Here is a 72,089-nt window from a genome sequence, read left to right on the forward strand (position 1 = left end):
CCGTCTGTCCATTGGTCTGAGGGTGAAACGCAGAGGAGAAGGACAACTGAATTCCCAGCTTGGAACAAGAGGCTTTCCAGAATCTGGAAACAAACTGAACTCCTCTGTCCGATACAATGTTCTCAGGAATCCCATGCAACCGAACCACCTGTTGTAAAAACAAGGGTACCAACTCTGAGGAAGATGGCAACTTTGGGAGTGGTACAAGATGGACCATCTTAGAGAATCTATCACAAATCACCCAGATAAGTCATTCCCTGAGAGACAGGAAGATCAGAAATAAAATCCATTGCAATATGGGTCCATGGCCTCTTGGGCACCGGCAAGGGCATCAACAACCCACTAGAGCGAGAACAGGGTTTAGACCGGGAACAAGTCCCACAGGACTGCACAAAATTCCTGACATCACGAGATAAGGCAGGCCACCAAAAAGACCGACTCACCAAATCTCTGGTACCAAAAATACCTGGATGACCAGCCAATGCGGAGCAATGAACTTCAGACATCACTCTCTTCCTCCACTGGTCAGGAACATACAATTTTCCCATAGGACAACGCTCAGGTTTGTCCTCCTGGAATTCTTCCAGAGCACGTCTCAAATCGGGCGAGATGGCAGAAAGAACTACCCCCTCACCTAGGATGGTAGTAGGCTTGGTCACAATAGGAGAATCAGCAAAGAAACTCCTAGAAAGGGCGTCTGCCTTAACATTCTTAGTGCCTGGAAGAAAGGAGACCACAAAATCAAAACGTGTAAAAAACAAGGCCCACCTAGCCTGTCTAGGATTCAAGCGTCTGGCCGACTCAAGGTAAATCAAATTCTTGTGGTCAGTGAGGACCACAACTTGATGTCTAGCTCCCTCCAACCAATGTCTCCACTCCTCAAATGCCCATTTCATGGCTAACAATTCCTGATTCCCCACATCATAGTTGCGTTCAGATGGGGAGAACTTTTGGGAAAAGAAGGCACGGGGATTCATTTTAGACATCACCGGATCTTTTTGGGACAAAACGGCTCCTGCACCAATCTCTGAAGCGTCTACCTCCACCTGAAAAGGAAGTGAGAAATCAGGTTGCCGCAAAACTGGAGAAGTGAACTTCCGCTTCAGCTCCTGAAAGACCGAAACAGCCTCTGAAGACCAATTCAGCACATCAGCACCCTTCTTAGTTAAATCAGTCAGTGGTTTAGCAATACCAGAAAAATTAGCTATAAATTTACAATAAAAATTAGCAAAACCCAAAAACTTCAGGAGGGCCTTCAAAGAAGTGGATTGAACCCAATCTTAAATGGCCTGTACCTTGGCCGGGTCCATTTCAATAGTTGACGGAGACAAAATAAATCCCAAAAATGAAATCCTCTGTACACCAAAAAGGCACTTCGATGCCTTAACATACAAGGAATTCTCCCTCAAAATCCGGAACACAGCCCGAACATGTTCCACATGAGAATCCCTGGAAAAGATCAAAATACCATCCAGATAGATGATCAAAAACTTATCCACAAAGTCCCGGAAAATATCATTCATGAAGGATTGGAAGACAGAAGGGACATTAGTGAGCCCAAAAGGCATCACCAGGTACTCAAAATGTCCCTCCGGAGTATTAAACGCCGTCTTCCATTCATCCCCATGCTTGATGCGAATAAGATTATATGCCCCCCTGAGGTCAAACTTAGTAAACCAGCAAGCACCTTTAACTCTGGAGAATAAATCAGAAGTCAGGGGTAACGGATACTGATATTTAACCGTAATTTTGTTGAGGGAACGATAGTCAATACAAGGCCTTAATGAACCATCTTTCTTGGCCACGAAAAAAACCCCAGCACCTAAGGGCGAAGAGGATGGTCTAATATGACCCTTCTCCAACGACTCCTTAATATAAGATTGCATAGCCTCGTGTTTAGGTACAGATAAATTGAAAAGTCGACCCTTGGGAAATTTACACCCAGGTCTCAACTCAATTGCACAGTCATATCTCCTATGAGGAGGCAAAGACGCAGACGCAGGAGAGGTGGAAAAAACCGGAGCCTCACTAAGAGCACACCGACAACCCCAACTCACCACAGACACAGATTTCCAATCCAAAACCAGATTATGGATTTGCAACCAGGGAAAACCCAGAACAATGGTATCATGTAAATTATGCAACACAAAAAATCTGCAATTTTCTTGGTGGTCTGGGGCATTATCACCTGGGTCCAAAACTGAGGTTTATTCTTCGCCAAAGGAGTAGCATCAATACCCCTCAAAGGAATAGGCGTCCGCAGAGGTGTCATAGGAAAACCACAATGTTTAGCAAAATCCAAGTCCATCAGATTCAAGGCCGCTCCTGAATCCACAAAAGCCTTCGCGGAAAATGTAGATAAGGAGCAGATCAGAGTAATTGCCAAAAGAAACTTAGGTTGTACACCACCCACAGCAAATGTGTGTGCAAAACGTTTCTCTCGTTTAGGGCAGACAGAAATAACATGAGGCATCTCCACAGAAAAAACACAGCTTATTACGCCTTCTAAACTCCTGACGTTGCGCCCTAGACAAAACTCTCACATTGCATAGGTTCAGACATTTGTTCAAAAGGTGGCAGCGCCTCCCGTGTAGTCTTGCGTTCACGTAAACGCCGATCAACTTGAATGGCTAATGACATAGAATCGTCAAGACCAGAGGGAACAGGAAATCCCACAATAGTATCTTTTAAAGTTTCAGACAAACCCTTCCGAAAGAGAGCTGCCAATGCACTATCATTCCATGTAGTAAGGACCGCCCACTTTCTGAATTTCTGACAGTATAACTCTGCAGGATCCTGACCCTGGTTCAATGCCAATAGGGCTCTCTCAGCTTGATCAATAGCATTAGGTTCATCATATAACAACCCCAAGGCTTGAAAAAAATGCATCTACATTAGTCAAAACAGGATCTTCAGGTGGCAAAGAAAACGCCCAATCCTGGGGATCGCCGCGCAGCAAGGAGATGACAATTTTAACCTGCTGCGCAGAGCTCCCCGATGAGTTAGGCTTCAAGGCAAGAAATAATTTACAATTATTCTTAAAATTCAAAAATTTAGACCGATCCCCAAAAAAACACAACAGGAGTAGGGATCTTTGGTTCAAGAGCATGTGAATGAGTGAGATAGGCGGAAATTTCCTGCACTTCAGCAGCAAGCTGCTCCACACGATCAGACAATTGCTTAAATCTCCATCAAGGAGAAAAAAAAAAAAAAGAATCCTACGGCCCCAGAGAAAAAGAGGAGAAAATATACATAAAAAGAAAAAAAAATTCCGAGATTTTTTTTTTTTTTTTTTAACAATTCTCTCCTGCTTTTGAGTACCCTAGAATCTGCGGTATGGCTGGTGATTCTGTTATGAATGAGTCACCGAGGAGGAAAAAAGCAAGCTAAGCCCAGAAAACCGAAGAGGTTGGTAACTAGCAGATTGCAGACCCCTGATCCTATACACACACAACTAGCAGTAGCCGTGGAGCGTGCCTATGGTGGTCCTAGACGCTTCGTCACGGCCGGAGAACTAAATAAGCCTAAAGAAAGAAAGGGAAAATCTAAACTGCCCCAGAGCAGACCCCAAAGCAATAGACAGCCCCCAACATGTATTGTCGGTGAAACAAGATGAAAACACAAACATAGATAGAAAGATAGGCTGAGCAAACGATGGGGCCCTCACTAACTAGAAAGGACAGGAAAGAAAAGCTGCTGTCTGCAATCACGCAAAAAACCTGCCTAAAAATGTCCAACACGTCTGATAGAAAAAGGCCCTGAAGTCGCTAGACTTCAATTCCCTATATCAGCACTCAGGTATATTCTGAAGACAGAGCAAAAGAGATCAACTGATCAGAGACAAAATGAGGATTCAGCCCAGTCCCAGCCAGGGCTGGCTGAACACAAAAACTAAGTAAACCAGACTAAAACTCATATGAACAATAGCAGAGAAACTTAGCTTTAAGAAGGCAGGAACCAAACTGGAAAACAGAAGTCACAGTCAGGAGAAATCACCAGCAAGAAACTAGGGAGTCAGCTGCCTTAAATCCAATCAGAAATTCCTGATGTCCAATCACAGTCCTCTTCCTCGGGTGGCCGGTCTCTGCCATTTAGATCAGCTTCATTACCTCCCTTCAACAGAGGGAGTCCAGATAGAGAACTCACTACTCCTCTGTCAGCACAGCCAGCTCCATAACCCTCACCAGAAGCAAACCCAAAAATGAGCTCACAACAGTCCTGTTTTTCAGCTGATGTTATTTGTAGGTTTTTCTTTGCATCCCGAACAATTTTCCTGGCAGTTGTTGATGACAGTTTTGTTGGTCCACTTGACGGTGGTTTTGTTTTTACAGTGCCTCTAGATTTTCAATTTGTTAATTACAGTTTGAATGCTGCTGACTGGCATTATCAATTCCTTGGATATATTTTTGTATCCATTTCCTGTTTTATACAGTTTAACTACCTTTTCCTGTAGATCTGTTGACAATTCTTATGCTTTCCCCATGACTCACAATCCAGAAACGTCAGTGGCTGGATGAAAGATGCAAGAGTCTGTCTAGATCCCAGAAACTCACTCTGCTTGTAATCATTGTGTGTGCATAAAAGCTAACAGGTCACAGGTGATGATGCTACCTATAGTAGCCATTCAAACCGATTTGTCTCAACTTCTGTGCATGTTATCAGGCCAAAATCACCAGGGTATGTAAACTTTTGATCAGGGTCATTTGGATGTTTTGGGTTGTCATTATGATTTAAAATAGTGTTCCCCGACTTTAGTCCTCAAGAGCCACCAACGGTTCATGTTTTCAGGATTTCTTTAGTATGGTCCAGGTGATAATTGCAGTACCTGGGCAATACTAATGAAATCCTGAAAACATGAACCGTTGGTGGCTCTTCAGGACTGGAGTTGGGGAACGCTGATTTAAAAAGAGAAAACACAGTAGTTTGATAATAAATTGCTTCACCCAACCACTAACCAAGGCCATGAAAGCAAAAATTCTGATGGGGTATGTAAACATTTGAGCACAACTGTAGATACCTAACCAACTATATCATCAAGGGTCTGCCATACTACAGGTCCCGTGGTGCTCGGCCCACTCCTCTGGCAACATGCCCAATCACATGCTGTACGTACATTATGCATGCATCTCAGATTATAAGCTTGCAAGCAGGGCCCTTACCATTATTGGTATCTGTTGAGTTATGTATTATTCTGTTATGTCTTTGTAGAAGCACCCTCTGAAATGGAAACTGCTGCAGAATATTCTGGCACCATAGGAATAAAAACTATGATTGGGCATGATGAAGAGGGGGCTGAGGAGCATGTGACCTATACTGATAGTGGTGGTTTTGTGAAAAAATTATTTTACTAAATATTTAGGATATAAAAAGGGATGTAATAAATTCAAGTCCCGAATCACCAAAGTTTTCACACCATAATTCTTCCGTATAAGCTTTGAAAAGTCATACAAATCTAGGCCTCCAGCGGGTCCTGGTTTTGATTAGCCGGTCTGGCATGAAGCTATCATTGTGGCATAATGCACATGTGATGTTGTACTAGGCCATCTAATGATAATATGGAGTCTACAGATCTCCACATATTACTTACGTGGCCGATGAACTGATGGTTGATTTTCACAATCTTAGGAGAATGCTATTTCTGTTTATTTTCAAATGGCGTACAAAAATTAAAGACGCGGGATACAATTTCCACATTTCATATCCTGTATTTACATTATTTTCAAAAGTGTTTTCACATCTAACTGCTTTAATAAAAAAAAACAAAAAAAAAAAAACACTGAAAGAAAAAAAAAAAAAAAAAGCAAAAAGCCACATTCACAAAAATGTATACATAGGAAGAGACAGCACTGTACAGAGACATTACACTGCCCCAACTGCACCGCTTCTTCTCACTAGAAACAGTTCTTACTGCTAATGACTCAATTTGGCTTTTCAATACATGGTGGATGGCAATGAATGGAGACACCACAAGATCTAAAATACCAAGACACCTGAATATCTCAAGTTATATTAATATTGCGTTACAAGGTCATGGGCGTCATGGAGTTGACAACCTCAGGGTTAACAGCAGAGTTTAGAAAATTCACAGGGTTTTATTTTTCTGCAGCCAAAATGTTGACGTCTAACACTAAAGCAGGAAAATGAGGCCTGGATCAGTCGTTCCGATAGCACGGTAATATGGGCAATGACAGCATTCTGTAAAACTCCCATGTCTATGGACATTAATTTATAGGGCAGCCTGGTGCTGGAACATGATTGATATCCTCCAGCCCATAGACACAGTGTAATAGGTCATGGGCTACAAGAAGTAACATTCTCAGGAGCCATTCCGTTATGCTTGTGAGCAGCATTGGCCAATCCAAAAGCAGGTTGGTGGGTCTCTGATTACTCCAGCACACTGGGCATATGGTGGACTGGGGAACATTGTTGCCACTCTATAACACAAAACTGACCCTGGTTTGAGAGCACAAAAAGAAGCCTCAAATATAAAATTTACCCCTGGGCCATAGGATTGCTATAATATTGCCTTTCTGTAATCACAGATTTGCTTTTCAGTTCTACAGAAAGCCAATGCATCAATCTCTAGCTGATCATTTCATGTGCTACCATTGCGGCCAGAAACCCATTAGATCTCAGTGGTCAGTGATAGATTTAGGACCGATCGCTTTTACTTTATCCAGCCATATTTGACATGACTCACTTAATTGTTGTTGGAGAAGAAGCAAACTATGGCAGAACCATTTAGAAAGATATTAAACAATTCATTACAGATTGCTGCCTAAGAATGGATGCTCCTTTTCAGTAATCGCTTAGCTGAAATTGTCTAACACTTTAGAAGTGCTGTAAAGTAAGAGGTTAAAAGAGGAAAAATTATATGATTATGGAAGACATTACATATGTGACTAATTGGTCAGGGGGTCTTCAAAAAAAAAAAAAAAAAAAAAGCTATCCATCTATGGGCCTCCCCACTCTGAGGCATCTAAGCTACCAACAAAGCTAAGAGGCCATATGAATCACTTTTCATTAGTGAACTGTCTTTTGGGAAGTAGAGCATGGCTTATTTCATTTGGTGCCATGATTGAGGCTGTAAGTATTCAGTAGAGGGTGCAGCACACATTTGAGATGACATTTGATGGGGCATTGTGCAAACACTCTAAAGCGGAGGTCTCCAAACTTGTAACCCCATGGTCTCTACTTACAGCTCCCTTCCTGCTGAGCAGAAACAGATTATCACACAGGTAGACTAGGCTTTGTGATAATACATCCAGAATGGATGCTGGTCCATTAATTACAACTATTCTCCAGGTAACTTCAGTAGACTGTACCCAACTGTACCCACAGGAGGTGGCCCTGTCACTCTTGTTATTTGTTGAACATGAGAAAACCAGTTTCTACTCTCTGGTTCTAATGCAAAGGAGCCAAAAAGTCATCATCAAGAGCCTCTGCTGGCTCTTCCTGCAAACGTTATAGGGACGATAAATGGAAAATAGTAATTTAGGGAAAATCCCTAGGGAAGATGGATGATATCTGGATGGAAAAATAAAAAAGGTAGATGGTCTCTGGCGGGGAAAAAAAAATGCCTGGAGGAAAGGAATAACAACTGAAGAGAGAAGACATCTGGAGGCAGAGTCAACGATTAATGATTGAGGGGATACTGGAAGGAGAATACAGGGCAATAAGACACCTGAAGTGGGAAATGATACATGATAGGAAGAAGAGAGATAAAACCATGAGGAGGGACAGGGAGATAATACTTGGAGAAGTGAGAATTGAAACCCATATAGGGAAGAAAATGACACCAGAAGAAGGAGAGTACTTAAGAGTAATGGAGAGCATTTTTGCCCTCTATGGTTGTGTTCATACCTAAAACGCAAAAAGGGTACTACTTGGAGAACTCCTCTAGGCGAGTAAGGGCAGGATATTGTGGTGGGAAGGTCAGGAGCATTTTCTGGCCATCACAAGGAATGCAACAAGATCACCTACGGAAAGAGCACCCTGGCAATGACTCTTCTTCACCCAGTACATGTAGTAGGGTGGGAATGGTTGATACCCGATTTGACTGTGAATGTGGAGTTCTCCCAGGCAAGGAAAATATTACTGTACCACACACACTGTAAAAAGTACATTGTGAAAAGCCCCTGACTTCTTGTGGCACAAGGCAGTCCTGTCATCTCCCAACAACTGGACAAGACTTCACTTTCATTGTAAACTGGGGAAGAAAAGATCATAATCACTTGGCTCCCATCGTGATATAGTACATACAATAATGCAATAAGCCCACAGTGATAAAGCCAACCCCAAATAAGAAAGTCATAAAATTGATGTTTTGTGCTGAAACCACCCCCAAGGTTTCACATTTTAAGCAAATGTTTTATTGTGGCCCCTTGAAGGAGCAGAAATGATAAAAGACCAACAAAAAAGTTGTGCAACCCTGCTATAAAGAAGCTGACCTGGTGACAGGTTCTCAAACACAAAAGGGGCCAGATAATGAAGATAACAGAGAGAAATGGTAGAGAAAGAATGAACCATGGAAATGACAAGGAACATACAGCATTTTCAATAAAGCATTTCACCAGCAAGCAGATATTGAAGAAAAACAGAAGGTAAAAATCTACAGCAATACAATATGGGTAGAAACATTTTACCACATATGCTAAACATTGCATTGTATTTTATCCAAAATACTCTAAAAGCGTACAACAACTGACCACCAAAGCAGGCTGTGATCTACCAGGCAGGAATTGATGACTGAAATGTATACAGGTTATGAGGATCAGAATATTAAAAAAGGAAATATTATTGGTAAAAAAAGGGAAAATAATGATTATATGAAGAATAGTTTTATAGAAAGAGAATTTGAAAGAATTAGACAATTGGAAACAATGGATCAAATTAAGCTATGGATTAATTAATGGTGTTGTTTCAAACTAGACATTGATGGCCAATACCTCATGAATCTGCCATTAATGCCCAATCACTGGGGAACTGATCGCTCATGATCAACAGAACCAAATAATAGTAGTGATAGTAAAGCAGCATGCAGCTCATTCCACCTTTTCCGAAACTGCATGGAGGCCAGTGACTAATGGGATAATAGGAGAGGATGCGGCACTGAGAAATAGCCAAGCACATTCATTAGGAGATAAGACTGGCACATCGCCTTCCTAGCCCCACTGGTACTTTGTACTAGCAAGCAGTGGCAAAGCAGTCAACCACCACCAACTCCACACCGATGACATATTTAAGTGATGCGCTACCAATAACTGCTCTGAGATGACCATGAAGTATAGCACTATCGAAAAAGCCAACAATTCACACAGCCTTATTACAGAAAAATGTTTTTGTGCTCGCTCATCTTTTGAAAAATGGTGAATTGTACAAGTAACAGTCCCCACAGTTCTGCTTTCAAAAAGGACAAAATATCTTAACCTGCTAGACTTTTCCGGAAAAAATGCTGGTATATACCAAAGCCAAATTGAGCTATGATTAAGAAGGATCTCCTCTTTCAAAAGGGATTGCTTGGAAAATACACGAGTCCTTCTTCAATCATAACATATACTGCAGCTCAGGACACACATCAAAACTTGACAACCTCTAACATTTTCTTTGCTTTATAATTTCTGACACAGAAATGTGATTTTTATCCAAGGAAGCCATTATAAACTGTTTAGCCGCGAAAGCCATCTTTAAATGGAATCATGGAAGGAAGAACTAGGTTGGTGCTAGTGAGTTTCTGACACTAGAATGGTAAGTGACTTTGTCCTGGGATGTATGTATCCAAGGATATACTACGCTGTCTCATTTGGTGTCCAACCATCATGCTTTGCTGTCCATGCAAATGCCCACCAAGAGCACCCTGTGGTGACAACATACTGGAACTTTGGGTGTACATCTCTCCGGACACACTCCGCTGCTTCATTAACATGAAATTCTGTTGCGCTGTCTGAGATGGAGGCGCCATTCCTGTCCTACCCATAGGGCACAAATGTGGCATTCCCAGGGCTCTCTGTGGGCCTGGAAGACTTGGGCCTGAACGACCTGAATGTTGCTCAACCATCATATTCTGCAGGCCAAGGAGATGCATATTAGCAGGGTGTGGTTTTGAAGGTTGGGTACTCCCCTTGGGAAAGTACTGAAGAGTGCTACTTGGCTTTTCCGATGGCATGATACGGGACAAGTCAAATTCAGGAATGCCACTGGGTGATGGCCGAATTACTTCTCCTAACTCTGGGTCGGTAAGCACGGCAGAAAGACCAGGGCCATACGATTCTGATATCCTGTGTGGCAGGCGAGGTTGATTTGGCGTTTCATCTGGATAGTTGTGATGCATGATGTTATTTCCACCTCCTTGTTGTAAAGGTGGATTATGTGGTGGCCCAGGCTGGAGTCGTGGTGGGAAGACCAGTGGGTTGGAGGACATCATTTGTGGACCAGGACAGCAAGAGTCCTGTGTCACAGCAGGAATCATCAAAGGTGTCTGAATAGGGTTAATTGATGGGTGCATGGGTGGACCAGGTGAACTGAGCATTGAATTGGGGGGTTCATGGGAGAGTGGCGCCTGTCCTTGGAGACCAATGTTTCCTATTGGACTTTGTGCAGAACTTAGATTTAAATGCAGGGAGATCGGAGGATTCATCCCAGGGCCTGAAAAAAATAAGATATCATCAGTAAATATAGGTTTAGAAATCACACTTAACTTCCTCACATCCACACACTGCCAGCAATAGACATAGGACAAACCAATGTATATCCTCATCCAGATCCCAAGGAAAGAGTAAAGAAGGGGCACCTGGTTTTTCTCCTAACATTTGTGCAAGATTAATTTTTATCCTTCCCACATCCCTTTAATATAAGGGGTTGTACACTACTTAGGATAGGTCATCAACATCAGATCAGTGGGGGTCTAACACCTTGGCTGCTTGTTCCACGTGATTTTTTTTTTTTAAAGATTCCTCCAGAAGAAGGGTTGGTGGAGGAAACACCAAAAGAACAATGGCAGCCTGTTACCGCCATCTGTCCCTCTGCATAGCCTTCCAGTGGGCTGACGAGTTAAGGCAGGAACTTTTCTTCATGTTATCACCCATCTTACAAATCAAAAAGAATATTGGCACATTTAAAAGGGGGAATTCTACCAAAAGGGTGAGAAGATGGATGGTACATCAAATACACCAGAAAGGTTTTTTTTTTATTTTTTAGTTCTGGCGATTTTAGGATGACATTGTTCATGTAGTTTTTTTATTTTTTAGTTCTGGCGATTTTAGGATGACATTGTTCATGTAGACATAGGCATGAGTGGCACTGGCATGTAATAACCCTGCATATCTTTTATGGCATCTTGAAGGTCTCAGACTCTTAATGGACTCAGTTTAAACATATCGGCTTTATGTGAATTTACTTTTAGCCAAGAACACTGACAAAAGTGGCATGAAAGCGCCAGAAGTAACAATGCCAGGATAATACATGGGCATGTAGGTAGGCTTAGGGTATAGTTTCCATGCAAAATTGCTGTTTCAGGCAAAACTGCATGAAGGCGGTCTTGAGTGTCAACTGCTGGGTGGGATTTTACAATATTTGGGAGTTTAGTATATTAATATTTCAAAATTCAGCTTTCATTAGCATAGGTTAAAAGTGGGAAAATTGGCTCTGTTTTCAGAGAAACAAAATTTTCAAGTAGCGCTGGCAGTGAAAATTCTCACCTTGCTGGCTACCAGGTGGAAGGAGGACTCGATCTGGCAGTAGATCATCATCAGATGTAGCAATAGTTTTAATAGCATTGTGATACAATGGAGTGGTGCTGGGCATGGCATACTTAGACATCTGAGACATCATCAAGGATAAAGGATTCGGGGTCGGTGTACCATCTAAAAAAAATAATTAGATTATGGACTGTACAATGTACTATGAAGTCCTAAAGACAAAAGTATACGACTCTGTAGGTGTGCACTGACATCAGCACTGATACAGCTTAAAGGGCTTGTCTAGGACTGTGATAATGATGACCTTTCCTTAGGATAAGTCATCAATTTCATATCAATGGGGTCCAACACCTGGCACCCCTACTAATCAGCTGCTACTGGGTTCTGCGACCATCAGAAATACATAGCATACAAAGCCAGAACCAGCGGGCGCAGTTGATATTCTCCAGCAGTGTAAAAGAAAGCCTCAGTATTTTTAAAGTGTATTTTTAGCTAGACAAGAGTACATCATTTTCAGAAACTTTAAATTTGTAATAAATAGAAGTACTCCACTGCACCACTAGTACCCTGTAGCGCCACTAATGACACCGCAACGTCCAAGAGAAGCAGTTACTACAACGGACTATGCCTTTGTGTCTGCTTAAAAAGATGAGCACTGCGAGAATGGAAACCAGGCAGACTCAAAAGTGTCTCCACCAATGGCCCTTTGGATTCTGTTTTGCATCCATTTTTGGTTCATTTGTAGTGGATCAACTATATTTAATGCTGATCTGTTACAAACAGATGAAACCTGGATGCGTGAGCAGATTATGTTGATGTCCATTTTAGAGTACCATTATATAGACAGGAGAACACATTAGCGAATTATTTGTCAGGGTCTAAAACCGTCCAGTTGTCTTGCCGTGCAGACACCTTGTGACCTTCCTCCTGACCTCTCTGCCATAAGTGCAGTTTTCACCATTTGTTTATTGACCTAAAACCAAAATACAGTGTTTACGGAAAGTATTCAGACCACTTTACATTTTTCACTCTGTTTCATTGCCGCATTGCATAGTTGTGCAATTAGCTCAGTGCTGCCCTCTAGTTTGCACCTGTAGGATGACAGATTCAGCCATTGTTGCTGAGGTCATTACTTACTTATCAGAGTTTGTGCTGAAGTGGGGAAACGGTTACAGGAGGCGGTTTGAGGCCTCCTGGGGGTTTTCTGGGAACCTCAACTGTAAATGGGAATTCACAAACCACATCTATGTTCTTTGAAGTGAACAGATCATGACTGATGCCTGCACTGACAAGACGGCCCCCAAAGCCCCTGGATCGTAAAATATACTGCAATATACTATGTACATGGAGAGATTCGATGTGGCGTTCTGATATGCCACTCATTAGAAATCGGATGTAGAAGCCATAAGCAAATCTTTGTTTCATTGCAGCCATTTGGTAAAAAACAAAAAAGTTATTTTTTCTCATTAATGTACACTCTGCACCTCATCTTGACTGTAAATAAAACTGAAATGTAGAATTTTTTTTAAATATATTAAAAAAGAAAAATTGAAATATCACATGGTCATAAGTATTCAGACCCTTTGCTTAATATAGAGTAGAAGCACCCTTTTGAGCTAGTACAGCCATGAGTCTTCTTGGGAATGATGCAACAAGTTTTTCACACCTGGATTTGGGGATCCTCTGCCATTCTTCCTTGCAGATCCCCCTCCAGTTCCATCAGGTTGGATGGTGAACGTTGGTGGACAGCCATTTTCAGGTCTCTCCAGAGATGCTCAATTGGGTTTGGATCAGGGCTCTGGCTGGGCCAGTCAAGAATGGTCACAGAGTTGTTCTGAAGCCACTCCTTTGTTATTTTAGCTGTGTGCTTAGGGTCATTGTCTTGTTGCAAGGTGAACCTTTGGCCAAGTCTGAGGTCCAAAGCACTCTGGAAGAGGTTTTCATCCAGGATATCTCTGTACTTGGCCACATTCATGTTTCCTTCAATTGCAACCAGTCGTCCTGTCCCTGCAGCTGAAAAACACCCTCACAGCATGATGCTGCCACTGTTGGGATTGTATTGGGCAGGTGATGAGCAGTGCCTGGTTTTCGCTACACATATCGCTTAGAATTGTCACCATAAAGGTCTATCTTCATCTCATCAGACCAGAGATTCTTAGTTCTCACAGTCTGGGAGTCCTTCATGTGTTTTTTTTTTTTTTTAGCAAACTCTATGCGGGCTTTCATATGTCTTGCACTGAGGAAAGGCTTCTGTTGGGCCACTCTGCCATAAAGGCCCTATTGCTGGAGGGCTGCAGTGATAGTTGACTTTGTGGAACTTTCTCCCATCTCCCTACTGCATCTGTGGAGCTCAGCCACAGTGATCTTGGGGTTCTTCTTTAGCTCTCTCACCAAGGCTCTTTTCCCACAATTGCTCAGTTTGGCTGGACGGCCAGGTCAAGGAAGACTTCTGGTGGTCCCAAACTTCTTCCATTTAAGGATTATGGCGGCCACTGTGCTCTTAGGAACCTTGAGTACTGCAGAAATTCTCTTGTAACCTTGGCCAGATCTGTGCTTTGCCACAATTCTGTCTCTGAGCTCCTTGGACAGTTCCTTTGACCTCATGATTCTCATTTGGTCTGACATGCACTGTGAGCTGTGAGGTCTTATATAGACAGGTGTGTGCCTTTACAAATCAAGTCCTATCAGTGAAGGAGTAGAACCATCTCAAGGAGGATCACAAGGAAATACACAGCATGTGACTTAAATAGGAGTGTCTGCGCAAAAGGTCTGAATACATATGACCATGTGATATTTCTGGTTTTCTATTTTTTAATAAATTTGCAAACATTTCTACATTTCCGTTTTTCTGAGAAAAAAAAAAAACTTTTTTGAACTTACCAAATGGCTGCAATGAAACAAAGAGTGAAAAATTTAAAGGGGTCTGAATACTTTCTGTACCCACTGTAAGTAAATTGAATACGCTGTGGAAGAGGGCGCTGAAAGGGTTTGCCAGCAGAGAGAAAGGAGGTGGAGCACTGCTCCACACAGATGGACACTTAATCAAGGCAGGTCTGATGCATAAAAAAACACAAGAAAAATAAAAACCCTGCACAGGTGTCAATGATGCTCACTTAAGTGTTACGGTGACCTTTGGCCAGGACACAACAGATCCTTACACCATTTAGTGGTAATTCTTGGGTACGGCAATCTAGCTCCCTTAAAGTGGAAAGGAGCTGAGGTCTAGTATGCAAAAATGGCCATTATAAAGTGCTTGGAGCTGTGGCGTTATGGCTTCGTACTGTGTACTGCCTGGTAGCAGCTGATCAGTCTGGGATACCGAGTGTCAGACCCCCACCAAGCCGATACTGATGACCTACCCTTTTGATAGATCATCGATATCTTATTCCTTGACAATGCCTTTAAAATAAAAAAGGAAATGGGAAAAGTCATCTACACCCTAAATATAGGATTTTTTTTTTTTTTTGGAGAACGATAAAGTGATCATCATTCAACATAGTTTGACAACCACTGATAATTTCCATGTGTAACATAAAAATAGAATATTTAAAAATGTCTCCATGTCACAAAATCCTACATGAAATGGTATTCTGTGCAAAAAAGCATGTAAACATCCAAAGCACACAAGCATAATCATCAAAAACGTACAGAATGTGTAACATCCCCTCTGCAGCAGATTGCATGCCTATTCCGTGCTTTCCTGGTTGAATACTTGGAATAGGAATAACAGTGCCGACCCTGGAGAGGATAAATTAATAGGAGAACTTAGTTTGTTAGGGAAGCAGCTGGGTGAGCACCCACTAAGGGAAGAGCCCAATAACTGAGATTTAACAGAAATGAGGGGGGGATTGATGGGAAAGCGCCCAGCCACCTGCCCTCCTGAAAATTGGAGAGCTTTTAGATGGGCTGCAGGAGAGGAGATAAGTGGTGAACTGATTTGTCCAAGTTTAGGAGACATAAGATGGTCAATCATAGGCGATTCCATCTGATTTGATAATTGTAGGTTCTGATGGTCTGTGGATTTCGATTGTTTCAGTAAACATGATGACAAAGCCGGATGGATTGGAACTAGTGATGTGTCAACGCAGCTGCATGATTTGCGGCTGCTGGACAGCCTGAATACATGTGAGGATTGCCTGTTTGTTAGGGAATCCCCACATGTATTCAGACTGTCTAGCAGCCACAAATCATGCAGCTGCGTCGACAAACTAAATCTCCGAGCAAGCCAAAATACTTGGAGGACACCCGAGCAACGAGTATATTCGTTCATCACTAATTGGATCCAGTTGTTGAGGACATTGGAAAGTGACTGAGTCGTGATGTGCCCCCACGAGTATGTGATCTACTCCACACATTTTGTGCAGCATTCTGTTATATGTGCCCTGCCCATAGGGAAATACTGACCTTGAACTACTATCTTCTGGCCACCGCCTGTCATTCCGCCGCCATTTTGTACTCGTGTTGTCCGAACCAGCTCTTCTGATCCTACTCCTGCTTGGGAACTTATTAGCTCATTCCTCATTTTCTGGGACAATAACATCTGTTGATGGGGTGTCATCTGAAGGTTAAGGTTCATATTCATATTGACACTCATGTTCATATTCAGGTTTCCACCTCCTCCTGCTTCAAGCTCACGGCCTGGCCCTGGACGTCCCATGGTTGGGCTAACCATGTTGCGAGACCCTCCAAAATCCATGCCAATGGCAGACCCACCACCCAATCCATCTCCTTGAAACATAGAAGGGTCACCTGGACGCTGTTGAATTATGACTCGTTCCATATCTATGCCTTGTCCACTGGGTACTGACAACTGTCTCTGAATAACAGGTGAACGTTTCTCTATGATCTGTTGTCTCAAAAACTCATCACGGGAAGAATTGTTTAAAAATCTCTCCACTTCTCCTTGCCCGCCCCCAGGGTATGCCATTCCACTCTGTGGAAAACTACCTTGTCCTCCACCCATTGGTGTCATATCTTCAGGCCATCTACCTGTTCTTTGCATGACTCCCATGCTGTCCATTGGTATATTTTGAACAAGTCCATATCTTCCTGGAAATCTTGGACCCTGGAATGGCATCCCCGCACCTCTCAGTTGAATGGCTTCCTGGCCCTCAAGTGATCCAGGCAACCGATTACCAACCCACTGTTCACCAGGCTTATTGTGGTAAGGTGGAGGAGGTCCCCTGAGCATCAAATCAGGTGCTGACCTCCCATGTATAGTCATGTGCTCTTCCTTCCTCCTCTTTTCTGCATAATATTCCTCCTGAAGTTTTCTCCATGCGGCCTGCTCTGGTGTAAGACTATCTTGTCCCAACCTCTGCATCATCAGACTCATTTGATGACCCATGTCTGGTCCTGATGGAGGACCTCCCATTTCTTGGTCCATCACTGGACCTCCCAAATTTTGAGTTTGTGCGATCATAGATTGCAAGGGTTCTTCATATTTTTTTACTGGAGTTGGTGGGTTTGAAGGGACATGAGGCTGAGGATGAGAAGGTACAGAACCTTCTACTGGACTTGTGTTCTGTCTTAATAATGACTCACTATCGGCACCACTTCGAAGTAACAGCCTTTCTATATCTCGCAAAGTTTGAAGCGATCGTTCCCGATGCTCAAGTTGCTCTCTGGAAAGAATCTCTGTGTTCAGAGTCCCAGTGGTTTCTTGCGTACTTTCCAAAAGATCAGGGTCATCTACAGGTAATGGGACAGAAGCCACAGGAGGCGGATTGGAGTGGCTACTGGCGGGACGGCTATTTCCCGTTGTGTTTGGGGTCAATTCTTGTTTTGTTTCTTCCACTGCTGCTTCAGTTTGAAGCACATTAGGGGGAGCCTGGATAGGCATGTTTGTTGGATGGCTGGCTGGTGCTGGTGAAGTAGAAGGTGGTAGTGTGGGCACAGAATCCTCTACTGCAGTTTCTGGAGTGATTGACTGTTTCTGAAGAGTTTCCTGAATGAATGGAGACATGTGTGAAAACAGTTAATTGATTTACCTTCACATATCACATCAATTCTGTAGGCAGCTGTCAAAACTTAAAATGAAGGACTTGTTTTTGCTTAAAAGACAGACTACAGGATCACAATATAGCATTGACATCTCACATTATGCCTGATTCCTAAAATCTGTTTGCATACTCTTCTAGTAAATGGAGGCAGAGGTTTTGGGGACCTTTCATTAACAAATTAGTATATTTGTATTAATTGAGCAAAAAAAAAAACAAAAAAAAACACCACCCAAACCAGACAATTCCCCCACACTGAGTATAGAGCAGCATTCGACACTGTGGATCATCAGCTCCTCCTCACTATGCTCCATTCCATTGGCCTCAAGGACACCCTTCTCTCCTGGTTCTCCTCCTATCTCTCTGACCGCTCCTTTAATGTATCTTTTGCCAGTTCCTCCTCCTCTCACCTTCCCCTTACTGTTGGGGTTCCTCAAGGATCGGTTCTAGGCCCCCTCTTCTCCTTGTACACTGCCCCTATTGGTCAAACAATCAGTAGATTTGGTTTCCAGTACCATTTCTATGCTGACGACACCCAATTATACGCTTCCTCTCCTGACATAACGCCATCCTTTCTAGAAAACACCGGCGATTGTCTAAACGCTGGGTCTAACATCATGTCCTCACTATATCTGAAACTGGACCTGTCAAAGACTGAACTCCTTGAGTTTCCTCCCTCTACTAATGTACCTATACCAGACATTGCCATTTCTGTGTGTGGTTCCACTATTACTCCCCAGCAACATGCCCGCTGTCTTGGGGTCATACTTGACTCCGAGCTTTCCTTTGCCCCCCAAATTTGATCACTGGCTCGCTCTTGTCATCTGCACCTCAAAAACATTTCTAGAATTCGACCTTTTCTTACTTTTGACTCTGCAAAAACTCTTACTGTTTCTCTTATTCATTCTCGTCTCGACTATTGTAACTCTCTTCTAATCGGTCTCCCTCTTACCAAACTTTCCCCTCTCCAATCTGTCTTGAATGCTGCAGCCAGGATCATATTCCTCACCAATCGTTACACCGATGCCTCTACCTTGTGCCAGTCATTACACTGGTTACCCATCCACTCCAGAATCCAGTACAAACTTATTACCCTCACTCACAATGCCCTCCATGGCTCAGCACCACCCTACATCTCCTCCCTTGTTTCAGTATACCACCCTACCCGCGCCCTCCGTTCTGCTGATGACCTGAGGTTAGCATCATCAATAATCAGAACCTCCCACTCCCGTCTCCAAGACTTTACACGTGATGCGCCAATTCTTTGGAATGCACTTCCCAGGTCAATACGATTAGTCCCCAATCCCCAAAATTTTAAGCGTGCCCTGAGAACGCATTTATTCAGGTTGGCCTATCGCCTCAACACATTAACCTAATCTATCCCTGTGTGGCACAGCCAGAAGTTTTACCATAACCAGGTTCCCCGCATCATGTTCCCACATGCTTTATGCATCCATTAGCCCTCTGTGTCTGTACTGTTACACACTTAACATTATGGCTGGTCCATACAATCAGGGCAACTGTTACCACCCACCTTTCGTGTCTACCTCTTTCCTCATAGACTGTAAGCTTGCGAGCAGGGCCCTCATTCCTCTTGGTATTTGTTATAATCTATGTGATTATTGTTATGCTGTAATGTCTATCGTATGTACAAGTCCCCTCTGAAATGTAAAGTGCTGCGGAATATGTCGGCGCTATAGAAATAAAATGTATTATTATTATAGTGTTTAATATAGAATGCATAGAAGCATAAAAAAGTCATAATAATAATGATATCTGGCTATTTGTATTGTGTTCCCTATGCAGGGTGGCACTGCAAACTTTTCAGCTTTAATACAGTATTAAAAAAGAACACGTAATCCCTCAGACATAATCAGAATGTACAGATTTATTCTCCCTAGTCACCCAGGATGCTCAGCGAACACTATTCATTATATAATGTGAACAATGTTAAAATGTAATACACCGTTAATGTAATAATGGTTGCACCATTATTTTCAGCAAGAAATGCAATTTAATGACCTGTTAGTGATGTATGATTAACATCCTCTATAATCTGGACCTCCAACTCCCATGTCCAAGACTTCTTTCCTGCTGTGCCAGTTCTCTGGAATGCACTACCCTAGACAATCTGGTTAATTCCCACTGTCCACAGTTTGATGGGTTCCCTAGCACCACATCTTCTAAGACAGGCCTCTCTTATTTCACTAATCAACTATTCTCTGTTCTCCCTTCCTATTCAGAATCTGGTCCCTTCCATCATCTAGTCTCACACCCTCCACTTTCCATTTAAACATATATAGACATTGCAAAAAGAAAAAAAAGCCAACATATAGCAATGCCAATAGAAAAATTAAGTTAAGGCTTTTGGAAGAAAAAAAAAAAAAAAAAAAATTAGCAAAAACAAAATTGCCCAGTTCGAAATGGTTAAAACACTTATCGTTCACTGCCTTCCCCAGTTCCCAGCGCTGCTCTGGTCTCCTTCTGTCCCAAGTTTCTGCTCTTTGGCTTTTCTGGCACACACAGATAATATAGTGTCGTGGTGCTGCTTTCCCAGTGTAGATCTTTACGATTCAGTGCCAACCTCCATAGACATACACTGTGAAAGCGACTTCAGGGCCACACAAACCCCAGTGTGAGCCAGTGAGTAAGAGTTCAGGTCATATTGGCCAGAGAAAGGCTGGAGCAGCGCAATAAACCAGGGTTATGACTTAGGAGGGATCGGGCAGGGAATACAACTTTTGCTGAGACTTCTTAATTAATCTCTTACTATATATGATACAGCCAATAAGAGTAGAGTCCTGTATAGAAGAACGTTTACATAATCAAGGGGGAAGGAATAGCCCTTAGGTAAGAAAAATACATATCTTTGTGTTTTATGGCCTTCATAACATACTCCTAATACGTTACCTCTCATTTCTAATCTGGCATGATGTGGGGGGCTCTCAGGTGGGCTTATTCTGAAGGCCCAACAGGTACCATCCTCATTTGTTATATTTTATCATCTTCAATATTTTTAGGCATTTTCCACCTCTTCTCTTCTCCCAGTGATATAAATAAAATATGTGTAAGCCAATAACCATGGCACGTGACATAACCACAGTACCTCATCCAGCTTGGCTCGAGGAACATTCTGCTGGTGGTAGAGCAGAATGGTATCTGCCTGGCCTTGTAAAACAGCTTCGGCCGCCCTGTGGAGAAGGACGAGGGAATGAATCATTGCATTAAAAACTAATACCCTCTGTTTCTTCCAATTATCCGACAGTTCGCATGTGAATAGATTTTATTTTTATTTTACTTGTTAAATTAATGTTGAAATATTTCAGAAGAATTAGGTCTTTTGGAGAGCAGCAAACAAGCATTTATAAAAATGGTTATGGCCAAAGTTGGTCCTATATAGCTGATGTCATAAGTTTACATACACCTGAGCCACGGTCATTAACACTCCTGTTTCCCAATTCCTGACTTTTCACCCTAGTACACATCTCCTCTGAGATCAAGGATTCAGATTTTATTTCTTTCCTCATTCCTGGCAGCTCACAAGTTTACATACGTGTGGTTAGGATTTGGTAGCATTGTCTAACCTGGGTGAAAGTTTTGGGGTTGCCTTCCACAAGCTTGCACAACAAGTCGATGGAACTTCGGCCTATTCATCTAGACAGAACTGGCCAAGGTAATAGACTCCTTGCTTGAACACACTTTGTTCTGTACATACATTCTCTATGAGAGTGAGGTCAGGGCTTTGTGATGGACACAATACCTTCATTTTCTTGCCCTTAAGACATTTTGACACACTTTGGACATATATATTTTGGAAGACCCAGTCGTGTTCATACTTTAACCTCTTATCTGATGACTTGAGAAGTTGCATCAATGGTTACACAATCCTCACCTCCTTAACTCCTTCTACATTAAGTGACTCAGTAGTTGCTGAAGCCAAACCCAAGCAATGGCCTGATTCCCTGGGTGGGCTGAGCAAGCGGTGGGTCCACTGCAGTGGGGTGCCCCTGTCAGTCGGGTGTATGGATTGATGATTTAGCAAATCCTGCTTTGAGCAGGGGGTTGGACCAGATGGCCCAGGAGGTCCCTTCCAACTCTACGATTCTATGATTCTATGATCTCATTTTGTCAAGTGCACCTGATCCTCCTGCAGCAAAGCCCCTCTTGATGCTGCCACCTCCCATGCTTCACAGTTGGGACAGAAGTCTTTTGCTTGCAAGTCTCCCACTTATTCCTCCCTACATAACATTTTGGAAGAACAGTTCCATCTTTGCTTCATAAATCGCCCCAAAGAACATTTCTCCAAAAGCTAAACAGCTTTGTCCCCAAGTGCAGTTGGAAACTGCAATTTTTTTTTTTTTTTTTTTTTTTGGGGGGGGGGTTTTGAAGCAGTGGCTTCTTCCCTGCTGCGCACTTTTGACGGTGCGCAGCGCAGGTCAAAGCGCAACTAGCGCACGGCCTGCGCACGATCTGCACACCCTATGCTAAAGATAGGGTGCGCCGATCGCAGGCGCCGCTGTGCGCTAGGAGGCGGCGCTAAAAGCAAGGGGCGGGCACGCCGGGCAGAGAGCCGGCTCGGGGGCGGAGCTACCCCCGGCCGTGCGTGCGCTTAAAAAGCGCTAATGTGAAACCAGCCTTACCTCCCTAGATGTGGACGGAAAAGAAAATTTGACAAGAGATATCAACGCAAGATTGTGCGGATGTTGGATAAAGAACCTCGACTAACATCCAAACAAGTTCAAGCTGCCCTGTAGTCCGAGGGTACAACAGTGTCAACCCGTACTATCCGTCGGCATCTGAATGAAAAGGGACTGTATGGTAGGAGACCCAGGAAGACCCCACTTCTTACCCAGAGACATAAAAAAGCCAGGTTGGAGTTTGCCAAAACTTACCTGAAAAAGCCTAAAACGTTTTGGAAGAAGGTTCTCTGGTCAAATGAGACAAAAGTAGAGCTTTTTGGGCAAAGGCATCAACATGGAGTTTACAGGAGAAAAAAGAGGCATTCAAAGAAAAGAACACGATCCCTACAGTCAAACATGGCGGAGGTTCCCTGATGTTTTGGGGTTGTTTTGCTGCCTCTGGCACTGGACTGCTTGGCTGTGTGCATGGCATTATGAAGTCTGAAGACTACCAACTAATTTTGCAGCATAATGTAGGGCCCAGTGTGAGAAAGCTGGGTCTCCCTCACAGGTCATGGGTCTTCCAGCAGGACAATGACCCAAAACACACTTCAGAAAGCACTAGAAAATCGTTTGAGAGAAAGCACTGGAGACTTCTAAGGTGGCCAGCAATGAGTCCAGACCTGAATCCCATAGAACACCTGTGGAGAGATCTAAAAATGGCTGTTTGGAGAAGGCACCCTTCAAATATCAGGGACCTGGAGCAGTTTGCCAAAGAAGAATGGTCTAAAATTCCAGCAGAGCATTGCAAGAAACTCATTGATGGTTACCGGAAGCGGTTGGTCGCAGTTATTTTGGCTAAAGATTGTACAACCAAGTATTAGGCTGAGGGTGCCAATACTTTTGTCAGGCCCATTTGTGGAGTTTTGTGTGAAATGATCAATGTTTTGCTTTTAGCTACATTCTTTTTTGTGTTTTTTTCATTTAAGACAAATTAAATGAAGATAATAATACCAAAGAATTTGTGTTTGCAATCATTTTCTGGAAGAAACTGAGTATTATCTGACAGAATTGCAGGGGTGTCAATACTTTTGGCCACAACTGTAATAAATATATATATATATATATATATATATATATATATATATATATATATATATATATATATATATATATATATATATATATAAAAAATAATTAACCTGATCGGTAAATGCCATAAAGATAAAAAAAAAAAAAAAAAAAAAAAAAAAAAGTCAATGCCAGAATTATGTTTTTTTGGTCATCACAACGGCACAAAAAATGCAATAAGCGATCAAAACATATCTTCCCCAAAATGGCGACACAGGCAAAAAGTTTTTTTTTTTTCAATTACACATGAAATGATGACTTGTAAACATTTGTTCGTGTTATATGCAAAGCCAACTTCATAAACTTGAGTTTGCAGCCCCAGAATCCAAGCAGCTGATATGTAAGAGTTTTAATGACTTCAACCTGAGTGTATGTAAACTTATCATTTCAGATGTATAAACCACCAGTTTCCAGGTTATAATACTGTATTCCTTGTAGAGCATTTATGCCATTCACCACACTGACTAGTAATGACATGACCACTCACGCGTTTGCCAAATACGTTGTGAAGACATAAACGTATTGTGAGGGAGCCTTGGACGGAGCTCCTGGCCCTCCGCTCTCTCCATGCAAGTTTTGGTTAGCCCCATGGGGTGTGCTGGAAGAACTGGAGTCATTGAGTCCTGGAAGGGAAGTGGATCCTGATCCTGTAGGAGCGGATATCGCAGAATCACTGACACTACAGTCTGACAAGGTGGAGAGAGAAATGACATTTAGTACATGGCATCATATACTTCCTATATCCAAAACTAAAAATATTTCTAAACTATGCAAAAGTTTAAGCAGGTATAGAAAAAAAATGTTGCAAAGTAAAAATACTTTCAAAAAACGTTTATATTTGTCAATTAACAAAAGACAAATCTGAATCGTTAATCCCTGAATGATTTACATGTCTTTTGTTCACTCATAAAAATACTCTAACACTTCTATTTTGTAAGCATTATTACTTTGCAAAAGTTTAAAGGCAAAGTGCATGATTTTCTATGCCATGGATCAACTTTACCTTAGAAAACCACACAAATAAGATGTATAGATTACATTGTGTAAGGGCGAGTAGAACACCTACAGCAAATTGTAGGCTGTCGCCAAATATTAAGGTTAGCTGGCCAAAACTCAGGCTTTAGTTTATGGTGCATTAATTATATCTCCAGATAAATTAATCATCAAACCAGGATTTTATTAAAAGAATTTATCCACGGAATCAGAACTGGCTTACTGTGAACGATCAATAAATTCTTCTCATCCTCTTCGCTGTCTGGCCCTGAACACCACTCATCTCCACTGTACGGTTGTTTACGCTCCAGAACACAACGTCTTTTGCTGCGAGGGGGTAACTCTCCTAAAAAAAACAAACAAAAAACAAAGACAAAACATAGCAGGTAAGAAGCTAAAACTACAACGCAAATATTACTAGATTTATAGCTCACAAGATCACAAAACAAAAAGGTACACATGTATCCAATAGGGAATGACAGAAAAGACCATCCTATCCAATATTTGGCCTTTTTTTCCCCCTTTATATAATACTAGCTGAATAGCCTGGCATTGCCTGGGCATAGTAACTAACTGTGGTTAGTTATAACAAATTATAATGATTATATTGCACATAAAAACATTTCCCATCATATGTTCAACACTACAGATTTGCAACACAAATTAACTAAATGATTACCGAAGTATTGATACGCCTCATGCTCCTCCTTTTTACACAGCCTCCTCCTGCACCTCACGCTCCTCCTTTTAGTATAAGCCACAGGGGATATATACTGTCCCACTCTCTCCCTCCGCAGCCATGCTCTCCACTTACTGTCCTGCTCTCTACCTCTGAAGCCCAGCTCTCTAAATCCGCAGCCCCTGTCTCCACTGGCCCTCCCGCTCTCTCCCTCAGCAGCACTGCTGTCTCCCTCCGCAGGCCAGCTCTCCATCCAACATCACGCCCCACTCTCCAGTCACCGTCAATCATTCTCCCTCCACAGCCCTGCTCTCTCCCTCAGCAGCCCGTCTCCACTGGCCGTCCCACTCTCTGCCTCCGCAGCCCCGCTCTCCACTGGCCGTCCCACTCTCTCCCTCTGCAGCTCCGTTCTCCACTGGCCGTCCCACTCTCCCTTCGCAACCCCGCTCTCCACTGGCCGTCCCACTCTCTTCCTCCGCAGCCCCGCTCTCCACTCGCCGTCCCACTCTCTCCCTCCACAGCCCCGCTCTCCACTCACCGTCCCGCTCTCTCCCTCCGCAGCCCCGCTCTCCACTCACCGTCCCGCTCTCTCCCTCCACAGCCCATCTCCACTGGCCGTCCCGCTCTCCACCCACCATCATGCTTTCTCGTTCCGCAGCCCCGCTCTCCACCCACTGTCCTGTTCTATCCCTCAGCAGCACAGATCTCCATCCGTGTCCCGCTCTCCCTCCGCAGCCCCGCTCTCCATACGTGTCCCGCTCTCTCCCTCGCATCTCCACTCTCGACCTGCATCCCGCACTCCCTCTGCAACCCTGCTCTCCACAGGCCAGTGGGCTATGCTATGTGGAGTGGGCGAGGCTTGATACACACACACAGCATTGTATATATAGATTTGCTTCTCTTTCATAGACTTTTTATATGTTTTTTGTCTTGAAAGAAAATTTGTTTCTTCTAGGATGGATGGTTTTGTCTGAAAAATGGGGAGGACTAATGGATGCTTTAGTGATTTTTTTTCCAGGCGCTGGGATAGGACAGAGAGGCCCAGCACCTGCGCGCTGCAGTACTTTGCTTTGCCCTCAGCAAGGTAGATTAGTACACCTGCGCAGGAGCGCGACGCCGGGAAGCGATGAAGCGAGTAGGAGGGCTGCATCGCAAGAAGATGGGAGGCGCCGGACCCAGGCCTGTGACACGCATTGGACCGGCCGGCACCCCGGGTGAGTATAATAAAAGTTATTTTTATTATCTTGCAGGTCAAACTGGGGGCTTATCTACAGCATTATAGAATGCTGTAGATAAGCCCTGAAAGGCAGTTGCCGTATCTTATAGCGGCCAAAACAGGACACAGGTTTCCTTTAAATCTTAATTACAGTAAGAACATGTGATTTTTTGGTACCTTTTGGTTCTGGGTCCAAAGAGGGGGTGCCTGGATCTTTTTGCTCTACTACCTCTCCAGATGGTTCTCTTTGCCCGTTCCCATGGTTCAGACCCTGGTTCTGGGGGGCTTTGAGACCCACACCGCTTGGTGACATGTGACTGGGTTTGGGCCCAAGCAGCCCTGTCTCTTTGGATCCTTGGCTCACATTTGCAGGCTGTGATTGTCCACCATTGCTAGATGCCTTCCCATGATTGCTCAGTTTGCTTTCAGAGTGCATTGGATTGGCAGAGAATAACACTGATGATAAGAGGGATGTCAAGAACCTGGGGGAAAAATATAAATCAGAAATCAATAATTGTATTCAATTCTAGAGCAAGAAGCGTATGCAAGAAAGAAAAGCTAATTTCCACAAGCAAATTCCGGTCTAAAAATTGTTTCACAGCTAACCCAGAATGACAAATCACCACCATTTTACATTAATGTTCATTTTTTTAAACATTATACAATTTTGAATCTAAAATTCTTCAAAACTCCCTGCTTCCATCAGTCATCAATTAAGGTATACGGTAACATTTCAGCTTTCTTCCACCACTTATGGTAAACAGGGTTGTAGTGCAGTGGCTCCCCCTAAAGGTGGCTCAGGAGGACAGAATAGAAGAAAAACAAAACCACCAGTAAATATCCAAACAACTTATTGGCGAGATCATCATCAACTCCAGTGTCCGTCCCTGGACTATTATACTACACCAAAAGTCAATCTGGACAACTGGAATATATGCAAATGGATCTGATCTTTATTAATGAATGATGATAAAAAATCCATTAAATAAAATTGGGAGAATTACAAAAACAAAGCCACAAAGGCTTCTATAGGATAAATAATGCAGGAGACTAAATTACAGTGCAAGTTACTCCGAGGTTAAGTATGATGTGCAAGCCTCAGCTCTAGAGTGGGCAATTATGGAAACCAGTGGGGTAAAGCTTACAGATAACCAGCCTAATGCTCTATACGTTGTGGTGTAGTGACCATTATGTCCGCTAGGGGGCGCTGTATTGGTGTCCCAGGACGGGTGTACAGGCACATTCAGTGTGGTAACAGGAGCAGGGTCCTAAATGACCATTATGTGCCTCAAGGTGGGTGGCCTTGGGATGCAGGCTCCAGGGTGTATTGATCAGCAGAGGTACTGCTGATATTTCTGTTACAGTGTGTCAGGGAAGCCTGTATGTGTCTGTGTGCAATAGAACCTTTAGTGAGGTCATAGCCAGGTGATCACCTGTGGGTGTGGTTACAGGGCTATGTAATTGAGGTGTCTAGCACATGTGAGAGAGTGTGAGGGAGTCTGTCAGAGTGTGGACAGACTTCCCTGTGTCCAGGTGGGACACTACAGAGAGTGGCCTGTGTGCTAAGGAAGGAGAAGCCTTCCTGGGTCTGCGGCTGCAGATAGAGCGCTGCTCGGGACATTGCCCTGGCCTATGTATATTAGTTGCATATGGGGAGGACTACACCTCCCAGCTTGTGCTGAGACTCTCGGTCCGAGTCTGAAGCCACGGACATTTATGTTCTTTTGTGCCTAAGCTAGAGGCTATTTTGGTGATACGCTGATTTATGGTTTATGGAGCAAATAAACCACATGAACTTTGGGAAGAACCTGTCTCATAATTGTCTCCCGCTGCACCTGAGCGAGAAACATCCCTACAATTGGTGGAGAATGCGGGCAGCGGTCCCAGCAGAGACTTGAGACAGTTGCTGCATGTCCTGGGTGAAGTTTGCAGCAGGGCAACAAGCACTGCCTGGAATCATGGAGGACCTGCTGAAACACCAGGTCCAGGGGCTCAGCGGGTGCTCTTCAGGACATCCGTCTCCGCCTGAGACTGCCCAACACACGCCTCACCAGGTCCAAGGTCTTATCACGTGTTCCAGGGATCCGATTCCTCTCCCAGAACCTCCCAACACTGACCCCTCCAGGAACACAGTCTCTCACTGACCCTGGTCATTGCAACACGGACTCCAGTCTGTTACCTGTGTCGGCCACACAGGTTCTCTGATACCTCTTCTCCTCAGAGGTATTCCACAAATATTAACACAGTTACTTTCTCTGACCTCGGTCAGTATTACTCACGGTTAACTACGCAATAGACAGAGTAGTGTTTGAGGACCAAAGGTGGTGAGTGCTGGCGATTCTGAGCCAGGAGAGCAGACGCTCTGATAACCGTGAGTAATACTGACCGAGGTCAGAGAAAGTGACTGTGTTAATATTTGTGGAATACCTCTGAGGAGAAGAAGAGGCATCCGAGAACCTGTGTGGCCGACACAGGTAACAGACAGGAGTCCGTGTTGCAGTGACCAGGGTCAGTGAGAGACTGTGTTCCTGGAGGGGTCAGTGAGCAAGGTCCTGGAGGGTCAGTGTTGGGAGGTTCTGGGAGAGGAATCGGATCCCTGGAACACGTGATATGACCTTGGACCTGGTGAGGCGTGTGTTGGGCAGTCTCAGGCGGAGACGGATGTCCTGAAGAGAACCCGCTGAGCCCCTGGACCTGGTGAGGCCGGTGTGTTCGGAGTCCCTGGGAGGAGGGTCGGCTCCCTGAATAGCACCCGGTGTGCCCTGTGTGTTGGACGTTCTCAGGTGGAGACGGTACGTCCTGAGTGGCACACGAACAAGATCGTGAGATACAGTCTCTTTTATCAGCTGTAACAGAAAATGTCGAACGGGAAAGAGTCCTAAGGTAAGCTGCCAAGCACAGAGTGGATGAGCTGGAGAAGGAAGTCTCTGAGCTCAGAGGTCACCTGTCAGTGTGTCAAACTATGAGCAAAGCTATAGTGAAGGATATGGAGGTGCTCAGAGAGACCCAAGAGAAGCATCAACAGGAGATTCTCCAGAGAGAGGATGAGTGTCGCTACCTGGCAGAGGAGCGAGATAAAGTTCTGCAATAACTCAGTGGCATCATAAAAGGTCTTCTACGGGAGAAGTGGATGGGTGAAGACGTACAACGGCCGTGCCCGACTGATAGCAAGGCAGAACTGCCAAAGCCCATATTGGAAAAGGGTCCTGAAGACTGTAAATCTCAGGAAGATGGTGAGCCAAGAGCTGCACAAGACAGTCACCCGGTCTTGGCAGATACCTTGAGGGAAGTGTCCGTGGGGAACCCGGAGCCATCTGACCAGGGCGAGAGCAAGTCCATGACCTTCAAGTGCGTGATGGAGGTACCCGAAGATGTGCGAGAAGCGTGTGCCAGTGAAGGTGTGCATGAGACTTTTAAAAAGGCAGTAAAAGCCTATAGTGTGAGCTGGGCACCAGAAACAGACCAGTTGGTGATACTGGCAGAAACGGAAGACACAGAGAGAAGGGTGGCTGTCCTGAAGGAGATGCACCTACAATGTCTCCGCACGAAACAGATGCTCGTGGAGCGTAATAGGAAAGCCGCTCGACGTCTGGAGCTTGCCAGGGAAGCTCAAAGTCGGCTGGGCTTTGTGGAAGACGTAATTCCGGTACCCAGAAATCTGGTGGGGAAAGTCGTTGGCAGACTTGGAAAGGTGATGCAGGAGATGGTGAATCGATCCAGTGTGAAGAGCGTGAGGATCCCACCTGCTGGTGAAATCCAAGTCGTTGTTGAAGATGACATGGTTCCTGTCATTGTGGTTGGTTCGGTGGAAAGCATTGGGAAGCTTCGCATGCTCCTGGAATATCGAGTAGCGTACCTGAAGGAGATTGAGCAGCTAAGACAGGATCGACTGCAGATGAATGAGCAGATAGAGAACGTCAGGTGGCGTCCACCTCCAACCCAAGGTTTAAGGACCCGAAGGGATCCTCCAAAGAATGAAAGGACAGATAGTCGAAGACAAGAACGTCGAGAGTCTGCAAGTGGCAGTTCTAATCTTAGTAGCATAGGCACGAGACCCGGTGGTGGACGTAGCGACAGAGGGTCAGACTCAGACCAGCCAGTAAGCCCAACTGGACGTGGGACTCATGACCGTACGAACCGGGAGAGCCAGCTAGTGAGAGAAAGGTCGGGTGACGGAGCGCACTGCAGACAGGTGGAGACTAAAGAATGCCTGGTCACCCTGATGGACTTTGACGGGAAGGCCAAAGCCCAGGAAGGCCAAAGCCCAAGGCCGAGATACTGACCGCTGGGGGCAGGGGAGGCCTAACGTAAATATGATGCAGTATGACTGCCGAAATAGATGGAGACGGTCCTCTCGATTGGTAGGGCAAGGTGACATGGGTGCCCGGTCTCAAGATCCCTGGGTGATGTCATGTGTTCAACCCCACAAGTTTGAACAGAGGGGGGAGGTATGTGGTATAGTGACCACTATGTCCGCTAGGGGGCGCTGTATTGGTGTCCCAGGACGGTTGTACAGGCACATTCAGTGTGGTAACAGGAGCAGGGTCCTAAATGACCATTATGTGCCTCAAGGTGGGTGGCCTTGGGATGCAGGCTCCAGGGTGTATTGATCAGCAGAGGTACTGCTGATATTTCTGTTACAGTGTGTCAGGGAAGCCTGTATGTGTCTGTGTGCAATAGAACCTTTAGTGAGGTCACAGCCAGGTGATCACCTGTGGGTGTGGTTACAGGGCTATGTAATTGAGGTGTCTAGCACATGTGAGAGAGTGTGAGGGAGTCTGTCAGAGTGTGGACAGACTTCCCTGTGTCCAGGTGGGACACTACAGAGAGTGGCCTGTGTGCTAAGGAAGGAGAAGCCTTCCTGGGTCTGCGGCTGCAGATAGAGCGCTGCTCGGGACATTGCCCTGGCCTATGTATATTAGTTGCATATGGGGAGGACTACACCTCCCAGCTTGTGCTGAGACTCTCGGTCCGAGTCTGAAGCCACGGACATTTATGTTCTTTTGTGCCTAAGCTAGAGGCTATTTTGGTGATACGCTGATTTATGGTTTATGGAGCAAATAAACCTCATGAACTTTGGGAAGAACCTGTCTCATGATTGTCTCCCGCTGCAGCTGAGCGAGAAACATCCCTACAACGTATTATCGAGTCCTCTTTATCAGATACCAAATAGTGTACACATGTCCCCTAGCACTGGAGGCAGCCACTGGAGGCATGCTAGCAAAACAACCAGAGATGCAAAATAGTATATCCATACAGTCCCTGTGGTAGTGAACTGCCCTTGTGCATGTGTACCCCCTGATCAAGATAAGCGAAACACGCATGGGGGCGTTTCACCACCACAGCGTCTGTATGGATATTTAGACTACTATTTTGCATCTCTACTTGTTTCACTCCACTAGTTTTCATAGTTGCCTTCTCTCGAGCTGAGGTTTATATAGCCTAGGTGCTCAGGAGTAATCTGCATTGTAATTTTAAGAAGCACTCCCAGCAAAATTTGTATCCTCTTAAAAGGGGAGATCCGGGACATTTATAAAAAAAAAAAAAAAAAAAAAAGTGCACTAACAGGCAGACAGTTGCGTCCTACCTGCCTGTTGTGCCTGGTGCCATTCTCTCCCGGCACACAGCGGTCATTCCGCTGTCAGATCAGCAGAGTGGCAGTTTCTCTTCCTGCTGACATGGCGAGATTACTGGTGTCATGCTGACTGGCAGCCAGCTCTCTGCTGCCTAATTGGGGGAAGCTGCCTGTCAATCAGCATGAAACCAATAGTCCCGCCAAGTCAACAGGAGAGAAACTGCTCATCTGGTGACAGGCAGCAGCTGAATCTCTGGCAGGCGTGTCAATGACTGGCACTGGGTACAAAGGCAAAATGAGCAACTGTAAGTACACAGTGTATAATATGATGATGTCATATATTATGAGGATAAAAACTTTGATGGGAGGAAGAGGAGTGCCTCTTTAATCTCATGTAGATGCATTTTTAATCTTATACAACCCTTTAGTGCAGGGGTCCTCAACCTGTAGCTCGGGAGCCACATGTGGCTCACAGTCCCATGAATTGTGGCTCGCGACTGTCTGCCAGCTTGGTGCATTAGGCTATGTGCACACGTAGTGAAAGGTGCTGCAGATTTTTCAGCGTGGATTTGGAAAAATCTGCAGGTAAATTCTCAGGTCAAAAGACCTGCGGTTTACCTGCGGATTAGCCTGCGGTTTCACACCTTTACAATGGAGAAGGTGTGAAACCGCTGCGGATTCCGCACAAAGAATTGACATACTGTGGATTGTAACCCGCAGCAAATCCACGCGGAAAAATCCGCAGCATGTGCACAGCGCTTTTCATCTTACCATTGAAAACAATGGTACTGTACAACGCACCTAAATCTGCTGCAGACCCACAGAGCCTGAAACGCTGCGGATCCGCAGCAGAATACGCAACGTGTGCACATGGCCTTGGGTCCAGGTCTAGCAAACAGGTTTGAAGAGTCCATGTCAAAATGGTGAATTTTGTGAGTAGCCCTGCACAGGAGTGCAGATGTGGATGCATATATACTGGTCTTAGGGGTTTAGAGATGTTTTAGGTATGGTACGCTGGAGGATGTTACTACCTGTTAGAGGAGGTGCTTAAAGGGAATCTGTCACCCTTTTTTTTTTTTTGACTATGAGCTGCCGGGATTGACATCAGGGGCTTATCTACAGCATTCTGTAATGCTGTAGATAAGCCCCCGATGTAATCTGAAAGAAAAACACGTTAGATTGTATTCACCGGAGGGGGCGGTCCGGTCCAGTTCCTCCCATCTTCATACGATGCCGTCCTCTTCTTCCCTTCCAGTAGTGGCTCCGGCGCAGGCGCACTGCTCTGCCCTCTCCCGAAGCCTGCGCACTGCAGGACTCTGCTCTGCCCTCAACAGGGCAGAGCAGTGTGCCTGCACCAATACAAGAAGAGAAGAAGAGGACGGCATCGTATGAAGATGGGAGGCGCCGGACCGGACCGCGACACCCATCGGACCGGACCGCCCCGCCAGTGAGTATAATCTAACTTGTTTTTCTTATCTTTTGGGTTACATCGGGGGCTTATCTACAGCATTACAGAATGCTGTAGATAAGCCCTGGATGTCAATGCCGACAGCTGATAGTCAAAAAAAAAAAAAGGGTGACAAATTCCCTTTAAAGCTAGATGTGACAGTGTATTGGGAGTCCTTGATGGGAGAATACTGAATGGGGGTATTGGGGGAGCCCCTGGATCTCACTGCTTTGGAGTGATTTCTGTGGAAAAGCTTTGGTTATGATACCTGTAATGGAGGCTTTGGTTGACACTACTTTGAAGGAGATGGGAGCTGGATGTGGCTCACTCCCCTCTCTCAGTGCTGAATGTGGCTTGTGACCCTCTGTTTAAGCTGAATGTGGCTCTCAAGGTCAGAAAGGTTGGAGACAACTGCTTTAGTGGCTTCAATTCTCTAATTATCCCAGTTTTCTGGAATGGTTTAATTATTATCATCCACTAATAAAGATACATATGAATCTGCAGCTGTCTGAATAGTGTAAAATAAGAAATAAGGCGCCAACTGCTAGACATATTTACAATGGAATTATTCTGAATTTTGGACAAAATATCAATGATAATAAAATGTATTTTGAAGTGGAAACAAAAAAAATGTTGAACGTTACAAACTGACATCTACTTTAATGGGGTTGCCTGGTGAAAACAAGTTACCATCTATCCACAGGGAAGGTCATAACTTGCTGATCAGTGGTGGTTCAACCTTTGAGACCCGCAACAACCAGCAGAATGCTCCATTCACTCTCTATGGGTTCACTGAACACTACGCTTCATTTTTTCCGGCATAGAGAATGAAAAGCAACGACCTGCCACTCCATTTTGTAAAGCAGATCTAAGCTCCCCGATCTATCAGTATGGGTCCCAGTGGTCAGACCCCCATTGATCAGCAAGTTATCCTCTAGCCTTATGCTGTGGACAGATAAGTTGTTTTCACGGGACAACTCATCTTATGAACTAGACGGTGCTTAGGCCCTTCCCCTCTCAATCAATAACGGAACCATCTGTGCTGTTCTCAGTAAATGAATGATATATAGGGCCCACTAGGGCCAAAACAAAACATTTCCGGGGAGGTCAGGAAAGACAGCTCTTGGCTGAAAATGAGAAAAGATAGAAATGGTTTTAACATGAAGGATTGCATTCACAACTGGTAAAGCAAACTCCTCTTGATTAAAGGCTCTCATACACATTAGATAAAAGTTGGCCAAAGCAGCCGATTATCGCAGGCCTGCAAAGCCATCTGATGTGTATTGGGGGCCTCTTGACACTTCTTCCTTATACACAAGGCAAAATCATTGTCTATGAGGTTATCTAATCTAACCATAGTAATTTTGTGCTAAATCACAATATTTTTGGGGAAGCAAAGCTTAAAATTGGCACAACTTATAGAGCAAATAATAGAGCTGTCACGCAATGGTGCCATCTTGGCCCCTTCTCCATCATAGGTCTCCTATTTTAGCGTACTGGTATATGTTTAATGCATAGAGAAATGACTGTAGCAGAAAAAAAAAAAAAAAACTGCAATCAGATAACAAAATGCATAAGAGCCAAGAAGAATCTGAGGCTGTGCCCAGAAACGTGCACAAATCCCGGCTGCTCTGTGCCGCTCGCTTCCATTAGTTGCCTGTTCTCTGGGATTTGGCACAACGCTACTACACACATTCAATGGTCAACAGCAGGGAGATTAAGAACCAACAAGGATGCAAAACAAACTGTTCCTGTTGTACACGCTGTACGCCGTCACATACACACACCTTCCCACGCGTTTCCACAACAAACTGGTTACCAGCTCCGTGGCTCCTGCGGTGGACGAGCAAGAGGGAGACATACAGAATTCACGCCACTGTGAACCGGCTGTGTGCTCCGGGCCACAACTAGCAATCTGCAGATTTAGATTTTTTTTTTTTTTAAATAATTAGGAAACCATGTATTATTTCCTTTACACTTCACAAATACTTGCTACTTAATTAATGTCGGTAGATCACATAAAATATACACAAAAACGGAAATGTAACAAGAAAACAAAAAAGAAGGGTAGAAACGTTCCTGGGAAATGAATATTTCAAGGCACTGTAAATAGGTAGGTAGATAAATAGAAAGGTCTGTCTCTATAGAATAATTCTATCCAGCTCATTTCTCCAGTCCAGGAGCAGACATACCATGTGTGACACTTGTGCAGGGGCCTGGATGACTTGTGGGCCATGTCTACTAAGGAGGAATAATAGGTCTTCCGACTGTCCTTTAAATTACCGGTAGATGTGCAAAAAAGCAGAAAAGTTTACAGGGTATGAACACTTATTCAATGCACTGTATGCCTACAAGATGGTTCATACAAGCCATTAGTCCCACGGTTGGTCTAGGACTTGTGGACATATACCGGATGAGAAAATATGACCGCAGTACGATTGTGTGAATTAGGTCAAATCAGTCAAAATGCAGCAAAAAAAAAAAAAAAAAAAAAACACAGGTATCAGATTTTGCTGCGTTAGTGGAATGAGAAAATGTTGCAAATTTACAAATCCGCAGCATTATCATTCTAAGGCCGGGGTCACACTTGTGAGTGCCATGCAAGAAACTCCGAGTCTCAATACCCGTCACTGCCGCCGACATTCAGGACAGGAGCGTGCGGCTGCATGTATTTCTATGCAGCTGAGCGCTCGGGTCCCAAGTGCCGGCGGCAGTGACGGGTATTGACATGCAAGGGAGTTTCTTGCATGGCACTCACAAGTGTGACCCTGGGCTTAAAGCAGAATCTCACATGGAAGTCACAGCCAAATTTGCATGAATTTGCTCACAAAGTGTTTGGAACTTTAGGAAGAAAACTTAAGTATGGGAATATGCATTCACCAGAGGTAAAAACATAGTTCAGGGGTTTCACCAGGGTAATAAAGTTGGGCATTCCAGCCCTGGTTCCTGGTTGCCCAGTGGCTCGCCTACATAGTTCATAGGAGACCACTATATTTACAGTGGAAGCAGTGGAAGTATTGCACTATGATAGCAGGTTTAGGGTCCCTTTGGCGGCTTAAAAAAAAGGTAGTAAGATAATATTCTGAGGTTCTATTTTTAAAGGCATATCAAAAACTATTACAAATTTGGTATCTCGGTAATCGCTATGACCTGCAAAACAGTTACTGAGTCATTACCACTGGCAGTATAATGTGAGCTACAATCGCAGATTTTTTTTTTTTTCATCACCGCGCAAACAATTTTCCAGTTTTCAGTAAACTGTATTAAATAATTTCATCTAAATTATAATATTTAGACCCACTCCAACCAAAATAGACAAGCGAGAATGAGGCCTAAGGGGTTGTCAACTACTTATAAAACACTTTACTAATGGGAGTTTATAAATCGGCCAATGTGGAAGGAATGGTGTTCTTTTTAATTGGGACTTAAAAAGCAAACATTGCTGCTGATCAGTGACCGATGATTGGCTGCATTAGTCACGTGATGTCCCTTGCTGAAATAAGTAGACCAGGAGCCTAGTGAGGGACAGCAGCCACAGACTGGTGGAATTCACTTTACTAAAGCCATTAATAAAGGGTTTCAAAATAGTGGACAACTCTTAAAATTGAACCTGCTCAAAATGTGCTTCAGTCAGGAAGATTCCTGTGACAACTGGGAACCATTCAGCTTTAATTCAAACAACAATGGCTTAGACTGTACTACACTGTGTCCACCACACCATACTGGGGGTCCTGAGGCACAGATTGTGTCCACCACACCATAATGGGGGGTCCTGAGGTACAGACATGGAGATCTGTGCTACGCTGTGTCCACCACACCATACTGGAGGTCCTGTGGTGCAGACATGGAGATCTGTGCTACGCTGTGTCCCACACCATACTGGAGCTCCTAAGGTACAAACATGGAGATCTGTGCTACACTGTGTTCCACACCATAATGGGGGTCCTGAGGCACAGATGTGGAGATCTGTGCTACGCTGTGTCCACCACACCATACTGGAGGTCCTGAGGTGCAGACATGGAGATCTGTGCTACGCTGTGTCCCACACCATATTGGAGGTCCTGAGGTGCAGACATGGAGATCTGTGCTACGCTGTGTCCCACACCATATTGGAGGTCCTGAGGTGCAGACATGGAGATCTGTGCTACGCTGTGTCCCACACCATACTGGAGCTCCTAAGGTACAGACATGGAGATCTGTGCTACACTGTGTCCCACACCATAATGGGGGTCCTGAGGCACAGATGTGGAGATCTGTGCTCGATCTTACCAGCATTCAAAGGATTAGGCTGTAATACGGACACTGTGAAAACAATTGTGTTGGCGTTTTTAGATCTACAAGTCGGATGTTTCACTGGTTACTGAAGTACAACCATCAGCATTTCAGAAATTTTAACACTTTTATTGACAAATGCATCAGGGTTATGTAAAGACTCAATAATTATAGCATTGTCCCTTATTTTCTGCCATTCCCCCTGGCAACAGAGTATCAGCTTCTGGGTCAAATCCTGACTGATGACCACCCATTCTTGTCTGATCACTGCATGGAGTTTATCACAATTTCTGTGTTCGTTTGTCCTCTCATTTTTGAGCACTGACCACAGGTTTTCATCACAGGATTGAGATCTTGAGAGTCTTCTGGCCATGAACCCTAAATGTCAATGTTTTGTTCACCGATCCACTTAGTTATCACTTTTCCCTTGTGATATGGTCTCCATGATACTGGAAATCGCATCATCACCACATTGCTCCTGGATTGTTTGGAGAAGTTGCTCTTGGAGGATTAGAGCCCATTCTTTATTCATGGCAATGTTCTTAGGCAAAATTGTGAGAGAGCCCCCTCCATGGCCCAGAAGCCCCCACACAAGAATGATCTCAGGATGCTTTACTGTTGGCAGACACAGGACTCATAGTAGTGCTCACCATTCCTTCTCTGGATAATCATTTTTCCAGTTCTCTGCAGTCCAATATTTGTTCTTCCCACAGACTGACATTCTGCGGGAAGTACAGGGATTTGAATCCAGAGAACTGAGGTAAAGTTGTTTTCTCTGATGATGTCCCATCAGACTTTTTGGGACGTCAGGAAGAATGATTATCCACAAGAAAAAAAAAAAGTGATGCTTTACCAACAGTAAAGCATCTGGAGACTATTTATGTGTGGGGGCTTTTCATCCATGGAGTGGGCTCACTAACAATTATGACTAATATATTGCTGCCAGGAATAACGAATAGGATCCAATCATCCTCCAAGAGTAACTTCTCCCAAAGCTCCAGGAGTAATGTGGGGATGCTTTTTCCAGCAGGATGTAAACCATGTTCTGAGGCAAAAGAGTTTATAACCAAGTAGATGGGGGAACAGAACATTGAAATTTTGGGTTCATGGCCAGAAAGCTCCCCAGAGCTCAATCCAAGTCAGAACCCATGGTCAGGCCTAAGTGGCACATCAAACAAAATACAGAAGTTATGATAAAGTCCAAGCACTGATCACACAAGAATGGGCGGCCATCAGTCTGGACTTGGCCCAGAAGCGGATTTTCTGCTGCCGGGGAGAAGTCTGGAAAAATAAGGGTCAACACTGGAAATAGAGTCTTTACATAAACGTCACATATTTGTCAATAAAAGTATAAAATCTTAGGAAATGCGAATTATTGTACTTCAATAAGACAAGACATCCGTCCAATGTATCTAAAAACAAAGAAGCAGCAAAATGCGTAAAAAACTACATTTGTGTCAGTCTCAAAACATTTGCCCACGACTGTAGTTTAAAGTCCCCCATGCAAGCCAACCATCCAGTGTGCACGGGGCTTCCTAATTATCCAGACCAAGGAGGTCGGAGAGAAAAGGATCAGGCAGGTGGAATGTTATTGGCGGATCCCATTTTTTTTTTTTCAAGGCAAATGGTCAAAGTGGCTTCCTCCTCTCTCCCTGCTAAAAACACATGAAGGATCTGCTACACTGAGCTCCCATGAATATGTGGTATTCGGGACAGACAACGGTCGGCTGCGTATGGCCAAGCTTAGACAGTGACTGTGTATGTCTGGGTCTCACCTTCTGTGCCATCATTGGGTCAGGCTGCCCTTCACCTTTCCTCTATGGTTCAGCTCCGACTGCTGGGTATAACGAGCCGTCACAGGCACACCGGGCAGTGTACAGAGCAGATTTCCATTACGACAAGGAAAGATAGATAATAAAAAAAGTACAAAGAACTAAACCGCAAGTGAAAAAAGAAAATCCGATATGAGAAAACTGCGTATATGCTGAGGTATTGGGAACTTTCTGAGGTCAAGCCTGTGGACTCACTTTAATGGCAGACAGGTAGCACCTAAAATAATTTTTACAAATTTTCAAAACTTTTTCTCCAGAATTCTGTCATGAAAGCTTTGATCAATGGGGCCCAGTACAAGTAATAGAAGTTTCCTTAGGCTAGGTTCATATTTGCGGATGGCCGAACGGCGGAGGGCTGCGGACGTCCGCCGTGATGCTCCACCCACTGCCGCACCTCCTCCGGTCTGCATGTGGCCTGCATACTTATCTTTAACATTTGATACGCTGGCTGTGCAGATGTATACGGATGCGTCCGCATGCGCCGTTTTGACGATGCGGCATCCCACGTCGAACGCACCATGTTGGAATTTGTTTTTTTCGCCGCATCGTCAAAACCAGGGCTGTGGAGTCAGAGCTCATTTTGGTGGAGTCGGTATAAAATGGACAGACTCCTAAAATATATAATAAATTGGGTACAGTAGTTCAATGCAGAATGTGCTGAATATTTTTTCATAGGAATTTGGGAAAGTTATGAAATGTCCTATAAATGGCTGTTCTATTCCTGATCTAAGGCTACATTCACACACAGTGTTTTTCCTGCGTTTTTTGAGGATACGTTTTTCAGCTGCAAAAGCAGATCAGCTTTTCAAAAAACCGCATCACCTGAAAGGTTTTTAAGCTCATAGATAATGTTTTCAATAGCAAAAGCAGATTAGAAATCTGCTCTATCCATCCATATCTGTCTATCCATATCATATATGTACCAAAAAGAATGAAAGCCGGGTAGCACACAGACTAACACTCCTTTTTCTTTTTAGCACCAGTCAGGTACACCTCATAGCTGCCCAAAAGGACGCCCAGGACAGGCATTGCTCGTCTTCAGTAACACATCAACATCAATTGATAGCTGGAATAAATAGACTGCATTCACCACATCTTAAGGTGCAGGTTTTATTTTCAAGTGTAGGGGTGTGTAGTATGAGATTCTGCGGAACAGTATGAGGTTCTGCCCCCCCCCCCCCAGTTTTGATCCTGGCTAAAACCGTTTCTTATAGATATGGCAAACCCTCAGGTAACCCTAAATGAAGGTCAATGGACACAGGTGGCTGAATTGAAGGAATTGCTTAATCACCCATTTACTGTGACTAAAAAATTACAAGTTGGGGATTTAACTCCTGGCATTTTCATGAGAGAGTGGAAGAACTTGCTATTTTGCTGTTTAATCGCAGATGGCATTTCTGCTTCAATGAAACGGAGAGAGACACAGCTATTGGAAAATAAAAATTTTCTGGCAGCTCTTATTTGGACCCAAGTCATCGTATATTGCTTGATGATCAACAGCTTACTAAAGGAAAAGAAGCTCTGACTGAGGTAGCAGTTAGGATGAGTGGCCTACAGGAGGACTGCCAGGCGCAAGAGGACTTGGGTCCTGACAGTGCTACTGCTGCCATATCTTCATCCTCATCAGATGAGGAGTTTGACTTTGACAAGTATTTGGATGATATGGAGCAGGCAAAGCGTTGCTGCAAGGAAAAAGATTTCACTCCGTCTCCTATTGCAGCAGATTGACCATATTTCAGCAAAATGTTTCACTTGCTCTCAAAGAAAAAGAAAAATTCAACCATTCATGAAAACTGACTGTGCATGAGGCAATTCCTTTATACCCGGAAATTGTTAGAGATGTTGCCCATGTGGTTACACTTTGCCTCCAACCCAAGTTAGTGTAGAGAGGTTGTTCTCTGACCTTAAAATTATTAGGTCAGATTTGAGGTCATCTATGAAGGAGGATCTGATGGAGGCAATTCTATTTCTTAGAACAAATTCATAGACTGCACAAATGTTTAGTATGTTTTTGTTGAAAACTGTTTTTTGCCACTTACATAGTGATAGATATATATACACATACATACACACTGCATATATATGTAATCGATATTATATAGTGTATTACATATTTACAATTTATTAGTTTTTTGTGTTCTAAAGTTGTATTCCAATAAATATATATTATGTTCTATCTAAATGTCTTGATTATTGTATCATAAAAATGATTAAATGTCTGATGTTCACATTGTACTACAATACATTTTTCACTTAAATATAAGCAATATATGTTGGAGTCGGGGTCGTGGAGTCGGTGTAAGGGAAATTGAGGAGTCGGAGTCGCAGGTTTGGCTTACCGACTCCACAGCCCTGGTCAAAACGACGCATGCGGAGGCATCCGCATACATCTGCACAGCCTACGTAGCCAATGTTAAAGATAGGTACGCAGGCCGGGCAGACGAAGGAGGTGCGGCAATGGGTGAAGCTTCACGGAGGACGTCCGCAGCCCATCCGCAAATGTGAACCTAGCCTAAACATTACGATATGTAACATTTGCTTTTCCCCAGACATATTCTGTAACTCTCTGCAGCTTGTGCCATCACATGAAAATTAAGGGTACATTCACACTAGCCAATAATCAGGGATAAGCACTAAACAGGCCACCATTCATCCAAAGAACTAACAAAATACTTGTTCGTCGGGTGACGTTTGCCTCATCCTGGGCAAACGTCAGTGGAAATACACCCCCTCAAAAAAAAAAAAAAAAAATTAAAAGCAAACTTGAAAAAGTGTTAAGTAAACATAAAATAAAAGAAAGACTTAGCTTTACAAAACTCCAGAGAAAATGAGCGATTCTTGAAAAGTTTTCTGCTTGAAAAACAAGCTTATTTCAACAGCTGGTAAATGGCGCAGTGCTAACATTCACTTAACGTGTGGAACAGCCGATATAAGGAGTTGGTCCCAGCTGATGCTTTAATTAAAGAACAAACAAAAAAAACTTTAACGCTTACAGTAGCATGTAAAAGGTTTGGCACCCCTGGTTAAATGTACTGTTATTGTGAACAGTTAAGAATGATGAAGATGAAAGGATCTCTAAAGGGGCTAAAGTTACAGATGACACATTGCCTTTGTATTTTGGCAAAAAAAAAAAAAATAGCTTGTCATTTTTTACATTTTAATAATTGCAAAAAGGAAAATGGGCCAATTTCTTTGACCAAAGTTTCAGACAGTAGCCCGTTAGGGTTATGGTTTTTTCACTATCGTTAGGAAAGGCCAGGTGATGCAAATTTACCAGCTTTATAAAAATCCAGCCTCCTCTAACCTTGTGCCCAAAACTACTGCCATGGGTTCTTCCAAGCAACTGCCTAGCACTCCGAAAATGGAAATGGTGGAGAACCAAAAAACAGAAGAAGGCTATGAGAAGATGGTGAAACGTTTTCAAGTTGCCCTTTTCTCAGTTTGAAATGTAGTTAAGAAATGGCAGTTGACAGGAACAGTGGAGGTCAAGATAAGGTCTGGAATACCAAGCAAAATTTCAGTGAGATCCGCTTGTGGGATTGCTAGAGAGGTAAATCAGAACCTCCACTTGACTGCAAAAGACCTTCACAAATATTTAGCAGACTCTGGAGTTGCAGTACATTGTTCTACAGTTCAAAGACTTCTGCACAAACATGGCCTTCATGGAAGAGTCATGAGAGAAAACCTCTCCTGCGTCCTCATCATAAAATTAAGCATCAGGAGTTTGCAAAACAACATCTAAACAAGCCTGATGCATTGTGGAAACAAGTCCTGTAGACTGATTAGGTTAAAACAGAACTCACTCTTAGGCCACAATGATCAAAGGTATGTGTGGAGAAAAAAGGACACAGAATTTCAGGAAAAAAACATCTCGCCAACCATTAAGCATGGGGGTCGATTAATCATGCTTTGGGGTTGTGATGCAGTCAATGGCACGGGGGAACATTTCTCGAGTAGAGGGAAGAACGGATTTAATGAAATTTCAACAAAATTCTTGATGCATACACAATACCATCTGTAAAAAAAAAAAAAAAAGAAGCTGAAGTTGAAAAAGAGGATGGCTTCTACACATGAATAATGATCCTAAACACACGTTAAAAGGCTCAAGCTGAAGATTAAACAATTGCCCTCACAGTCCCCTGATCTGATCATCATTGAAAATCTTTGGCTAGACCTCAAAATAGCAGTGCATGCAAGACGACCCGGGAATCTCAAAGAACTGGAAGAATTTTCCAAGGAACAATGGATGAAAATCCCTCAAACAAGAATGGAAAGACTCTTGTCTGGCTACAAAAAGTGTTTACAAGCCATGACAATTCCTAAAGGGGGTGCTACTTAGGTACTATACTATGCAGGGTGCTCAAACATTTGCATTGGCCTATTTTCCTTTCTGTAATTTTTAAAATGTAAATAATTACAATAAATTATTGTAATTATTTACATTTTAAAAATTACTTGCTTAACTGTTCACAATAACAATAATTTTGCCATTGTATCAAACTCGTGTTCTAAAAGTTGATCGGGTGACCAACACTCGGGGTCAGCAGAGGAGGATGTGACTTTTAGTTCCAACAGGGCCATGTTTTCTGGATGTACCCACACCCTCCGCTTTATCATCTCATCCCTCAGTTGTACAGTGGGTATGTAAAGTATTCAGACCCCTTTAAAGTTTTCACTCTTTGTTTCATTGCAGCCATTTGGTAAATTCAAAAAAAGTTCATTTTTTTCTCAATAATGTACACTCTGCACCTCATCTTGACTGAAAAAAAAACAAAACAAATGTAGAAAGTTTTGCAAATTTATTAAAAAAGAAAAAACAAAACATCACATGGTCATAAGTATTCAGACCCTTTGCTCGGACACTCAAGTTTAAGTCACATGCTGTCCATTTCCTTGTGATCCTCCTTGAGAGGGTTCTACTCCTTCATTGGAGTCCAGCCGTGTTTAATTAAACTGATAGGTGTGTCCTATCTATATAAGGCCCTTTAAACACGTCTGTATATTTCCGGTACCAGAGATAGCCGGGTTCGCGTGTACAACGTGTGGCAACCGTGTGCAGCATTAGTACCACATGGACAGCCACCGGGAAAGAAGCGCTACGGTACGCGCTGTTCCCCGGCGGCAGGTGCTGAAGCCGGCTGTCATCATTCTCTTCTGCTCACTGGTAAAGTGCGCTCTACGTGTGCATGTGTACGGGATGTTTTACCGTCCGTGATGACGGCAAAAAACGGAAATGTCAGCGTGTTTTGCCCACGGACACACGGTCGGTGGAAACACACTGACATGTGCATAGACCCATTCATTTGAATGGGTCTACGTGTGAAAACGGTCACCACAATGAGCAACCGTGGAAGAGCCTTGGTGAGAGAGGTAAAGAAGAACCCCAAGATCACTGTGGCTGAGCTCCACAGATGCAGTAGGGAGATGGGAGAAAGTTCCACAAAGTCAACTATCACTGCAGCCCTCCACCAGTTAGGTCTTTATGGCAGAGTGACCCAACAGAAGCCTCTCCTCAGTGCAAGACATATGAAAGCCCGCATAGAGTTTACTAAAAAAAACATATGAAGGACTCCCAGACTATGAGAATTAAGATTCTCTGGTCTGATGAGATGAAGATAGACCTTTATGGTGACAATTCTAAGCGATATGCTTAGCGAAAACCAGGCACTGCTCATCACCTGCCCAATGCAATCCCAACAGTGAAACATGGTGGTGGCAGCATCATGCTGTGGGGGTGTTTTTCAGCTGCAGAGACAGGATGACTGGTTGCAACTGAAGGAAAGACAAATGTGGCCAAGTACAGAGATATCCTGAATGAAAACCTCTTCCAGAGCACTCTGGACCTCAGACTTGGCCAAAGGTTCACCTTCCAAGTAGACAGTGACCCTAACCACACAGCTAAAATAACAAAGGAGTGGCTTCAGAACAACTCTGTGACCATTATTGACTGGCCCAGCCAGAGCCCTGACCTAAACCCAATTTACCTTCTCTGGAGAGATCTGAAAATGGCTGTCCACCAACATTCACCATCCAACCTAACAGAACTGGAGAGGATCTGCAAGGAAGAATGGCAGAGGATCCCCAAATCCAGGTGTGAAAAACTTGTTGCATCATTCCCAAGACTCATGGCTGTACTAGCTCAAAAGGGTGCTTCTACTCAATACTGAGCAAAGGGTCTGAATACTTATGACCATGTGATGTTTTGTTTTTTCTTTTTTAACAAACTTGCAGAAATTTCTACATTTCTGTTTTTTTCAGTCAAGATGGGGTGCAGGGTGTACATTAATGAGAAAAAAAATGAACTTTTTTGAATTTACCAAATGGCTGCAATGAATCAGAGAGAAAAATGTAAAGGGGTCTGAATACTTTACATACCCACTGTACAACCCAGGGATGAGATGATAAACACATGATGGACGTGTGTAACTATGTGCTGGGATTCTTTTCACATGAGTCGCGTCAGTCCGTAAAAACGTTCATGTGCATCTCGCCACTGGCTGACACGAATGTTAGGGATCTCTTACATTTGCCGTGTTTTTGCGGCCCCAATAGATTTCTATGGGGCCGCAAAATCGGCCTGCAAAGATTCCACGGTGCACCATATAGACGTGAGGGCCGTATTTGCGGCCATGAAAAAAAAGAAAAAAAAAAAAACGAGCCTGCTTGATCTTTTTCACAGAAGCTTGTTTTTGCGGTGTACCTTCACTTCCGGTTCTGCAGAACGCTGTTTTTTCCCCAATACCTCTTCCATGGTATTGGAAGACTGAAAAACGGCGATCCGCAAGTTTTTGTGGTCCGTTTTTGCAGCAGACCGTGAAAAGTGCGGCAATACGGCTCGGAAAAACCCCGGTAAGTGTAAAAGAAGCCTTATGCTGTGTGCGGCCTGTCATACACACTGCCCAGACTCTGGTGTGAACTTGGCCTTATCAGGAGCACATCACAATCTCCTGTACAGGCACATTCTCTACTGCACAGTCTCATACAGCTGGTTTTCTACATGACAAACTGTAAAGAAAGTGTCTGTTCCTCCTTGGTGTGACCACCACTCACTGCTATGGTGGTCCTGTGGTCACCCGCGACATCAGCAGGACAACGTTACTGCTGCATCCTGGGTCCTGTCAGCTTCCCAGCGATGACTGTACTGCGGGAGCAGCCTCAGCGCTACCACCCCGGAACACACAGAGGATGAGAGACCAGGAGCCCACGCGTCATGTACTAGTCCTGCCCACCAGGAGTCAACATGGCCCCAGCTGCAGCCTCATTCACACACAGAATTATAAGCCATGGAGACACTCATCAGGTGGGGTGGCATGTAGTGTACAGCTGGTATATACAGGGATGGTGGGGTGGCATGTAGTGTACAGCTGGTATATACAGGGATGGTGGGGTGGCATGTAGTGTACAGCTGGTATATACAGGGATGGTGGGGTGGCATGTAGTGTACAGCTGGTGTATATAGGGCAGGTGGGGTGGCATGTAGTGTACAGCTGGTATATACAGGGATGGTGGGGTGGCATGTAGTGTACAGCTGGTATATACAGGGATGGTGGGGTGGCATGTAGTGTACAGCTGGTGTATATAGGGCAGGTGGGGTGGCATGTAGTGTACAGCTGGTATATACAGGGATGGTGGGGTGGCATGTAGTGTACAGCTGGTATATACAGGGATGGTGGGGTGGCATGTAGTGTACAGCTGGTATATACAGGGCAGGTGGGGTGACATGTAGTGTACACCTGGTGTATATAGGGCAGGTGGGGTGGCATGTAGTGTACAGCTGGTGTATGCAGGGCAGGTGGTGTGGCATGTAGTGTACAGCTGGTGTATGCAGGGCAGGTGGTGTGGCATGTAGTGTACAGCTGGTGTATGCAGGGCAGGTGGTGTGGCATGTAGTGTACAGCTGGTGTATGCAGGGCAGGTGGGGTGGCATGTAGTGTACAGCTGGTATATACAGGGATGGTGGGGTGGCATGTAGTGTACAGCTGGTATATACAGGGATGGTGGGGTGGCATGTAGTGTACAGCTGGTGTATATAGGGCAGGTGGGGTGGCATGTAGTGTACAGCTGGTATATACAGGGATGGTGGGGTGGCATGTAGTGTACAGCTGGTATATACAGGGATGGTGGGGTGGCATGTAGTGTACAGCTGGTATATACAGGGCAGGTGGGGTGACATGTAGTGTACAGCTGGTATATACAGGGATGGTGGGGTGGCATGTAGTGTACAGCTGGTATATACAGGGATGGTGGGGTGGCATGTAGTGTACAGCTGGTATATACAGGGCAGGTGGGGTGACATGTAGTGTACAGCTGGTATATACAGGGATGGTGGGGTGGCATGTAGTGTACAGCTGGTATATACAGGGATGGTGGGGTGGCATGTAGTGTACAGCTGGTGTATATAGGGCAGGTGGGGTGGCATGTAGTGTACAGCTGGTATATACAGGGATGGTGGGGTGGCATGTAGTGTACAGCTGGTATATACAGGGATGGTGGGGTGGCATGTAGTGTACAGCTGGTATATACAGGGCAGGTGGGGTGACATGTAGTGTACACCTGGTGTATATAGGGCAGGTGGGGTGGCATGTAGTGTACAGCTGGTGTATGCAGGGCAGGTGGTGTGGCATGTAGTGTACAGCTGGTGTATGCAGGGCAGGTGGTGTGGCATGTAGTGTACAGCTGGTGTATGCAGGGCAGGTGGGGTGGCATGTAGTGTACAGCTGGTGTATACAGGGATGGCATGTAGTGTACAGCTGGTATATACAGGGATGGTGGGGTGGCATGTAGTGTACAGCTGGTGTATATAGGGCAGGTGGGGTGGCATGTAGTGTACAGCTGGTATATACAGGGATGGTGGGGTGGCATGTAGTGTACAGCTGGTATATACAGGGATGGTGGGGTGGCATGTAGTGTACAGCTGGTATATACAGGGATGGTGGGGTGGCATGTAGTGTACAGCTGGTATATACAGGGATGGTGGGGTGGCATGTAGTGTACAGCTGGTATATACAGGGCAGGTGGGGTGGCATGTAGTGTACAGCTGGTGTATATAGGGATGGTGGGGTGGCATGTAGTGTACAGCTGGTATATACAGGGATGGTGGGGTGGCATGTAGTGTACAGCTGGTATATACAGGGATGGTGGGGTGGCATGTAGTGTACAGCTGGTATATACAGGGCAGGTGGGGTGACATGTAGTGTACACCTGGTGTATATAGGGCAGGTGGGGTGGCATGTAGTGTACAGCTGGTGTATGCAGGGCAGGTGGTGTGGCATGTAGTGTACAGCTGGTGTATGCAGGGCAGGTGGTGTGGCATGTAGTGTACAGCTGGTGTATGCAGGGCAGGTGGGGTGGCATGTAGTGTACAGCTGGTGTATACAGGGATGGCATGTAGTGTACAGCTGGTATATACAGGGATGGTGGGGTGGCATGTAGTGTACAGCTGGTGTATATAGGGCAGGTGGGGTGGCATGTAGTGTACAGCTGGTATATACAGGGATGGTGGGGTGGCATGTAGTGTACAGCTGGTATATACAGGGATGGTGGGGTGGCATGTAGTGTACAGCTGGTATATACAGGGCAGGTGGGGTGACATGTAGTGTACACCTGGTGTATATAGGGCAGGTGGGGTGGCATGTAGTGTACAGCTGGTGTATGCAGGGCAGGTGGTGTGGCATGTAGTGTACAGCTGGTGTATGCAGGGCAGGTGGTGTGGCATGTAGTGTACAGCTGGTGTATGCAGGGCAGGTGGGGTGGCATGTAGTGTACAGCTGGTGTATACAGGGATGGTGGGGTGGCATGTAGTGTACAGCTGGTGTATGCAGGGCAGGTTAGGTGGCATGTAGTGCACGGCTGGTGTATGCAGGGCAGGAGGGGTGGCATGTAGTGTACAGCTGGTGTATGCAGGGCAGGTTAGGTGGCATGTAGTGCACGGCTGGTGTATGCAGGGCAGGAGGGGTGGCATGTAGTGTACAGCTGGTGTATGCAGGGCAGGTTAGGTGGCATGTAGTGCACGGCTGGTGTATGCAGGGCAGGTGGGGTGGTATGTAGTGCAGCAGGTGGGGTTGCATGTAGTGTACAGCTGGTGTATACAGGGCAGGTGGGGTGGCATGTAGTGTACAGCTGGTGTATACAGGGCAGGTGGGGTGGTATGTAGTGTACAGCTGGTGTATACAGGGCAGGTGGGGTGGTATGTAGTCTACAGCTGGTATACACAGGGCAGGTGGGGTGGCATGTAGTGTACAGCTAGTATACACAGGGATGGTGGGGTGGCATGTAGTGTACACCTGGTATATACAGGGATGGTGGGGTGGCATGTAGTGTACAGCTGGTATATACAGGGATGGTGGGGTGGCATGTAGTGTACAGCTGGTATATACAGGGCAGGTGGGGTGACATGTAGTGTACACCTGGTGTATATAGGGCAGGTGGGGTGGCATGTAGTGTACAGCTGGTGTATACAGGGCAGGTGGGGTGGCATGTAGTGTACAGCTGGTGTATGCAGGGCAGGAGGGGTGGCATGTAGTGTACAGCTGGTGTATACAGGGATGGTGGGGTGGCATGTAGTGTACAGCTGGTGTATGCAGGGCAGGAGGGGTGGCATGTAGTGTACAGCTGGTGTATGCAGGGCAGGTTAGGTGGCATGTAGTGCACGGCTGGTGTATGCAGGGCAGGAGGGGTGGCATGTAGTGTACAGCTGGTGTATGCAGGGCAGGTTAGGTGGCATGTAGTGCACGGCTGGTGTATGCAGGGCAGGAGGGGTGGCATGTAGTGTACAGCTGGTGTATGCAGGGCAGGTTAGGTGGCATGTAGTGCACGGCTGGTGTATGCAGGGCAGGAGGGGTGGCATGTAGTGCACGGCTGGTGTATGCAGGGCAGGTTAGGTGGCATGTAGTGTACAGCTGGTGTATGCAGGGCAGGAGGGGTGGCATGTAGTGTACAGCTGGTGTATGCAGGGCAGGTTAGGTGGCATGTAGTGCACGGCTGGTGTATACAGGGCAGGTGGGGTGGTATGTAGTGCAGCAGGTGGGGTTGCATGTAGTGTACAGCTGGTGTATACAGGGCAGGTGGGGTGGCATGTAGTGTACAGCTGGTGTATACAGGGCAGGTGGGGTGGCATGTAGTGTACAGCTGGTGTATACAGGGCAGGTGGGGTGGCATGTAGTGTACAGCTGGTGTATACAGGGCAGGTGGGGTGGTATGTAGTGTACAGCTGGTGTATACAGGGCAGGTGGGGTGGAATGTAGTGTACGGCTGGTGTATACAGGGCAGGTGGGGTGGCATGTCATGGACAGCTGGTGTGTACATGGCAGGTGGGGTGCCATGTAGTGCAACAGGGCAGGTGGGGTGACATGTAGCTGTGTATACAGGGCAGGTGGGGTGGCAGGTAGTGCAGCAGGGCAGGTGGGGCGGCAGGTAGCTGTGTATACAGGGCTGGTGGGGCGGCAGGTAGCTGTGTATACAGGGCTGGTGGGGCGGCAGGTAGCTGTGTATACAGGGCTGGTGGGGCGGCAGGTAGCTGTGTATACAGGGCACGTGGAGTCGCAGGTAGCTGTGTATACAGGGCACGTGGAGTCGCAGGTAGCTGTGTATACAGGCCTGGTGGGGCGGCAGGTAGCTGTGTATACAGGCCTGGTGGGGCGGCAGGTAGCTGTGTATACAGGCCTGGTGGGGCGGCAGGTAGCTGTGTATACAGGCCTGGTGGGGCGGCAGGTAGCTGTGTATACAGGCCTGGTGGGGCGGCAGGTAGCTGTGTATACAGGCCTGGTGGGGCGGCAGGTAGCTGTGTATACAGGCCTGGTGGGGCGGCAGGTAGCTGTGTATACAGGCCTGGTGGGGCGGCAGGTAGCTGTGTATACAGGCCTGGTGGGGCGGCAGGTAGCTGTGTATACAGGCCTGGTGGGGCGGCAGGTAGCTGTGTATACAGGCCTGGTGGGGCGGCAGGTAGCTGTGTATACAGGCCTGGTGGGGCGGCAGGTAGCTGTGTATACAGGCCTGGTGGGGCGGCAGGTAGCTGTGTATACAGGCCTGGTGGGGCGGCAGGTAGCTGTGTATACAGGCCTGGTGGGGCGGCAGGTAGCTGTGTATACAGGCCTGGTGGGGCGGCAGGTAGCTGTGTATACAGGCCTGGTGGGGCGGCAGGTAGCTGTGTATACAGGCCTGGTGGGGCGGCAGGTAGCTGTGTATACAGGGCAGGTGGGGCGGCAGGTAGCTGTGTATACAGGGCAGGTGGGGCGGCAGGTAGCTAGGCGGCTGCGCATACAGGGCAGGTGGGGCGGCAGGTAGCTGCGTATACAGGGCAGGTGGGGCGGCAGGTAGCTGCGCATACAGGGCAGGTGGGGCGGCAGGTAGCTGCGCATACAGGGCAGGTGGGGGGGCAGGTAGCTGCGCATACAGGGCAGGTGGGGCGGCAGGTAGCTGCGCATACAGGGCAGGTGGGGCGGCAGGTAGCTGCGCATACAGGGCAGGTGGGGCGGCAGGTAGCTGCGCATACAGGGCAGGTGGGGCGGCAGGTAGCTGCGCATACAGGGCAGGTGGGGCGGCAGGTAGCTGCGCATACAGGGCAGGTGGGGCGGCAGGTAGCTGCGCATACAGGGCAGGTGGGGCGGCAGGTAGCTGCGCATACAGGGCAGGTGGGGCGGCAGGTAGCTGCGCATACAGGGCAGGTGGGGCGGCAGGTAGCTGCGCATACAGGGCAGGTGGGGCGGCAGGTAGCTGCGCATACAGGGCAGGTGGGGCGGCAGGTAGCTGCGCATACAGGGCAGGTGGGGCGGCAGGTAGCTGCGCATACAGGGCAGGTGGGGCGGCAGGTAGCTGCGCATACAGGGCAGGTGGGGCGGCAGGTAGCTGCGCATACAGGGCAGGTGGGGCGGCAGGTAGCTGAGCATACAGGGCAGGTGGGGCGGCAGGTAGCTGCGCATACAGGGCAGGTGGGGCGGCAGGTAGCTGCGCATACAGGGCAGGTGGGGCGGCAGGTAGCTGCGCATACAGGGCAGGTGGGGCGGCAGGTAGCTGCGCATACAGGGCAGGTGGGGCGGCAGGTAGCTGCGCATACAGGGCAGGTGGGGCGGCAGGTAGCTGCGCATACAGGGCAGGTGGGGCGGCAGGTAGCTGCGCATACAGGGCAGGTGGGGCGGCAGGTAGCTGCGCATACAGGGCAGGTGGGGCGGCAGGTAGCTGCGCATACAGGGCAGGTGGGGCGGCAGGTAGCTGCGCATACAGGGCAGGTGGGGCGGCAGGTAGCTGCGCATACAGGGCAGGTGGGGCGGCAGGTAGCTGCGCATACAGGGCAGGTGGGGCGGCAGGTAGCTGCGCATACAGGGCAGGTGGGGCGGCAGGTAGCTGCGCATACAGGGCAGGTGGGGCGGCAGGTAGCTGCGCATACAGGGCAGGTGGGGCGGCAGGTAGCTGCGCATACAGGGCAGGTGGGGCGGCAGGTAGCTGCGCATACAGGGCAGGTGGGGCGGCAGGTAGCTGCGCATACAGGGCAGGTGGGGCGGCAGGTAGCTGCGCATACAGGGCAGGTGGGGCGGCAGGTAGCTGAGCATACAGGGCAGGTGGGGCGGCAGGTAGCTGCGCATACAGGGCAGGTGGGGCGGCAGGTAGCTGCGCATACAGGGCAGGTGGGGCGGCAGGTAGCTGCGCATACAGGGCAGGTGGGGCGGCAGGTAGCTGCGCATACAGGGCAGGTGGGGCGGCAGGTAGCTGCGCATACAGGGCAGGTGGGGCGGCAGGTAGCTGCGCATACAGGGCAGGTGGGGCGGCAGGTAGCTGCGCATACAGGGCAGGTGGGGGGGCAGGTAGCTGCGCATACAGGGCAGGTGGGGGGGCAGGTAGCTGCGTATACAGGGCAGGTGGGGCGGCAGGTAGCTGCGTATACAGGGCAGGTGGGGCGGCAGGTAGCTGCGTATACAGGGCAGGTGGGGGGGCAGGTAGCTGCGTATACAGGGCAGGTGGGGGGCAGGTAGCTGCGTATACAGGGCAGGTGGGGGGGCAGGTAGCTGCGTATACAGGGCAGGTGGGGGGGCAGGTAGCTGCGTATACAGGGCAGGTGGGGGGGCAGGTAGCTGCGTATACAGGGCAGGTGGGGGGGCAGGTAGCTGCGTATACAGGGCAGGTGGGGGGGCAGGTAGCTGCGTATACAGGGCAGGTGGGGGGGCAGGTAGCTGCGTATACAGGGCAGGTGGGGGGGCAGGTAGCTGCGTATACAGGGCAGGTGGGGGGCAGGTAGCTGCGTATACAGGGCAGGTGGGGGGGCAGGTAGCTGCGTATACAGGGCAGGTGGGGGGGCAGGTAGCTGTGTATACAGGGCAGGTGGGGGGGCAGCTGTGTATACAGGGCAGGTGGGGGGGCAGGTAGCTGTGTATACAGGGCAGGTGGGGGGGCAGGTAGCTGTGTATACAGGGCAGGTGGGGGGGCAGCTGTGTATACAGGGCAGGTGGGGGGGCAGCTGTGTATACAGGGCAGGTGGGGGGGCAGCTGTGTATACAGGGCAGGTGGGGGGGCAGGTAGCTGTGTATACAGGGCAGGTGGGGGGGCAGGTAGCTGTGTATACAGGGCAGGTGGGGGGGCAGGTAGCTGTGTATACAGGGCAGGTGGGGGGGCAGCTGTGTTTCCTGGCAGGTGGGCACTGACTACCTGGCTGCCCTTGCCGCTTACCTCTCGTCAGCACTCTCCCCTGCGGCCTCCCATCGCCTCAGTCTCCGGCCTCCTGTGGGGGTCTCTGAGTTTCCCCTCTCAGCATCCGCAGCTCGGGGGCCGAGGGGGAGAGAGAGCCGCAGCTGAAGCGAGCACCGTGCCCCCTCTCATCCTGCCCCCTCCTCCGAGCCGCAGGGCACGTAACCGATCTGCCCGGCAGTTCCTCGCTTACAATCCGGGCATGTGTCGGGGGAGATCGGAGGGGGACCCCGGCTGGATGATCCCCCTCCCCGCGGTGCAGCTCTGGTGCCCCCGCTCCCGGGGGTTTCTGATCTCGGATGTGGGAAGACACTGGATCCTACAGCCGCTCTGCTGCCGCTGTCAAAATAAGAGCCTCTCCCTGTAACTGCTTCCTGCTCCCCTCCTCCTCCTGTCTCCTGAGCTCAGTCCTCCCAGCCGCCCGCACACCTGGGACACGGCGACAGGGGAGGCTGAGGGGGGAGAGGAAACAGGGACTACAGTGGAAGCTGACGGGCCTGAGGGAAAGGTGGGGGGCGGCATAGGGGGACTGAGGGAAAGGTGAGGGTGGCATAGAGGGACTGAAGGAAAGGTGGGGGGCGGTATAGAGGGACTGAGGGAAAGGTGGGGGGCAGCATAGGGGGACTGAGGGGAAGGTGGGGGGTGGCATTGAGGGAAAGGTGGGGGGCAGCATGGGGGAGTGAGGGAAAGGTGGGGGTGTCTTAGGGGGACTGAGGTAAAGATGGAGGGGCAACATAGGGAGACTAAGGGGGGTGGCATAGAGGGACTGAGGGAAAGGTGGGGGGCGGCATAAAGAGACTGAGGGAAAGGTGGGGGGCGGCATAAAGAGACTGAGGGAAAGGTGGGGGGCGGCATAGGTTGACTGAGGGAAAGGTGGGGGGCAGCATAGGGGGAGTGAGGGAAAGGTGGGGGTGTCTTAGGGGGACTGAGGTAAAGATGGAGGGGCAACATAGGGAGACTGAGGGAAAGGTGGGGGGTGGCATAGAGGGACTGAGGGGAAGGTGGGGGGCGGCATAGGGGGACTGAGGGAAAGGTGGGGGACTGAGGGAATGGTGGGGGCAGCATAGGGGGACTGAGGGAAAGGTGGGGGGGAGGCATAGGGGGACTGAGGGAAAGGTGGGGGGAGGCATAGGGGGACTGAGGGAAAGGGCATAGGGGGACTGAGGGAAAGGTGGGGGGGCGGCATAGGGGGACTGAGGGAAAGGTGGGGGGGCAGCATAGGTTGACTGAGGGAAAGGTGGGGGGCAGCATAGAGGGAGTGAGGGAAAGGTGGGGGTGTCTTAGGGGGACTGAGGTAAAGATGGAGGGGCAACATAGGGAGACTGAGTGGGGGCGGCATAGAGGGACTGAGGGAAAGGTGGGGGGCGGCATAGAAAGACAGGGAAAGGTGGGGGGCGGCATAGAGAGACTGAGGGAAAGGTGGGGGGCGGCATAGAGGGACTGAGGGAAAGGTGGGGGGCGGCATAGAGGGACTGAGGGAAAGGTGGGGGGCGGCATAGGGGGACTGAGGGAAAGGTGAGGGTGGCATAGAGGGACTGAAGGAAAGGTGGAGGGCGGTATAGAGGGACTGAGGGAAAGGTGGGGGGCAGCATAGGGGGACTGAGGGAAAGGTGAGGGTGGCATAGAGGGACTGAAGGAAAGGTGGGGGGCGGTATAGAGGGACTGAGGGAAAGGTGGGGGTGGCAGAGGGACTGAAGGAAAGGTGGGGGGTGGCATTGAGGGACAGGTGGGGGGCGGCTTAAGGGGACTGAGGGAAAAGTGGGGGGCGGCATAGGGGGACTGAGGGAAAGGTGGGGGGGCGGCATACGGGGACTGAGGGAAAGGTGGGGGCGGCATAGAGGGACTGAGGGATAAGTGGGGGGGCGGCATAGAGGGACTGAGGGAAAGGTGGGGGGCGGCATAGGGGGACTGAGGGAAAGGTGGGGGCGACGGGACTGAGGGAAAGGTGGGGGCGGCATAGAGGGACTGAGGGAAAGGTGGGGGGGCGGCATAGGGGGACTGAGGGAAAGGTGAGGGTGGCATAGAGGGACTGAAGGAAAGGTGGGCGGTATAGAGGGACTGAGGGAAAGGTGGGGGGCGGCATAGGGGGACTGAGGGAAAGGTGAGGGTGGCATAGAGGGACTGAAGGAAAGGTGGGGGGCGGTATAGAGGGACTGAGGGAAAGGTGGGGGTGGCAGAGGGACTGAAGGAAAGGTGGGGGGTGGCATTGAGGGACAGGTGGGGGGCGGCTTAGGGGGACTGAGGGAAAAGTGGGGGGCGGCATAGGGGGACTGAGGGAAAGGTGGGGGGGCGGCATAGGGGGACTGAGGGAAAGGTGGGGGCGGCATAGAGGGACTGAGGGATAAGTGGGGGGGCGGCATAGAGGGACTGAGGGAAAGGTGGGGGGCGGCATAGGGGGACTGAGGGAAAGGTGGGGGTGTCTTGGGGGACTGAGGTAAAGATGGAGGGGCAACAAAGGGAGACTGAGGGAAAGGTGGGGGGTGGTATAGGGGGACTGAAGGAAAGGTGGGGGCGGCATAGGGGGACTGAGAGAAAGGTGGAGGGGCAACATAGGGAGACTGAAGGATAGGTGGGGGCGGCATAGTGAGACTGAAGGATAGGTGGGGGGCGGCATAGTGAGACTGAAGGAAAGGTTGGAGGTGGCCTAGGGGGCCTGAAGGTGGGGGGGCGGCATAGGGGACTAAAGAAAAGGTGGGGGGCAGAGGGAAAGGTGAGGGGCGGCTTACGAACACAGGGAAAGGTGGAGAGCAGATGAGGGGACTGAGGGAAAAGTGGGGGGGCACATTATGGAGACTGAGGGAAAGAATAGGGGTGCCTTAGGGGGACTGATGAGAAAAAGGGGATGACAGAGGAAGGGTAGGTGAAATGAGGTTGGTGGAAAGAGGAGGCCAGTGGGGATAACAGGGTAGGCTGATGGTGATGACACGGGAGGCTGACGGAATAACAGGGAAGGCTTAGGAATAAGAGAGGCTAGTGGGGAACAAGGGGAAGATGACTTGAGACTGAAGAGAGGCTGAGGGGATGACAGTGTAAGCTGAGAGGTCAACAAGGGGAAGAGGAGACTAAGGGGGATAACTGGGGGGCTGAAGAGCAGTCTGTGGAAGGGGAGGCTAGTGGGGGACCACTACCACAGTCCTGAGGGAATGACAGAGGAGGCTGGTTGGAAAAAGAGGCTGAGAGGGATAACATGAGAAGAGAAGGAAGCAGAGTTAACAGGGTGTTAGGCTGGTGGAACGCACCAAATAATAAAAGATGGTAATGAGGTGCGTTCGCAGCCTGGGGTCCACCGTGCAGAGATGGTAAACTGCTGCTCGGTAATGGCAGAGTGCAAACTAAACACCGGCGGGTAACCACTGACCCGGTGTATACAGGAGCGAACTCGGTTACTTCACAGAGTTCGCTGGCACAAATGCCAGAGCCTGTTAACTCCAAAGGACTCGGCAAATGGAGTGCTGGTGTAGAGTCTCAGGACTCAGCCCTTAGGACACCGGACAGGAGACTCCCTCTAGCGCTCGGCTCTGCAAACTGCTGAGCCAGTAGAAAATACTCTTACAAATGTAGCACACAAGTGTGCGCAGAGCTGCTCTGGCATATGCCAGTAATCACCCAGGGTTGGGCTAAGAAAGCGCACAACTTGTGCACAGGGCTGCACTGGCGGTTGCTTACACTCAATGCGGTACGATAGTGCCCTGGAATAGATAGGCACCATCGGACGCTAGCATGTGCTGATGACTGGGAGCACGGTGGCGAATGCAATGCCACTGGTGGGCGCTGACTACTATTCCTTAAGCCCAAGTACAACCAGAGGGAGGGGATCATAATGAGTCAGTCACAGTATCAAGCATCCGTCATACACACCATAAGCCACAAGAATCTACTAGCGCATGGCCGAGCGGCCATGTGACTCTTTTATAGCGGCGTCCTTCCGTGACCTTCCCAGTGGACCAATCCGAGCAGGAACGGGACCTGCGCATGTGACCTCCGACCTCCAATGAGAGGTCATCCCACAGGCATGCTCAGTAAGCAAAAGACAGGACTTCGTCCCAGAAGCGTCTGCTTGCTGCTGACTCAAGCATGGTGTTATAGTAGAGCCACAAGGAGCAACCAGATAGCTAGCATCAGCCTGGGCAAGACGCCGGACCGACGTCTCTGCTGAGATGGAATCTCTGCGGCTGCAAAGGAATTGGAGACCATAGAGGACATAGCTTGAGATTCCCCCTGTGCTGTGGGGGAAACTAGACGCCTAACACGGGAGGCTGAGGGAGACGACCGCTGAGGCTGAGAGGAGAAAGCGTTTGAGGGAGACAAGAGGAGGCTGATAGGCATCACGGGGAGATTGAGATGGGAGAGGAGGAAGGTGAGTGTGAGGGAGAAGAGAGACTGAATGAGACAACAGTGGAGAATGATAGCGGGATGACAGAGGAGGCTGAGGGAGGTGACAGGGACGACAATAGAAGCTATAGGGAAGAGCGGCTCCTGGTGCTGAAAGGGGAAGCTGAGGTAGGAGAGTCTGAGGGGAAGGGCTCATACTCACTTGCGAGAGACTCGCACGATTCTCGTGTGAGTCTCTCGCATGGAAACCTGTTGCTGCCGCCGGCACTCGGTCCGGAGCGTGCGGCTTCATAGAAATACATGCAGCCGCACACTCTGGTCCCAGTGCCGGCGGCAGTGCCAGGTTTTCATGCGAGAGACTTACACGAGAATCGTGCGAGTCTCTCGCAAGTGAGTATGAGCCCGAAAGAGGAAGCTGAGTGGGACGGCAGAGGTCCAAGAAGCAAGACAGCAGACTGCAGTGACGGGAAGAGAGGGGGAAGACATGACACGGCAGAGGCAGGAAGAGACACTGAGGAGGAGGCCCGGAGTCTGCAGAGACACTGTGTGCAGAATTATTAGGCCAGTGAGTGGTTGTGATCACATGATCATTTTTATGCAGATGTTTATACTCCGCGCTGTATAAACATGTATTTGTGTAATGAGGATTGAGAGGCCTAAGGATGCATAACCCTTTATCACAGTATGCAGAATTATTACGCAAAATGGGCCGAAAAAGAGAATTAACTGACTGAAATGTCAAAAATTCAACCTTGAATAAAATGCTGAATGGATACCCTGCAATAAATAAGTACATAGTAGTAGTATGTGTAAATAACATAGGGGCTTAGTTACCATTTGTCTATGTAGCTTTCCACAGGCAGGTGTTAAACAGTCAGGTCCATGTCCTTCTCTGCTCCGTCTATTCTGAGGCCTGCTGGCACATAATGTGATGAGTTGCAGACCATCCTGATTCAGTACACCTTGTCATGGTGGGACGGATTTTACACTTTTTCAAAAAAATGTCAACTGAGTATCCTATGTTATTTACATGTACTATGTAAAAAATAATCTCTTTCAAGCGTATGCTTGAAATATGAGCCCTACTCCAAAAATAAGCCATATTTACAGTCGGGACTGGCGTTTGTGAGGAAGGGGGGAATGATGTTCTGGCAGACAATGCTGATAGATCATGTGACACTTAGATTGCATACTGGTGGACTTCTTTTTACTGAGCATGTGTCTTATCAAGGTAATTGCTTGTACCAGAAATTTTTAGGGGTTTTATCGCAAAAGGGGTGAATACACATGCTAATTTTTAGTTATTTGATCCCATGAATTTAATTTATGACTATATTTTTCTCACTTCACTTCACCAACTTAGACTATTTAGTGATGATGCATCACACACAAATCGGATTACAAAAGTATTTAAACACATGTAATGTACCAAAATAGGTAAAAAGCCAAGGGGGTGAATACTTTCACAAGCCGCTGTATGTGCAATGTGTGTATACAGTGGAGGAAATAAGTATTTGATCCCTTGCTGATTAGTCTTTAATTTCAAGGGTAGGTTAATTTTAACATAGAGGGATAGAATATAATAATATAATCCAGAAAATCACATTGTATAAATTATATAAATTTATTTGCATTTTGCAGTGAGAAATAAGTATTTGATCCCCTACCAACCATTAAGAGTTCTGGCTCCTACAGACCAGTTAGACGCTCCTAATCAACTCGTTACCTGCATTAAAGCTGTCTTATATAGTCACCTTTATAAAAGACTCCTGTCCACAGACTCAATCACTCAAACTCTAACCTCTACAACATCGGCAAGACCAAAGAGCTTTAAAAGGATGTCAGGGACAAGATCATAGACCTGCACAAAGCTGGAATGGGCTACAAAACCATAAGTAAGATGCTGGGTGCAGGGCTGCCACTAGGAATTTTGGGGCCCCATACTGGCAAAATTTTTTTGGCCCCCTTGAGACTCCACCCAGGCTCCACCCCTCAAACTGTCCACAGCCCCACCGCTCTCTCTCTTAGAAAAATTCCACTTCTCGCCAATCACACATTAACAGTTCCCATCTCCAGATCACACACATAGCCAGCAGCTCTTGTTATGACCAAAAGATTTTTTAAATCTGCCACCACTAGGTAGACTCTTTTGGCTGAGCCCTATTCTACTCTAACCTATTAAACATTTGCTAAAATATCCAATACAATTTAGGTATATTTTTTTATTTATTTTTCAATTTTTAAAATGACCAATAATATCACATCCAAAGGGACAAATACCACCACACCATGCCCAGACACCATATTACCACCACATGGTGACCAATAATACCACATACAGGGAACAAATACAGCCATACCATGTCCAGGCCACATATTACCACCAGTGACAGAATAATAGCACATACAAGGGACAAATACCACCGCACCATGACCAGACCATATATTACCAGCACATGGTGACTGAATACTACAATACTGATCATTAATAAAAAAAACATATTACTATCACCATAAGTGCCATTATACACAGGAGATCTGTACTTAGTATGTAGTGTGTGTACAGGTAATACAGTGATCACCAGTGACATTATACACAGGAACTCTGTATATAGTGTCAGTGTACAGGTAATACAGTGATCACTGGTGACATTGTACAAAGGCACTCTGTATATAGTGTCATTGTACAGGTAACACAAACTCACCAGTGATGTCTCTAGGTGAAGTACTTTATCTTTGCTTTTCATCTTTCATCCAGCACAGATCGCCATCACGTCTTCCAGCCAGGGCTTGTCTCTGGAGGAAATAACACAGATATCTAGAGCTCCACTTGCAGAACACATTACTTAATTTTTTTCCCAACTTCTACACTACACCAGATGAAGAAGAAAAAAAGGCGACATAGTGTCGCTCTGCACAGTAACAGAACCTCCCCCCATTTAAAACAGTATCCTCAAAAAAATAAAATAAATACATCACTGCAGTAATAATATCCCTTAATTAGCCCCTATGGTAATAATATCCCCCATACTGGCTCCAGACATATTTTCTCTCATCCTGCCCTCATGAGTATCCATTCTGCCCCCACATGATCTCCAGATCCTGCCCCATCTGTCTACATCGTATCCATCCTGCCCCATGATCCTGCACCATGTGTCTCCCATCCTATACCCTGTGTCTCACATTCTGCCCCCTCCTGTGTCTCACTGTCACATTCTGCCCCCTCCTGTGTCTCTCTGTCACATTCTGCCCCCATGCCTCACATTCTGCCCCCTCCTGTGTTTCACTGTCACATTCTGCACCCTCCTGTGTCTCACTGTCACATTCTGCCCCCTCTTGTGTCTTACTGTCACATTATGCCCCCATGTCCATTCTGACCCCGTGTCTCACATTCTGCCCCCATGGGCATTCTGCCCCCTTCTGTGTCTCACTGTCACATTCTGCCCCCTCCTGTGTCTCACTGTAACATTCTGCCCCATGTCTCACATTCTGCCCCCTCCTGTGTCTCACTGTCACATTCTGCCCCCTCCTGTGTCTCACTGTCACATTCTGCCCCCATGTCTCAAATTCTGCCCCCTCCTGTGTCTCAATGTCCCATTCTGCCCCCCCTGTGTCTTACTGTCACATTCTGCCCCCATGTCTGCATTCTGCCCTCATATCTTGCATTCTGCCCTCACGTTCTGCATTCTGCCCTCATGTCTCACATTCTGCCCTCATGTCTCACATTCTGTCCCATGTCTCACTGTCACATTCAGCCCCCTCCTGTGTCTCACTGTCATATTCTGCCTGCCCCCATATCTTGCATTCTGCCCCATGTCTGCATTCTGCCCCCATCATGTGTGCATTCTGCACCCATGTCTGCATTCTGCCATGTCTTGCATTCTGCCCCCATGTCTTGCATTCTGTCCCCATGTCTTGCATTCTGTCCCCATGACTTGCGTTCTGTCCCCATGTCTGCATTCTGCCCCCATGTCTGCATTCTGCCCCCATGTCTTGCATTCTGTCCCCATGTCTGCATTCTGCCCCCATGTCTTGCATTCTGTCCCCATGTCTTGCATTCTGTCCCCATGTCTGCATTCTGCCCCCATGTCTGCATTCTGCCCCCATGTCTTGCATTCTGTCCCCATGTCTGCATTCTACCCCCATGTCTTGCATTTTGCCCCGTGTCTACATATTTGCCCCTGTGTGATTCCAATCCTGCCCCGTCTCCATATTTGCCCCTGTGTGACTCCAATCCTGCCCCCTGTCTCCATATTTGCCCCTGTGTGACTCCAATCCTGCCCCGTCTCCATATTTGCCCCATGTCTCCAATCCTGCCCCGTCTCCATATTTGCCCCTGTGTGACTCCAATCCTGCCCCGTCTCCATATTTGCCCCTGTGTGACTCCAATCCTGCCCCCTGTCTCCACATTTGCCCCTGTGTGACTACAATCCTGCCCGCTGTCTCCATATATGCCCCTGTATGTCTCCAATCCTGCCTCCTGTCTCCATATTTGCCCGTGTCTCCAATCCTGCCCCCTGTCTCCATATTTACCCCGTGTCTCCAATCCTGCCCCCTGTCTCCATATTTGCCCCTGTGTCTCCAATCCTGCCCCCTGTCTCCATATTTGCCCCTGTGTGACTCCAATCCTGCCCCGTCTCCATATTTGCCCCTGTGTGACTCCAATCCTGCCCCCTGTCTCCATATTTGCCCCTGTGTGACTCCAATCCTGCCCCGTCTCCATATTTGCCCCTGTGTGACTCCAATCCTGCCCCCTGTCTCCATATTTGCCCCTGTGTGACTCCAATCCTGCCCCGTCTCCATATTTGCCCCTGTGTGACTCCAATCCTGCCCCCTGTCTCCATATTTGCCCCTGTGTCTCCAATCCTGCCCCCTGTCTCCTTATTTACCCCTGTGTCTCCAATCCTGCCCCGTCTCCATATTTGCCCCTGTGTGACTCCAATCCTGCCCCCTGTCTCCATATTTACCCCTATGTCTCCAATCCTGCCCCCTGTCTCAATATTTGCCCCTGTGTGACTCCAATCCTGCCCCCTGTCTCCATATTTGCCCCTGTGTGACTCCAATCCTGCCCGTTTCCATATTTGCCCCTGTGTGTCTCCAATCCTGCCCCCGTGTCTCCATTCTGCCAGGGATACATATTGCCCCTTTCAAAAATAAAAACTTTCTTCTTACCTGACCTTGCTCCTGCGCTGAAGATGGAGCTGCTGCTGTGTGAGCTGAAAGGACCTGTGGTGACGTCATCGTCATGTGATCAGGGGGTGGATCTGATCAATGCTGAAGGCCTGTGATAATGATGACGTCACCACAGGTCCTTCAGCTCTTCTCTATCTTTCGGATGTCGGGCGCTGTGGCGGCTCTGCTGATGTGTGCGCTGCAGGCCCGATCGCAGCGCACACTTGGGGCCTGCCCGGCGCCCCTATGACGCACAGCACTTGGGGCCCGATGACTGGCAGCACAGGAGCGGGGCCCCTGATCTGCGGGCCCCCTTCTGTACTGATGTTCATCGGGCCCCATACAGCAGTAAGGGCTGTCATGCCCTGATGGCGGCCCTGGCTGGGTGAGAAGGAGACAACTGCTAGTGCAATAGTAAGAAAATGGAAGAAATACAAAATAACTGTCAGTCAACATCGATCTGAGGCACCATGCAAAATCTCACCTCGTGGGGTGTCCTTGATCATGAGGAAGGTGAGAGATCAGCCTAAAACTACGCAGGGGAAACTTGTTAATGATCTCAAGGCAGCTGGGACCACAGTCACCAAGAAAACCATTGGTAACACATTACCCGTAAAGGTTTAAAATCCTGCAGTGCCCGCATTGTCCCCCTGCTCGTGAAGGCACATGTACAGGCCCGTCTGAAGCTTGCCAATGCACACCCGGATGATTCTGTGAGTGATTGGGAGAAGGTGCTGTGGTCAGAGGAGACAAAAATTGAGCTCTTTGGCATTAACTCAACTCGCCGTGTTTGGAGGAAGAGAAATGCTGCCTATGACCCAAAGAATACTGTCTCCACTGTCAAGCATGGAGGTGGAAACATTATTTTTTGGGGGTGTTTCTCTGCTAAGGGCACAGGACTATTTCACCGATTAATGGGAGAATGGATGGAGCCATATACCAAAAAATCCTGAGTGACAACCTCCTTCCCTCCGCCAGGACATTAAAAATGAGTTGTGGCTGGGTCTTCCAGCAAGACAGTGACCCAAAACATACAGCCAAGGCAACAAAGGAGTGGCTCAAAAAGAAGCACATTAAGGTCGTTGAGTGGCCTAGACAGTCTCCAGGCCTTAATCCCATAGAAAACTTATGGAGGGAGTTGAACCTCCGAGTTGCCAAGCGACAGCCTCATAATCTTAATGATTTAGAGATGATCTGCAATGAGGAGTGGACCAAAATTCCTCCTGAAATGTGCACAAACCTCATCATCAACTGCAAAAAAGTCTGACTGCTGTGCTTGGCTGTTAGCACCACGCTGGATCCCTGCTCTGACAGGCAGGGTCTCCGGTGTGTCATTGCACTCGCACGCGCTGCGGTCAGTTCCTCTCTTCCTCATGCTCTGCATGCTCTCAGCAGCACTTCCAGCCATGTTCTTAGGGCACACACGCGTGCGCTCCCGCCTTCTTTAAAGGGCCAGCGTGTGCACTTGCCAGGGCCGGACTGGGACTAAAATTCAGCCCTGGCATTTGAAGTTACACAAGCCCAAAGAGGGAGAAAGACTGTGGCCACGCTCTGCCACACCCATTTCACAATTAGTCACACCCATGTCCACGCCTAATCGCACCCATTTAGCACTGCTGATCACACTGACTGGTACTGAGGGCACAGTGGTTGGCATTATGGGCACACTGACTGGCACTAAGGAAAAGAGAAAACAGAGAAAGAGAGAGAAAAGAGAACAGATAGGGAAAGAAAGGAGAGCGAGAGAGAAAGAACAAAGAGAGAAATAAGAAAGAACAGAGAGAGAAAGAAAGAGGGGAAAGAAAGAAAGAACAGAGAGAGACAAATAAAGAACAGAGAGAAAGAAAGAGGGGAAAGAAAGAAAGAACAGAGAGAGACAAATAAAGAACAGAGAGAGAAAGAAAGAGTGGAAAGAAAGAGAGAACAGAGAGAGACAAATAAAGAACAGAGAGAGAAAGAAAGAGGGGAAAGAAAGAAAGAACAGAGAGAGACAAATAAAGAACAGAGAGAGAAAGAAAGAAGTAAAGAAAAGAAAGAAAGAAAAGAGAGAAAGAAAGAGGAAAGAAAAAGAAAGAAAGAGAGGAAAGAAAGAACAGAGAGAGAAAGAAAAAAGAAAGATTAGAGAGAGAAAGAAAGAACAGAGAGAGACAAAGAAAATGAGGGAAAGACAGAACAGAGAATGAGAAAGAAAGAACAGAGAAAGAAAGAAAAAGAGAGAAAGAAATAAAGAAAGATTCTACAGTATAAAGATACTATAGCAGCCCGGCTCCCATTGTAGTGCCCACCTGAGCTTCCCGGTGCAGGACATATCATGTTCCACTCACATGGCTGGCAACCCCGATTCCAAGGCGATCCTGCTGTCTGCGCTGTCAGAGGAGGACATGGTGATGGATCTGAAGCATTCCTGGTTCCGTCACAATCTCCTCATGAAATTACCTCATTTCCGGTCAGCTTCCAGCACATCACTTCAGGTGGAACGTTATGTGTGTGTTTTAAAATGCTTCTCGGGGATCCGCCATGTACTCCTGTGTCCGTGCGAAAAGCCCGCTTTGTATGCTTCGTACACACTTGGCTCCGCTCCGTACATCCCATACACATATGGCTTCACTCCGTATACCCCATACACACGCGGCTCCGCTCCATACACCAAGTACACACACGGCTCCTCTCCGTACACCTCGTACGCGCGCGGCTCCTCTCCGTACACCTCGTACACACGCTGCTCCTCTCCGTACACCTCGTACAGGCGCGGCTCCTCTCCGTACACCTCGTACAGGCGCGGCTCCTCTCCGTACACCTCGTACACGCGCGGCTCCTCTCCGTACACCTCGTACACACACGGCTCCGCTCCGTACACCTCGTACACACACGGCTCCGCTCCGTACAACTCGTACACGCACGGCTCCGCTCCGTACATCTCGTACACGCGCGGCTCCGCTCCGTACACCTTGTACACGCGCAGCTCTGCTCCGTACACTTCGTAAACATGCGGCTCCGCTCCGTACACCTCGCACACATGCGGCTCCGCTCCGTACACCTCGTACATGCGCGGCTCCTCTCCGTATACCTCGTACACGCGCGGCTCCTCTCCGTACACCTTGTACACGCGCGGCTCCTCTCCGTACACCTCGTACACGCGCGGCTCCTCTCCGTACACCTCGTACACGCGCGGCACCTCTCCGTACACCTCGTACACGCGCGGCACCTCTCCGTACACCTCGTACACGCGCGGCACCTCTCCGTACACCTCGTACACGCGCGGCACCTCTCCGTACACCTCATACACGCGCGGCTCCTCTCCGTACACCTCGTACACGCGCGGCTCCTCTCCGTACACCTCGTACACGCGCGGCTCCTCTCCGTACACCTCATACTCATGCGGCTCCGCACACCTCGTACACATGGCTCCGCTCCGTACACCTCGTACTCACACGGCTCCACTCCGTACACCTCGTACACACGCGGCTATGCTCCGTACACCTCATACACGTGCGGCTCCTCTCCGTACACCTCGTACACACGCGGCTCCTCTCTGTACACCTCGTGGCTCCTCTCCGTACACCTCGTACACGCGCGGCTCCTCTCCGTACACGCGCGGCTCCTCTCCGTACACCTCGTACTCATGCGGTTCCGCACACCTCGTACTCACGCGGCTCCACTCCGTACACCTCGTACACACGCGGCTACGCTCCATACACCTCGTACACACGCGGCTCCGCTTCGTACACATGCGGCTCCGCTCCGTACACCTCGTACACGCGCGGCTCCGCTCTGTACACCTTGTACACGCGCAGCTCTGCTCCGTACACCTGGTACACACGCGGCTCCGCTCCGTACACCTCGTACACACGCGGCTCCGCTCCGTACACCTCGTACACACGCGGCTCCGCTCCGTACACCTCGTACACATGGCTCCGCTCCGTACTCCTCATCCACACACGGCTCCACTCCGTACACCTCATACACACACAGCTCTGCTACATCTACCCTGTAAACCCCTCCTGACCCCACACATGCTTACCTCATCCAGCACCATGACAACAGCACAGCAGAGTCTTGCAGACACCAAGAGGCAAGGCTGAGTGCACAGGACCTGTGATGAGGTCATGGGTCGCCCTCGCACACCTAGGGCAGCGGGGTACTCGGTACCGGGCCGGTGTCAAGGAATGTCAGGGAATGTGACCCGGTTCGTGGCCCTGGGCGCCTAATATCAATGGCGGTGATGTTAATGGTGTTAGAGTTTATATGAATAGTTTGTGACACAACCCGTGGTGTTTGGCAAGTAAGATGGTAAGCCAACGCTGCATGCAGAGCCGCTGGGACTGATGGTGTGGTGCAGCAGAGATGGCATAGCTCCCCACAGGTGGAGCTGTAGTCCCAGGGCAGTGTAGGCGCAATGGATGAGGAGAGGCGCAGAATGGTATGGAGGCTGGTACCCAGGTGTAGTGGTGCTGGAATAACTGGGGACACCAGAGTATGCGGTTCCAAAGCTTTACTCACTGTTTGCAGTTCACACAATTGCCTGCTTCCATACTGTGTTCTCCAGGTCAGGGCTCCAGCCAACCTCCAGGCAGGATAGGATTCTCCCTTCCACACTCCGCCAACATGTACCTTACTGAACGACTCCTCCAATGCGCCTTTAGGTGCGAAGCACTCCAGTACTTAGTTACCCTGGAATGCCTCTCTCTAGGTGTTCCTAGTCTTTACTTGTATGACAGACAGCTGTAGCCTGCTTCGGGGACTCCACACTGCATCCCGGCTCTCTATTCAGTTGCTGTTGTGTCCCAAGTCTATGATGGGAGCAAGGCGTTAGTGACTCACTACTCCTCCGGTGTCTGTTGCCGGACATAAAGATGCAATCAACCTCGGGGACCGGGCCCCAGCCTTTGCGCGCTCTCTGGACTGGAAGGGTTCTCTCTCTTTCTCAACCTGCTTCCCACCGTCCTTCTATTCTCCTTCGTTCCGATCTGTTCTATCTTATGGAATCTGTAGTCTTCAGTCTACATCTCTTTCTCCTTCTCTTCCTTCCCTCAGGAGATCGTTCCACTAAGACCATTCCTCAGCCTCTCCTGACTGACTGCCTTCCTCCGCCTTGAGCTCCTCTCAGGCTGACCTGCTGTCAGCCTGCTCTCTCTCTGGGACTCACCCCAGACTGACCTTCTGTCAGACTGACTTGAAATCCTACACCTTCCCTCTCTTTTATATCTAACTCCACCCGCCTCCCCAGCACCTCTCGTGTTACGAAGCCAGGGACCACAAAAGGCACCCTATGACCTTTCCAGCATAAAGCATGGATGGGTCCCTGCTGAACTATCCTGTGTTTGGGGTGCAGGAGTTGGAATGCGGAAAGGAGTTCCCAGTCTACCAGAAGGTGGGGCACTACACCTTAGGAGAAGGTGCAGTACCTCTGTGGCAACTGAAGCCTCAGGGGCGCCACAGTCACAGGAGGAGCAGAGTCAGGGGTGACATGATCAGGGGTCTGGACAAAGGCTCCTGATCATTTAACCCTTGACTCCTCCTCTCCTGTGACGTCATCAGAGGTCCTGTGAGCAGAGAAGAGAGCAGGCAAGCGATGCTGTGAGTGGCTGCGGGGGGAGGTCTCATGCTACGGCGAGGATGGGGTGCGTGGGGGGGCTTGGCGGCTTATCTCCATGCAGTGCGGGAGGGTTGGAAACTATAACCGCCGTGCCCACAGAGGGCCGGCGGCAGGAGCAACAGCCAGGCCAGTGGCTGCATCAGCTGGCAAGCGGCCAGATGATCGGGCGCTGCCGCCCGCGGCCCACATGACAGCGGCCCAGCGGGAAAATGCCCGGTTGGTTATATTACCAATCTGGGCCTGGCACTTGCTATTTCTCTCCAGCCAATGGTTGAGAGGCATTATGTATATATTGCTTCCTCTCCACTCGGGAGGTGCCTGAGCAACCTTCCTGTTTTGCAGTCTAAGTTTAAGGTTGCATACCAGTCCCTGCTGCACTCTGGTGCAAGTCCTGCCTGCTGCACTCTGGTGCAAATCCTGCTGCTGCACTCTGGTGCAGATCCTGCCTACTGTACTCTGATAAAAACACTGCCTGCTGCACTCTGATACAAACTGTCTGCTGCACTCTGATGCGAACTCTGCTGCACTCTGATGTGAATTCTGTCTTCTGCAGTCTAATACAAACTCTGCCAGCTGCTTCCTCCAGTCTGTCCTCTGGGTTCAGCTGCTGCTTGTCTGTTTGTCTATCATGGAGTGGCACCTGGCTTTCATCGGGAGCCAAGTCTAACCTCACCATTAGAGGCTCTAGTGAACAGTCAGGTGTTCGCTTAGTCACACCCCTCCAGGCTCCCCACGGTCCATGGCACAGTGCTTCCACAAACCACGTCCGTGACAGTATGCTTGGGCCATGGACCCCGGATCCTGCCTGTTCGGACCATGTATCAGGAGCTTTGCTGACAGAAGATGCACAGGAAGAGCTGTCCATACAGTTGAAGTCCTTAACCACTAAGTTGGAGGTCTTAAAACATCCCTCCAGAGTTCCAGCATGTTGAAGCAGCCTTGTCTTCTCCAGAGACTTCCCAGTTTGCTTAGTCCGAGAGCCAGTTCCCCAACTTGCAGCTCCACCACGTTTTGACGGCAATTTGAAGCTCTGCCACGGGTTCATAAATCAGTGCCGGCTACATTTTGAACTTCTTCCTCACCACTTCCCATTGGGCCAAGCAAAACTGGCGTTCCTTATGCCGCACCTTGAAGGCGAGGCCCTGGCGTGGTTGGACCCATTATGGGAGAGACAGGGTCCAATCATCTCCAATTTTCCTGCATTCTTGGAAGCTTTTCGCAAAGTGTTCGATAAACCTGGGTGAACCACCTCTGCAGCTTCAGCTCTTCTCCATTTACGTCAGTCCAGTTCTTCTGTGGGGCAATATGGGGTACACTTTTGCACTTTGGCGTCTGAACATTGATGGAATAATGAAGCTTTGGTGGTGACAATCTGGGAGGGGCTTTCCGGAGATATTAAGGATGAGCTAGCTGGTCGAGACCTACCAACTACCTTCAACGACCTGATCTCTCTCGCCATCTGTAATGTATAATAATTAGATCTGTCTCTTTAAGCAAGCCAGACTTATGGGACTTGGGGGGAGGAGACAAGAGGGATGAGAAGGGAAGTTTCAGTTTCACTTCTGTGTAGCATGGGAATGCAACTGTTATGCTGTGTGCTGGAGGACGAAGAATAAAACATATCTAAAGTTTAATACCTTGAATTCTTCATAACGTGTGGATATTACAACTGGCGACGAGGATGGGATATAATCACCTACTGCTGTGAGTACGGACTATATTTTACCGCTTCACACGCCAGCACCACTGAGAGACTCTATCATGGCTGACTACTTGCATACATTCCCACAATTTGATATGACTGATGTCATTAATCTCTCCCATAACTGGAGAAAATGGCTAAACAGATTTGAGAATTTCCTAGAAGCCATGGACATAAAGGAGGAGAAAAGAAAGAGAGCTTTGCTCCTGCATTGTGCAGGCACAGGAGTCTATGACATATACAGTACGTTACCTGCAGCAGAGACAAACACATACAGCAACTGCACTAAAGCTCTCACTGGCTACTTCAACCCCAAACAGAACATCAGATATGAAAGATATAAATTCAGGATTGCCAAGCAGCTTCCAGAAGAGGCCATAGACACTTATGTCACACGACTGAAAGAGTTAGCACATGGATGTGCCTTTACAGATGTAGATGATGAAATCCTAACTCAAATAATTGTCACCTGCTCGTCTAATAACCTAAGGCGTAAGGCTCTGCAGCAGGATATCTCTCTACATGATTTGCTCAAAATGGCCCGTGATATAGAAATAGCAGATCATCAGGCTACCGTAATGGAGAATGGGGATAAATTACATGTGCATAATCTCAAACAGAAAAATTTACCAAACAAGCCCAGAAACAGAAGAAATGCTATAGATGTGGACAGGATTTCCCTCACCACCAGAACAAATGTCCAGCTATGGGACAAACCTGCAGTAAATGTGGAAAAGGGAATCATTTTGCAGCTGTTTGCAAATCAGCGCACTACAAGCCTCCGCTGCCTATGACAAAATCTGCAGATGTAAAAGTGATAAATCAGGACACAGAAGAAATGTCTGCGACTGAGAACTATGTGTTCACTACCTCTGTCACTGGTTCAGTACAGTCTCCCTGTGTTACACTCTCAATCTGCAACACTGACATTACCTTTACAATAGATACAGGAGCTTCAGTGGATATCATAGATGGCACTACATATGAACAATTGAAAACAAGGCCAGTCTTACAAGTGCAGACTAAAATCTTTCCTTATGGATCTAAAACACCTCTAGCTATAATGGGACAATTTGATGCTGAAATTAGATATAAAGAAAACAGGCAGAAAACCACTTTCCACACATTACAAGGATCGGGAGGCTGTCTTCTCAG

General features: G+C 47.6%; 1 protein-coding gene across 2 annotated transcripts; it reads right to left on the bottom strand.

Annotated features, from left to right (window-relative positions):
- Positions 1–5,302: 5,302 nt before the first annotated feature.
- BCL9L (BCL9 like) lies at positions 5,303–54,531 on the bottom strand. Of its 2 annotated transcripts, XM_073562393.1 has the most exons (8): positions 54,115–54,529; positions 26,511–26,815; positions 24,662–24,784; positions 23,933–24,131; positions 20,802–20,886; positions 16,101–17,643; positions 11,697–11,861; positions 5,303–10,644 (listed from the first exon to the last, which is right to left on the bottom strand). In XM_073562393.1, exons 2-8 carry the CDS (start codon positions 26,767–26,769, stop codon positions 9,740–9,742), a joined length of 3,279 nt encoding a protein of 1,092 aa, XP_073418494.1. In that variant the 5' UTR covers positions 26,770–26,815; positions 54,115–54,529; the 3' UTR covers positions 5,303–9,739. The 2 variants fall into 2 exon arrangements, with proteins under 2 accessions (XP_073418494.1, XP_073418495.1); XM_073562394.1 differs by lacking the exon at positions 11,697–11,861 and having other exon boundaries at positions 54,115–54,531.
- Positions 54,532–72,089: the final 17,558 nt, after the last annotated feature.

The sequence above is a fragment of the Dendrobates tinctorius genome, unplaced genomic scaffold, assembly GCF_039654945.1.
Source record: "Dendrobates tinctorius isolate UK_male_01 unplaced genomic scaffold, ASM3965494v1 ptg000350l, whole genome shotgun sequence".
NCBI classification, from domain to species: domain Eukaryota; kingdom Metazoa; phylum Chordata; class Amphibia; order Anura; family Dendrobatidae; genus Dendrobates; species Dendrobates tinctorius.

Coding starts and splice junctions, on each gene's coding strand:
- BCL9L (XM_073562393.1), bottom strand. CDS start 26,769: ATGCACTCTGAAAGCAAACTGAGCAATCATGGGAAGGCATCTAGCAAT. Junction 24,132..24,661: donor GAATTTATTGATCGTTCACA/GTAAGCCAGTTC, acceptor CCACCTTGTCAG/ACTGTAGTGTCAGTGATTCT. Junction 20,887..23,932: donor ACAACGTATTTGGCAAACGC/GTGAGTGGTCAT, acceptor CCTTCTCCACAG/GGCGGCCGAAGCTGTTTTAC.